This window comes from Coffea arabica, chromosome 1e (assembly GCF_036785885.1).
Source record: "Coffea arabica cultivar ET-39 chromosome 1e, Coffea Arabica ET-39 HiFi, whole genome shotgun sequence".
Taxonomy (NCBI): domain Eukaryota; kingdom Viridiplantae; phylum Streptophyta; class Magnoliopsida; order Gentianales; family Rubiaceae; genus Coffea; species Coffea arabica.
In genome coordinates, this window is record NC_092311.1 from 1,804,584 (window position 1) to 1,867,883 (window position 63,300).

Sequence of the window (63,300 nt, forward strand, 5' to 3'; positions counted from 1 at the left end):
AAAAATTGCTATCTCAACCTAAATTGAACTTGAAGAATGTAAGTGCAATGACCTTAAGGAGTCGGAAGGAAATTCAGGGGCCTGAACTCGTGACTCCAAAGGAAAAGGACGAAGAGAAGATTGAGAAAGAGCTTGAGGCAGAGAACACCAACACCAAAACTTCAGTGGTACTCCCTGACCCGATCATAGACGTTAAAACTAATCCCCCTCCATTTCCTAGCAGGTTGGAGAAATCAAAGAAACAATACAAGGGGAAAGAGATACTGGAAGTGTTTCGCAAGGTAGAGATCAATATCCTCCTACTAGACGCAATCAAACAAGTGCTAAAGTATGCAAAATTTTTGAGAGATTTGTGTGTCAACCGAAGAAGGCTGAGGGGAGATGAAAGGGTCATCATGGGGGAGAATGTGTCAGCGGTTCTACAAAGGAAACTCTTACCGAAATGTGGGGATCCACGTATGTTCACTATCTCCTGTAGGATAGGCAACACTTTGATTAGGAAAGCCATACTGGACTTAGGGGCATCGATTAATGTAATGTCGAAATTTATCTATGCTTCTATGAACCTAAATCTATTAAAAGAAACTGGAATAATAATTCAGTTAACTGACCGAACCAATGCATACCCTGATGGGTTGGTTGAGGATGTGTTGGTCAAAATTAATGATTTGGTATTCTCAACTGACTTTTATGTACTTGACATGGATGATGATCATTCCCCTGACCTCTCACCTTTGCTACTAGATAGATCTTTTTTTAGCACAGCACAGACAAAATTTGATGTTAATAAGGATATCTTGTCCATGAAATTTGATGAAAAAATAGTTAATTTCAATATTTTTGATACAATAGAACATCCTGTTAATTCTCACTCTGTGTTTGCTATTCATGCTATTAATCCCTGTGTGCAAGAATTTTCTGAGTTTGCTTGTAGGGATAAATTCAAAATTGTTGCGAACAAGTATCAGGAGATGAAAGCAATTTATAAGATGAAAAGGAATAGAAAATTAAGAAAGAAGGCTGCACTCAATGGGTATTTGGATCCCGGAGGAGGGCCATCGATTACAAGAAAAATTGAATTACATCCAAATTGAAGAGTGGTGTTTAACATCTAACCAAAGACGTTAAAAAAAGGCGCTCATTGGGAGGCAACCCAATTTCTTCTAATTGTTTATTCAGTTTTATTTGATAGTTTAAATATGTTTTTCATGAGTTTGACTGATTTCTGGTTTCAATTTTCGTTTTTGATGGCTCGTATGTATCTCTCTGATATGACGTGCCCGCGTCATATCGTATGGAGAGGTTATGGTCAGAAGAGTTCTTGCCTTTTTGACGTGCCCGCATCATGTCGTATGGAGAGTTCATGGTCAGAAGGGTTCTTGCCTTCTTGACGTACCCATGTCTCGTTCACAGGAAAGGTAAGTATTCAAATTTCGAAAAAAAATTTCGATTACCTGTTAATCTCTAATTTTTAAATCAAAAATAAAAAAAATTAAAAAAAAAACAAAAAAAATTTTCGTTTGACCGTAGCTTGGATTTTCAAATTTCAAAATTTTAATTTTAAAAAAAATCTATTTCTTTTTCTTCTTTTTTCTTTCTTTCCTTTCCTTTTTCTTTCTTTCTTTCCTTTCTTCCCTTCTTCTTCCCCGATCCCTTCTTCCCTTTGTCCGCCGCCTTCTCCTCCCCTCATCACCAGCACGACGCCGCCTCTGCTCACTCACCACTCGTGCGGCCACTCTATCCATTCGCGCGCCGCCACTCTGCTTTCCACCAACGCGCCGCCACTCTATCCATTCGCGCGCCGAAATTCTCCCACAGCCGACGCCACCAGCTTCTCCTCTCCCTATCAATCCGCCACTGCCGCCTCCTCGCTGCGCGCCACTCGCGAACGCGTCACTCACCAGCTTTCCGCCGCCCTATGCGCACGCCATCTAGCCAGCGCCGCTACCCCCTCTTCGCTTGCCGACCGCCACCGCAGCAACGCGACCGCCGTCAACAGCGCCAACCGTCGGTTCTCCAATCGAATACCAGTGGAGAGTTTTGCATTTGCTGGTTGAATTGAGTTGAGATGTCTCAGAATTTGGCCGTGTACTTCCATCACATCGGTTTCACTTCACTGTTCCCTCCTATCCCTTAGCCATTCGACAGGGAAGTTTCGTTGTCCTCTTCGCTTTATTTGCTTTCTACTCTCCATTGGGGACAATGTCGGATTTAGGTGTGGGAGAAATTGGACAGCTATGATACTTGTATTTCGAGTTTTTAGTTTTTAGATGTTTTTCCTTTATTTTTAGTTTGTTATTTGTCTATCTTTCGTTTATTTTCTTTCTTTTTAATGATCAGCTCTAATGTGAATATCAAGATTTGATGTTGAATTGTTGCCTCTAATTTCACTATTACCAAGTTTTAATAACAAAAGTGTATCGAGATAATGTGGTTGAGTCCAAGAATATCTCTTTGGTGAATATCGGTGATTGTTCGACTCTTTTGATTTTTGGTTAACTTTTTTAGGTTTAGGGAATGATTGTTGGCATTTTCATGTGAATTGATTCAATATTAACTTTAGTTCTCCATATTTGAAAAAATGAGGCTAGTAGCTGCTGTTTTTGTTTGTTTTGGATGTGTCATTTTGAGTTATCGTGTATCTGGCTGGGAAATAAGGGTGACTGTACTCCGCTATTGGTTACTATTGAGTAACCGGAGATTTTCACCTAAAGTGTCAATTCTCGCGTTAAAAAATAGCAATTTCTATGAGTACGTGGTCGTATAGCGATAGGAGTTGAATAACCCGGCTCCTCTATCTGGCAAATGTTGGGAGGTCGCGTCAAAAGGCTCCGATGGCTAGAGACTAAGTCTTTTGTGCTATTGAAAGAGGAAAAAAAAGAAGAAAAAAATATATATCGAAAACGTGAAGAAAAAAACAAGAGTGAAGTGAAGGTTGTGTTAGTGTGATATGAGTCAGCTTGCCGAATTATAGATTTAATGTCGAGATTTTGGTTGATGGTTGGCCCTTTTGCTGATAAATGTTGTGCGCCATTCCTTTTTCTTAGATTAGTTAACCTAGAATTGAAGAAGTTTGTGGTTTAGAAACTAACCAAGGGGATATTTCTTGAATTTTGATCACTGATGCTTGATATATGTTTTTCTTGGTATCTTGGCAAAATGGCAGATAGAGCAATAGCCATTGTCAAATATTGGTATTTGTTTGCTGTTCTTATATTTGAGAACAAGCATGGTTTAGGTATGGAGAGAATTGATAGGTTGCAATTTTATCATTTATTTTATTATTAATTTTCCCATATTATCTGACCCAATGTGAATTAATTGTCAAATCCTACTCATTTTTAGAAATTTACATTTATTGCAGGGAGTGGAACGAAAATATGATAACAAGTGCCAATTTGACAGAAAAGAAATCCGAGTAACAGCGCGTATCCCTGGGGCATTTTTGGAAAAGAAAAATTTCTCCTCTTTTGGCGGTTCCCGAAAAGAGAGGAGAGGAAGCAAGCCTAGGGGTCTTCGTTTTCTTCACAGGAGCCGCCGCAAGTAGCAGTAGACTTAGATAGGAATTAAGAGCAGAGAACTAGCACTATCTTGTTACCTTTAGCTTTTTGTCTTTTAGCTTAGCTTTTGACTTTTCTTATTTTTTTTAGCTCTTATTAGTTCCTTTTCCTTTTCCGTATGTCAAGGCAAGTAGGAATCAAGTAGTCAATTAATCATCCTCTATTGCTTTCGCTATTTCCTGGGTTATTTTCAAACGAATTGAGTTCGCCCAATCGAAGACCATGGCCGCCACTCTCTCTACAATTTTGTGTAGGTTTTTCTCATCAACGATGAGTTAAGCCCCTTTGTCTAGTCAAAGAACAACTGATGCTTTGGGTCGTCTAAAAATTGTGAGATCGAATTAAATTCATCTTTTTTTTTAATTATTGGTATTCGCATATTCCCTGATTACAGTGTTTGTGATTGTTCAATTAATTGATTGTCTTGGATCCGGATAATTAGTTAATTTGGAAATCTATTGTTAATTGAGGCATTAAATCCGTAATTGTTTAATTGCTCTGGATTAGTGACAACTGGCATGATTAGATTTGTGTCAGGGGGATACGCGGCTAATCTGAAATAATCCTGGTAGTGCGTTATTTGGTTAGAGTAGGGCTCATCTAATACATAAGGCAATTGGGGAATTAAATCTTACGGGCGTATCTAAAATTATTTTTCAATTAGAGCAGTGATTAACGGGCGTATCTTAATCACTGGTACAGTAAGGAGGGGTTGACTGTCATCGCTTATTTGACAGTTATAACCTATTTATTAACAAATAATTGGAATTGTCTTTGCATTGATGATCAATTAGGTGAACCATTGTTGAAGTTATTTCTTGGTTAGATCTTTAATTATCATTACTCTAATTTTAGTGAGTTGTCATTTAATTTCTAATTAGCTATTTATCTTTATTTGAACTCCTTTGATTGTCATCGTTTATACAAAAACTCCCATTTGTTACTGTGGATTTGAAAAGAAACGAATTTTCTCCAGTCTCTGAGGATACGACCCTACTTGCCCTGTTTACAATTTAATAATTATTTGTGTAAAAGTCATCCCATTCGAGTATATCGGATCAAGCAAACTCTTCGGGAACAGGGTGAATCAAGTAACCCATTGTACACCTAGAGTCCCTGCTCCAGTATTTGGAAACGGGTTTTGATTAATTTAATTGGCAATTAGATTTATCGTTATTATTGTTCAGGCATCGACAACCTGTCAATAGAATTTAGCAAAACCTATTATATGTAGATTTTCTTAATTAATTTTGTGGCAAAAATTTTAATCCATAGATCATTTTTATATGCTTTTTAACGGTAATAATTAAGCATGATTAACCACTCAATTGGTAATGGTAGGAAAAAATAAATGATATCATGATATTGAATTTTTACCAAAACAAAAAAAGTGATATTAGATTGTTAACTTAAATATCATAACCTTGCCTGCAGTATAGTCCAAGCTTTGAACAGAGTAGTGTTAATAGATTTGACTAAGTAATATTTGTTTGCACCTTTTCTTTATCATACATAAGCTTATTACTAATCATCAATGTAGATGTCCTGCAATCTCTTGATTTTAGTCTGCGGGCCACTGAGTACTTCAATTGTCTAAAGTTTCAAAACATTACTCGAAATTCTGCTCAAATGTCTCTTGTGGGGTGTTTCAATGTTTTTTTGCCTTTTATCTACATAAACTAGGCAGTCATTCTCTTACTATTTATTTAGTTATTTTATGACAATATGTTCTTATGTGAAAGTCATTTGTTGTGTAATGTACACGATAAAAATAGATGGGTACAATAGAATACCTATTTGGATACAAAATTTTAGTGAACCTTTATTCTTGAGAAGAACATAATGTGCCAATCCCTGAATCTTCATAAAGTATTTATGAATAAAAGACATATTCTATAGTTTAAAAAATGAAACTGCATTATATATAAAAAGAATAGTCTATTTTGTCAAATATGGTCCAACATAATTGGCCTAAATCATTACTTGCAAAGAATTGTTTCAACGTCATTTCTATTTTAGATTGATAATGCACCTTTTATTAGGTTATTTTCTTGGCTGCAAGAATAACTTTCTCCATCTTTTAGTTATACATTTTTTCCATGGAAAAAAAAGTCAAGAATTATCTTGATAAAAAGCCAAAAGAGTACAAGTAATTAGCAAAGCACAATTTGGCCCAAAGACACGGGAGGTTGCAACCATTAAGGTAATTTTGATTAAGATTAGCTTTATTTGGAAGTTTGGAGTTTTGGTGTAGTGATGCAAATATAATACTATCTGCATTTACATACTCCTATTTGAAAATTTTTTACTTTCTTTATTTCAAGAGGTTAATAGTTATCTATGAATCATACTTTAAAAACTTTAGTAGGAAAAAAATTTTAATCCAGTAAAGTTTTCAAATATTTTGTGAAACATATCATATATATTGGACAAGAAGGTCAAAAGCATGATAATTTAAATCCAACTTTAAAGATATACATAAAAAAAAGTAAACAGATGAAGAGATGGAAAGCTTTCTAATAAAAAGCTATGAGTGGTGTTTAATGGATTTTATTTTTCATTGAATATAAACAAAAAAACACATTATAAATGTAATTGCATATATATTTGAAAGTACGGTACGATTTCATGTTGTAGGATTATGAAAGTAAAGAAAATAATTTCATTTTAAATGACATTTAATTACATGTAGAACAGAAATAGTAAAGAAAAGTGTTACAAACAAGTACTAAGGGTTAGAAAGATAAAGCAAGCAGAAAAAGTATTAGATCGTAAGAAAATTTCATTAGGTTGTTGAAAACACCTAGATATACAATAGAAACTTCACAACCTAATGAATTTTCTATTGTATATCTAGGTGTTTTGATCATTTCATTTATCAGGTGAAATTCAAAACTATTATACTTTTGAAGTTTATGTTAAAGAAGAGTATTAGTGAAGCGATCTTAAAAACATGCCTTTCCTTTCACATATTTTGGTTGTAAGTTTTTTTCTTTTTTTTTTTTATTCCAAATAGCATGCCAATCCCATCAGAGGCAAGAGAAGGTGACCTGAATTACGGCACTGATAACAGGGTTGCTTCCAGGGTGGAAAATAGGCGGAAAGTAGAATGAACTTTCCAACGTAGGCAGAAGTGGTATTAATAAGACAACTCAGTATGAACATCTTTCTCATGTCAATTGGGGCCCAATTGAAATGAGGCAACCACCTGTAGGTTGGCTTAACAAACCAGGCCTTGATGATGGATGGAACTAGGGATGTACGCAAGTCGAGCTGCTCGCGAACTCGGTTAATGACTTAGCTCGAACTCGATTTGGTCAAACCGAATTCGAGTCCAGTCTCGAGTTACTCGAGTCGAGTTCGAGTCAGAATTTTGCAACTCGTGGCTCGACGAGCTACTCGTCGAGCCGTATAATTTAAATAATATATATATAATTTAAATAATATATATGTATTATAATTATAAAATAACCGTTATGGGTATAATTTATACTGAATTTACAAGCAAGGTGTCGAGTCAAAAAGCTTGATTACTCGACTTGATAAGGCTTGACTAAAGGTTGAACCTTATCAAGTCGAGTCTCGACTTTTTAAAGATTTCCTCGAGTCAAGGTCGAGTTTGAGATTTTCTGACTCGATCGAACTCGAGCTGAACTCGAGTATAGTTATTTATAGGCCGAGTCAAGCTCGAGTATAGCAATACTCGAGCTCGACTCGGCTCAATTACATACCTAGATGGAACCTGGAAATTCTGAGTGAATTAATGACCTTTTTGCATCAAAACCTGAGTTTTGTTATTACTGACAGGGTGTTTAACATACGAGTCTTGTTTTCAGTTTTCAGAACTACGATCCCGAACTTAACATACCATGTTGGTACCAAATGGATTATGGTTATGAAATTGGTTTCTTGATAATTATTATTACTCTTTCCGTCCCATTTTGATAGTCTGGTTTCCTTTTTCGTCTGTCCCAAATTGTAGTCCATTTTCCAATTAAGGAATGCAGTTATCTTTTAATTTCACTAAAATACCCTTATTCAATGTAGGTTGTTATTAGTATAAATTACCTTATTTAATATAGATTGTTAACCTACCCCATTTTATACATTTAAATTTAATGTAAAATAATATAAAATGAGAATTGATTCTTTCTTGACTATCAATTCAAGTTTCCATAAACCATCAATTCAAGTTTCCATGAATAATTAATATAAAGTTGTATTCTATTTAATGTAAAGGTATTTTAGAAAAATAGCAACCTAAATTTATTTTTCCAACAAAGTTAACTTCTTTTTCTTAAACTGTGTGAAAGAAAAATTAGGACTATCAAAATGGGACAGAGAGAGTATAAGAAATATTTACAATTGGAAAAGATTCAGTTCTTGCATACTAAATGATAAATATTTTTAGAAAAAATCGTTCAAAATGTGTTTCACATTTCGTTAAATGAATTTTTTCATCATTAACTTTTACAATATTAACTTTATACCCCTTACAAATTTAAGTTTACAAATTTTAGTTCCAACCTAAGATTCAACCATCTTTTAGCCTAAAATCACCACATGACTCATATGCAAAATTTTTATGTACAAAAATGTCAAATTTCACTTTTTCAGTGGTAAAAATAAATATGACTTGATAAAAATAAATATGGTTCGAGTTAGATCTTGCGTTTTAAGTGGAAAAATGAATATGAATTCGATCATTTGTTTAATTATAAATGGGATCTATCCTTTTGCCCATAAACAATGACCATGTGTTAAAAGATTCCTAAATTGAATTCCTAGTGATAATGCAATTTGTTTCAAATAGTGAATGTTTCACCTACTAAATAATTAGATTGTACTAAACTAGGTCCTAACTCTGCTACTAGTTATAATGAACATGACCAACTATAAATCACAAACTTGATAAGTGTAGTATCAAATTTTGAGTCTTTTTAACTATTAATATTTGCCACTAGCTATAATGAATATGATGAATTATAAGTCACAAACCTGACAAGTACAGTAAATTTAAGGTGTTTTAACTATTAATATTTTCCATTGATAAGGAGAAACCAAATTAAAGTTTAAAACATCATACATTTTAAAAGTACTAAATTTCAAGATTTTGTTGTCATCTGGACATTGATATGGATTACCTAATCGTACCAAATTGAATGAAACTAGGAAGCAACGATGTTTAGATGTCAAGTTAAACTCCCATGTTCAAATTAACGTATTTAGATAAGAATTTAAAGTATATATAAGGATAGGGGTGTGTATTCGGTGCAAATTTGGTAATTCGGTTATTTGAATTCAATTTTTTCGGTTATTTCACTTGTAAAACTCTAAACCGCTTTCAATTTTGAATTGGAAATAACCGAATTCACTCAGTTACCAAATTTAATTCGGAATCGATCATGAAATCAGTTATAACCAAATTAGATAGTAATTTTCACATAATTAAATGGCACTCACTTGTGTAGTTGTATACACTTAGTCATTTATAATTTACTAATGATGTATTGCATTACACTTACAATTATTTTTATTTTTTATATAGCTTAAATGCTTAATTTGCAAATAACTTGATTGTTTTCAATGGTAAATGCTAATACACTAATATATTAACATGTAATTCATATACACTCACTTAGACTGCTTAATCATACTACTTAGTTGTCTTCGTTTAAACAAGATTAATGATTAAAGAATATAAATTCACATATTGTATATGTAATATAAATTTAGAGTATACTAATACTTGCAAGTTAAACATTACACATTCAAATATTTAATAATCTAAACATGAATGATGAACCAATGTCTAAATTCTAATTACTAATTGTGTTTACTATTTAATACTATACTTATACTTATTATCTAATTCTAGTTATGTATAAAAGGGTAGGTATTATAGTTATGTATTATTGTATATTTATATTATTTTACTCATATAACAAATACTAAAATAATATATTTTACATCATTATATATTTTTATTGTTATAGGTACATGATAATACTATATACTATCTATTATTAATAGTCTGACCTATATAATGTATCAATATATAGCATTTATCTATATAATATAAATTAATTTGGTATTCGAATGCAATAATACAATACTCTATTTCGTTTTACTGATTTGATTTCGAAATCGATTATTACCAAATTAATAATCTCATTACCTATTTTATACCATATTAGAATTTGGTGAGTTTGGTAAATACCGCTTTTGTATCAAATAATTAAATACCCAATTTCAAATTACCAATTTGAATTTGAAATCGAGTATGAATTCGGTTCTTACCAAATTTGCTCACCCCTATATGAGGATCATCTTGATTTGGAACTTTTCAAGCACCCAATAACTTATTGCCACCTAGATTTCTTTAAGTGCTCTATCTTAATAATAATGTACATCTATTTAAACATTCTTCACATTTGCTATTTCTTTTTTTTCTTTTTTCTATTTAAAGTAATTTATCCAATTTTATCATTTAACTTTTTCCTTTTCTTTATTTGTTCAAAAGCAATTTTTTGTTCATTGCACTTACCTTCTTTTAATACCTTCTTTTAATTCTTTTTTTCTTTTGTTTAATATAATGTAGCCAACATTTTCCATTTTTTTAAACAAAAAACACCATTATTATGTCTTAGAACCATAGAGAAATTCAAGAAATAAGATGAAATACTGGTTAAGCTACACCAAAAGCACATGATTAGCATCTCAAATTTGAGAGATTTGAATGACAGGTATAACAGTAAAATTATAAGAACATACGCTTCTATATTGTGAATTTCATCTATGCATCGGGGATTTGCAAGAAGTTTACATACATTTGAATTATCAAGATTTCTTGGTTATTTGTGATTATTTATGTAGTAGAATAATTCACTAATGTAATCACTCAATTGAAAAACTTCATGCATTAAATACGAAGATTGTGTAAATGCACAACAATTCTTTTTCTTTTTCGTGTAATCATCAATAATTGGGATAGCCATCACAATTACAAATTATAAGAATAATGCTTTTTCTTAAAGGAAAAGGAAAAAGCTGTTTAAATTATATTAAAAAAGAATTAAAAAAGGGTAAATGCAATAAAGAAAATTTGATTTTGAACAAATAAACAGAATTAAAAAATTAAATGACAAAAATTGAATAAATTACTTTAAACAAAATGGAAAAGACACCACTTTAAAATGTCTTTGGAGTTCCCAAAGTAATAAGGACGCCACTTTAAAATAATTGGGGATGTTGCATTGGGTCAAGAAGATGTCACAGATGCTAGAAGCGAACATCTTTATTCCTTTATGAAGACAGGCTTTATTTTAAGGAAGTGCCAAAATTAAAGTGTGGCCCTTTTTTATTAGGGCAAATTATCCATTAGACCCCTGAACTTTTAGTTTAGGCAAAATTAAGCCCTTTAACTATTTGTAGTCAATTTTTAGCCCTCAAACTTGTAAAATTGGGAACCCGTGACCTTTTTTGCTAGTTTATCCGATTTTGCAACCAGAAAGCCAAATCACACGAATGACAGTATGCTTTGAAGAAGGGCATTTTAGTCCGCATCTTCTAAGCAAAAAGTGAACATTTCTCCATCTTCTTTCCTTTTCCTAATCCAACCAAATAAGTCGAACCACACCTCTTTTCCTTACCCCTTTTTATCTTCCCTTGTGGATCTTTGTGGAGGGAGAGGAGCAAGAGACAATCAGCATTGTTAGGTTCAACACTAGTTGGGTATCTTCAACATTGAAGCAACAATGGAGTGGCAAATCAGGCCGCAAAATGAATACTTTGATCCGATCCTCGCTTATGGTATGTAACTTTGTTGGAACCTTTAAATGTGAAATAACTAGCATATTCAGTGGTTGGATGGTTAGCAATATTTTGGTGGTGGGGGTTTATTGAAAGTGACATGGTAGTGGCCTAGATGTGGGGGTATGGTGGTGGGCACGTAATTTTGTTGTTTGGTTTTACAAATAATCTTTAAGCATTTGATTAAAAGTTGGAACTTGTTTATTGTTTAACTTGGATTTAGGTATTACATTAGGGTTATTTATTTAAAAAGCATGTGAAGCAGAAATTGAAAATTAATAAATTATAGTTTAATTTGGAATAGGATATTTATCTGCACTTCTTGTAAGCCCAACTTGTATTGAAATGAAAAATTCATATTGGTATGCAGCTCCAGAATCTGAAATATTTAGCATAATGTTACACCACGAGGGAAGAATAAATTGGGGAAACTACGTAAGCTATGAGAATGGAGAAGTGGACTATGTAGATATGTGTGATGCTAAGCATATGTCAATCCATGAGTTGAATAAAATGGTTGAAAAAGTTGGTCATCCTAATGCAGCCATTTTGTACTATTACCTTGAACCAATTGCAAACATGGGGACTAGTTTGAGAGAATTGTCTACTGATACTCGTGTTAGGACCTTTTGTGATTGGGCATATAATTTCAAGGTGATGGAAGTGTATTGTCATCATCTAATAGTAATAGAAATTGAAGAACTGAATAATAATCTAGTAATAGAGTCATCAAATGAGGGGAAAAAATCTGGAGTTGTCATAGAGGAATTAGATGAGCAAGAATGCATAACTAGACATGTAGAGACTCAAAAGAGTGCTAGAAGGGATTCTATAGTTGGGGTAATAGGGGGTGAAAAAAGAGCAAAATACAATCATGCAGCCACTAATATTGGGACAGCAGAGGGTGAAAATGTAGCAAACTGTAGTAATGCAGCAACTAATTGTGGGGCTAATGAATCAATAGGTATAGAAAACATTGAAAATGAATTTGAATCAAAATTAGACGAAGAAAATGATAGATTTAGTGGTGCCAATGACTATGGTGGTGAAGAAGAAATGCTGGACATTTTGTTTTCCAATGCTGATGGCAGTGGTAAAACTTCACAGCAACAACAGGGTGATGACACCATAGCTGACCAGACACGGTCTTCACAATAGGCAAAGGTTTTAGACAGGCAAACAAAAACTGATCTAGAATCACAACAGTAAGGTGTGAGAAAGAAACAAGTAAGGAGAAGGAGAACTAGACCAGCAAACCAATCTAGTCAGGAACCAGACGATATAGATTCACTCCAACAAGATTACATCCCTGATCACCTAAGTAGTGACAATGGCACATTAGATGATGAATTCAAAGGGAGATACAAGGACTTTGACCTAGAGAAATTCCTCAAAGATCCCAAATTCGAGATTGGGATGAAATTTGACTCAAGAGCACAATTCAAATTTGCTGTTACTGAGTATGGGATTAGGATGGGTAAACCTGTTTGGACCTATAAAAATGAACTCACCAGGGTGAGGGCCAAGTGTAGGGAGCCATGTAAATGGTTTGTATTTGCTTCAATAGAGAAAGCTCTCGGCACAAAGGATTTGGTAGTAAAGACTATGCATGATGTCCATGAAATATACAACCACGCATGGAAAAATAAGAATATTACTACCAAGTGGCTGTCTAACAGGTATATATAGAGAGAGGATAAGATCAAACAATAATCTGCCAACTAGAGAGTTATAGTCCACGAAGACTATTAGGCAGAAATTTCTAAGCATGTTGCTAGGACTGTCAAGGGGTTGGGCCAGCCCGAGCTCGACTCGTTCAGCCCGACAAAAAGTCCGATGAGCCCGATCATTTAGTGAGTCGGTCTGAGTTGAATCTAAAAATTAGACCCGAATTAAATGTGAGCCGAGCTTGGGCTTTATTAGGCTCAAACCCGATATAGGCCCGGCCCTTTAATTACCTATATATATAATATTTATATTTTGATATTATGTATAATTATATATCCAAATATATTTTTACTAAATACTAAATATATATATAAATTACAAAACACAAAAATACATCTAAAGACTCTTTCATGAGTTTTTTTGAGAGCCAATATTAGTAATGCATAACTAAATCTCTAATTTTTCTTATTGGTTGAGTAAATTTTTGTATTGGCATATTATTGGTTGATTTTTTTTGGTTTACAAACACAAAAATCATCAAGCATATTTGGATTTAAATCACAAGATTATAAAAAAAAGTTTCAACTTTTAAAGACGTATTGGCTTATGATCGCATGTTTTGTTACTATTTTTCATGCATTTTAAACGGATTAAATATAAATATTGTTGAAAAATTTTTTGGTTTATATACTTTTTAAGAACTATTATTTGTTCATGTTTAGTTTTAATATTATAGTCTTGTAAATGTTAAATTAGTTTTACAATTTAATAGTTATAGTAATTATATTAAGAAAATTAAGGAGTAATAAGTGAGTTTGGGCTAAACCCGATTAAGACTCACAATCCGAATATTATGTGAGTTGAGTATGAGTTTCATATTTACAAACCCAAAACTAATAGCCCGAAACCCGAAAATGTTTCAAATTAAATGAACTGAACTTGAACTCATCAACGCCCGACTCATTAGCCTCGATTGACAGGCCTACATGTTGCAGCTAAGGCAAAGTCACTAGCTATTGAGAAGATTAAGAGGTCAGTTGAGTCACAATACAAGAAAATATGGCAATATTGTGAAGAGTTTAAAAGGACTTATCCTGGCAGTACAATGGAGGTTATGTTCACTCCATTTAGAGAACCTGGATGTAATCCAAGGTTCATGAGGATGTACTGCTGCCTTGGCCCACTGACGAAAGACTTTAAAGATGGATGCAGACCTATTTTGTGTTTGGATGGGTGTCATATTAAAGGTAGATATACAAGTCAGCTATTAACTGCTATTGCAGTAGACCCCAACAATGGCTGTTGGTCAGTTGCATGGGCAGCTGTTGAAAGGGAGGCTACTGAGCAATGGAGATAGTTCTTAACCCTCTTGAATGGCAACCTGCAAATACAAAATCAGGGACATTATACTTTCATGCCTGATCAGCAGAAGGTAAAAGTACAAAATTACTAAAATGTTATGAAATTTTTTGGATATCTAACTTATACCTGTTTTGATATTTTGTGCAGGGACTGGATAGGGCACTTGCAGAGATTCTCCCAAATTCTGAACACAGATACTATATTCAACACATGTATAAAAATTTCAGGAAGAAACATCCAAGATTAGGTTTAAAGGATAGATTGTGGAGTATAGCAAGCTATACAACAGTTGAACATTTCAACAAAGCCATGGATGAGTTTCAAGAATATGACAAAGAAGCACATGCATGGGTGAAGAAGGGACCACACCCTAGTCATTGGTGTAAGGCCTTTTTTTTGCAGACATACACAGTGTGATATGTTGGTTAATAACTTGTGTGAATCATTTAATGACTATATTTTATAGGCTAAGGACCAGCCTATTATTTCTATGATGGAGGCCATTAGAGAATACCTGATGGGAAGGATTCAAAAGAGAAGGGCAGCAATGAAAAAAAACAAATTAGATGGTGGACCATTCATTAGAGAAATTGTGGAAGAAAAGGTCAAACATGCAGCACAATGAAAAATAATATGGAATTCAAAAACAGGTTATCAGGCAAAAGGGCCACGGTGAGCCCAATTTGCTGTTGACCTTAAGAAAAATGAGTGCACATGCAATTTGTGGGCCTTGAGTAGCATTCCATGTTCCCATGCAATTGCTACTATACATAGAGCTAATAAGGATCCACACAAGATGTTGGCTAACTGCTATCGTAGGAAGCTATTCTTTACCATATATGATAACGTGTTACAGCCCATTAATGGAGACATTCAATAGCCATAGTCAGATATGCTGGAGTTGGACCCACCAGCAAGTTTCACTCAACCTAGCAGGCCAAAGCAAGCAAGAAAGAGAGATGTTACAAAAGGAAAAGATCATGGCAAAAGGTTGCGAAGGAGGGTTGTAATCTATTGTACAAAGTGTGGAGGGATTGGACATAATGCTGCGACTTGCAAGAATCCTCCTAAGTCATCTAGTGTACAATAACTTTCTCAACAGCCAGCACCTATTAAAAACCATGTAATTAGCAGCAGCAGGAAGCTCCTATTAAAAACTATGTAACTTCCTTTTCTTTGAAATTTTTTTGTGATCTAAAATGGTCTCTTTAATGTGTAGGTAAGCAACAATCAGGGAGAAAGAAAGCAGCAAAAAACTTAGGAGCAACCAACACATCAACCTCAGTCTCAGCAATGCATCGCAAGGCCACCAGTTCATAAGCAAAAGAGAAGTACATCAAAAAGGCCATTGATAGATGCAGACAAAGGTTTTATCAATCTCAACTATGTTTATTTAGGTAAAGATCCACCTTTCAATGTTGGAAACTGGCAGGGAAGAGGTGAAGGAAGAGGAAGAGGCAGGGGAAGAGGAAGACGAAAGGGAAGATCTGTTGGATCTGGAACAAGTTCTTGATAGATTGCATCATCTTTTGTCACCAGGCCTGACAAAAGGGAAGACCTACTATTTTTGTGATTATTTTGTTGACTGTAAATGGGTGTAACTGAAAATATTGCTAGACTAGAAGATTTTTTGAATAGTCTTTTGTGGGGAATCAAAGCATGTGCCTCTGCTTGGTATCTAGCAATACGGACAAAGATCACTGCTTTTTGGGCATTTGTCTGTTTCCTATGAAAGTGATTATTCTATGTGTTTACACACAAAGATCATTGCAATTTTCTTTTGCTAATTATATTCTAATGTTATGCAGTTGCTATCTTATATTTCAATGGTTTGGTATAGCAATTTTTGTTGACTACTAAAATCAAATATATCCAACAAAGCCCATGACATGGGAATTGGGATAAATAATTCTCATCACATTACTTAGTGAAAATTATAGTTATCATTGACTGGGTTTCACTACACTTTTACACTAATCCAACATACAACAAAGACTTGTACGACTAAAGAATACAATACACTTCTCCCTAACCATGTACATCATATACCATACATCCATTTGCTCCATCCATTTTCCTTAAAACTAGTAGGACCGATGGCTATATATCACAGTTACACACTGCCTTTCATGTATCACCTTCAATTCACATCATCTCATTATATTTATCCCCAATTTGCAGCATCCCAACAGAGACTTCATATCTTTTTTTTTCTTTGTAAGCATCATTATTACAGCAACCAACCAACTCACTACAAGAACCCTTACAAGAAATTTATTCAACCATTTCTGCCACCGTAGCTGTTCCGCTGTTTCTCTTAATTTTTCCTTCAACTTCGCAGCTTTTGCCTCAGATGTTGATGATGCAGTTTCAAATTCCTCTTTTTGCTTTTCTGTTGAATTGATCCTCCTTAGAAGGCCTAGTATCAACTCAATAGAACGATGGCACATCTCGTCGTCAATTCAATTCCAATACCCGCAGTCACCAAATTCTTCTTAGCAAATTGCGTATCTTCTCTCTGGGTTTCTATCAGTCCATGAAATAATCATCTTTGTGATTTTATCGCAAGGACAAATAGGAAGCAGAGGGCTGCGATACTTGCACATTTTTTCTTGTTTCTTTGTAGACTTCTCTCTCTTCCCTCTGCAATTCGTTTATTGAATAAGTTAGTGATTTCAGATAGGAAAAGGGAAGAAGACGAAGAAAGATTCGCTTTTTGCTTAAAAAATGCGGACTAATATGCCCTTCTTCAAAGCATACTACCATTCGTGTGATTTGGCTTTCCAATTGCAAAACCATATACATTAGCCAAAAGGGCCACGAGTTCCCTATTTTACAAGTTTAAGGGCTAAAAGTTGACTACAAATAGTTAAAGGGCTTAATTTTACCTAAACTAAAAGTTCAAGGGTCAAATGGATAATTTGCCCTTTTTATTACCTGATTCTAGCCTGTTTTGAGTTACAATTTTCAATTTTTTCTATTATGTACCCCCGCTAGCTGTGTTGTCACGTTCCTATTACTTCTTCCAACCATGCAAAGATGACTCAACTTTGCACCATAGAAGCAACAACAAGGTCGGCCATTATTTCTACCCTGGATTCAGTGTTGAGATCAAGATGGTTTTTTCGATGAAAGGTTTTTTGTAGTCAGGAACTGGTAATATTATCTAGGCTTAGTATAATTGGTTATGAAGAAAGAAGCATTAACAATTACTTTGCTTAGACGTGCCGTTCTTCTCTGACAAGGTTGTAAGCTTTTGCTTTGGCATTTTAATAGTAACGTTCTCAATTATTGTAGTTGTTGGGGCATGATGTTTTCTGGTTGAATGCTGGGGCCTTTCACATTTTTTTTTCTAGTTGTAGACAATATTTGAATGGTGGTTCCATCCAAAGAGGACACTTACTTTTGTCCACAATCAAATTGTAAAAGGGAGAGTAGAATTATAGTTGTTATTTTGGTTACATGCATATCATTGTTAATCCTTGGAAGATGAATATAATGCATAATTTGGTCTGAATCTTGTTTGGTTTTAGAAAGCGACCATACTAATTTAACCATATTAAATATATCCTTACTGATTTAACCATACTGATTCAAATCCATATTAGACCCTATCCATATCCATGGTCATTATATATAATTTAATTATATATATATTAGTAAATTTATAAAATATTCTAATGTTCTATGGTCATTAGATCAAATACAGTAAGATTTCATAATTGTTTTCTCTTTTCAACATAATCCTAGTTGTCATTGTAATTAGTATAAAATTTTTCAAAAAAAGGAGAAAAATAAAGGCAAATAAATGAAAGATTGAATATAGATACAGTTGAAGTTTTAAAACTCAAGGGTCACGGGTCAATCGATTCGATCGGGTTTGACTCCCATGACGTCATAAATAAAATTTATTTAAAAATTAAAATATTATATGTAAAATACTTAAGAGCATTTTAATATCAATAAAGGTATATTCATATATAGATGATGTTTCAAATGTATTTAACAAGAAAATACAAAGAAATTAGAACAATCAAGTGGCAATTTTGATACAACTTTGGGCAACTCCGGATCTTCACGGCTAGGGTTTTTCCTAACGGCTAGGGTTTCTTCGGTCTCTTCTTTTCCGGTGGCCGAGGCTATGGCGGCCCCTTGGCCAATGGTCTCTACTTCTACTCCAGATCTTCACGGAGTGACTAAGTCCTTTGCAGATGTTACTGCTGGTGATGAGTCGCTAGCCGCTCCAAAACTTGGCTCTCTTAGGGTTCATAGTGGAGAGCCAGCCCTTATTATGTCCAGGCATGACTTGGCCGCTTTGGCGGCTCCCTTTCGCAATGCCCTCATCGGTAGGTTTGCCTTGCGCAGACCTTCAATGGATAGTATTTGCAAGTTTTTCGTATCCTTGGGTAAAAAAGGACAGTGTTCGGTAGGCTTATTGGACTCCAAACACGTGCTCATCCGACCTTCCCTCGAAAAGGATTATTCCAGGCTGTTTGTCTGCCGTACACGGTACATCCAGAATGCTCTGATGGATATTTCTAAATGATCGATGGACTTCAAGGCGGATCGGGACTGCTCCATCGTACCGGTTTGGGTAACTCTCTCAGGTTTGCCCCTCCCTTTCTTTGACAAGAGATCTCTGCTGAAGTTGGGATCGCTACTAGGCAACCACTTCAACTGGATGCGGCTACCATGCAACTGAAACATCTTTCTGTTGCGCGAATGCTGATCGAGATCGATGTTTTGAAACAATCGGTCAAGCAGGTCTGGATTGGCGATGAGGATTATGGACAATGGCAGCCAATGGAGTAGAAGTTTGGCCTTCCTTCTGTGGCTTCTGCAGGAAGTTGGGCCATGCAGAGGAGGGCTGCTTCAAGAAGTTTCCTGAGCTTCTGCCCCGACAGGAGAAGAAGGCGCCGCTAATAGCTCCAATACACTCTCGAGTGAACAAGGGTAAGAGTTTCCCTATGGCAGATGGGGCGGGTGAGCCTGCTATGTGAGTTCCAGACGCGGGAGGGGAATAAGAGGTGCGGTCTGGGTCATTGGTGTAGGTGCGTTCATCGAAGCAGGGGATAGGCGAGACTTCAAAACAACAGCTTGCTGTTGAGGTTGGGCACCTTGGCAACTGCCCGATGGGTGGGAGTGCAGACCTGCCAGAGCTGGAGGTGTGCGTCCACTCCTTGAAGCTGCAACCAGAGGCAGGGGCAGTGGGGACAATCCTGGCCAATGCCATGGCCTCGAACAATTTGGACCAGGCAGGTTCCCTGTCGGGGGACGTGAAGAAGCAGCACACAGAGGCCCTGCTCATCTCTAATCCATTTGCGGTCTTGGGCGAAATGGAGGAGGAGGTAGGAGGCAAGCTGAAAATAACAAAAAGGGGCAGGAGCTGCTCTCTAGGGCCTTCGCCTGTTTCTTTTCCACGCGCTAAACCCCTGCACCGGTCGCGCTCCTCTTCCATGGCGGTGACAGGTGACCCATCTTCTCAAAGCCTTCTGGAGTCTCATAGGTTATTAGAGCGTCGGTTCAAGGCCATTTTCGATGACCATCAGGTGCCTTCCAGGGGCGTCATTGACTCAACTGATGTTGAGCTACTGAATAGGTTATCTTGGAAGTCGGGTCGCCCAGTTAACTACAACAAAAAACTGCAGGTATTATTATCTCAAGCTAAGTCCTCTCACTCCTTTAATGATAAGTCAAATTAGTTTTCTGGTTTGGAACGTGCGAGAGATTGCACGTAAGGACTCTCAAAGATATCTCAAAAACTTGTGCGCTCAGCACCATATTCGGTTGCAGGTTCTACTGGAGCCGATGACGAAGGGAAGGCAAGTCGATGCTATTCGCCGTTTCTTGCGTTTTACGAAGGCCGAGGCAGTGCTAGGCGGCAAAATTTGGCTCTTTTGGTGTGATGACTTGGTGCTCTATTTTCATGAATTCGGTGACCAATTGGTGCATATGGAAGTTGGGTGGTCAGGCTCCACCTTCCAACTTTCGACGGTTTACGTGAAATACACAAGGGTGGGGAGGCACCAGTTATAGGGGTCATGGAGACGGTTTTCGCTAGGTACCAAGGCCCGTGGATGGTGGCCGGCGATTTTAATATTATTCAAACGTCAATGAGCGGTTAGGAGGTGCCCCGCCCAACTCTCGAAAAATGGAGGAGTTTAATGACGCAGTTTTTAATTATGGGCTTTCAGATGCAGGTTTTGAGGAGGCGCAGTTCACTTGGACTAATGGTGTGGTGTGGCAACGTTTGGATAGAACTCTGCATAATGGTGCATGGAATGAGTTGTTTAGGAGCTCTAAAGCTTTTCACCTGTCGCGCGGTCGCTCAGATCGCGCGACAGGTGAAATGGAGGAGTTTAATGACGCAGTTTTTAATTATGGGCTTTTAGATGCAGGTTTTGAGGGGTTGCAGTTCACTTGGACTAATGGTGTGGTGTGGCAACGTTTGGATAGAGCTCTGCATAATGGTGCATGGAATGAGTTGTTTAGGAGCTCTAAAGTTTTTCACCTGTTGCGCGGTTGCTCAGATCATGCCCCGCTATTGATTAGGTGTGGAGATGTCACCGCCATGGCCTCCTTCTTCCATTTTTTGAATGTGTGGAGGAACCAGCTCGAGTTCTTGGCAATCGTCTGGGAGGCCTGGCAGATTCCGGTGGGTGCCACAGACATGAGGGGCTTTTTCTACAAGTTGTGTAATACAAAAGTTAGGCTACGTCAGTGGAATCGGGACTCCTTTGGTAACATATCCCAGAAAATTAGGGGGGCCGAGGACATTCTCCATCAACGCAAAGTGGAATACGACGTTGCCCAGGATCAGGTAGCGAAGGCTAGGCTGGGGAAGGTTAGAGCGAATCACGCTCGTGCCCTGGCTGTTGAGTGTAAATACTGGCGATAGAAATTGGCAATTAAATGGATTCAGGCGGGTGACGTAAATACCAAGTTTTTTCACTCAGTGGTTAAACAAAGGCGGAGTATAAATTTTATTTCCCGAATTAAGGAGGACACAGGGCACTGGATTAAGGATATGGAGGGTATAAAGGTCTCGGCTGTGAATTTTTTTTAGCACCTTATTTTCCTCAGACCGAGAAGGGATGGTGGCCCCGCAATTGGACTTTCCTATCCCAAAATTGAATCTGTTAGAAAACTCGGAGTTCCACACTCTGCCATCGATGGAGGAGTTGAAGGATGTTGTTTTCTCTATGTCACCAGAGAGTGCGCCTAGACCCAATGGCTTTAGTGTAGGCTTTTATCAAAGCTGCTGGTCGATAATTTGTGAAGATCTGCTCAATTCGGTACGAGAATTTTTTTATAGATGGGCAACAACCTCGGGGGTTTACGAGCACGTCGATAGTTCTTATCCCAAAAGTAATGGGGGCTTCGCAGTGGAAAGAGTATAGACCTATTAGCCTCAGTAACTTTAGTTCGAAACTGATATCCACAATTTTAGCAAACCGCATCAATCGACTACTTTCCAGGTTGGTCTCCATTTGGCAGACGGGATTGTGCTAGGAAGGGGGATAGCGGACAATATTTTGTTGGCACAGAAGTTGGTTATAGATCTGGATCGGAGGCTGAAACACCCGAATCTGATACTGAAGTTGGATATGGAAAAGGCTTACGATAGAGTTGAATGGAATTTCCTTCTTTTCATGCTCTGCTAGTTTGGTTTCGATGAGAGGAACGTTGATTTAATTTTTCGATCTTTGTCGAATAACTGGTTCTCGGTTCTGGTCAACGGCTCCCCGGCGAGCTTCTTTAAATCTTCTAGGGGTTCGCCAAGGGGATCTATTGTCACCGACTTTATTTATTTTAGTGGCAGAATTCTTAGGTCGAGGGTTGCAGTGCCTATTTCAGCGTGAAGAGAGTAGATTTTATGTTTCCACCGGTAGCCGGGTTTCTTATCTCGCGTTTGATAATGATATCCTAATTTTTACCAGATGCTCTGAGGACTGTCTGGATGCGCTCTCCGACTTATTTGGTAGGTATCAGGCGTCTTTAGGCCAACGGATTAATGTTGCCAAGAGTTCGTTCATCATTTCGAACAAGGCTTCGGAGGATCAGACGCGATTCGTAATATCGAAGCTTCAATTCCGACAGCAGGTGCTCCTGTTCACCTTCCTAGGTGCGGCACTCTTAAGGGGACGAGCTACTTGTTGCTTATTTGATGGCCTTATGGCTAAGATGCTGGATCGGCTATTTCACTGGAGCTCGCGTCTGATTTCCTCAGGAGTCAAGTTGATCCTGTTACGTCATGTGCTATCCTCTATGCTGATGTACTTGCTGCAGGTAATGTGCCTTCCCAAAGCTGTGATTCAAAAATTGGAGAGGATCTGTAATGCTTTTTTGTGGGACAAACTCGGAGGGGAGAGGGGCATTCGATGGAGGTCTTGGGACAAATGTTGCTACGCTGTTACCGAAGGGGGTTTGGGTTTCCGATCGTTCGCGAATATGAGCAGGGTCTTTGCCTGTAAACTGTGGTTAAGATTACGGACGAGGGACTCCATATGGGCAGATTTTATGCACTCTAAGTACATAAAGGGAGAGCATCCCATGGTGGTTAAGGTTAGTCGACCGCCATTATCCTAGCGTCGATTGGAGAAGATTTGTGAGGTGGCTGAGAGCAAAATTAGATGGTGTTTGGGAAGGGGGTTCGTGGACTTTTGGTTCGATCATTGGTTAACGGATAGGCCCCTTGTTGAGATAGTGGCATTTACGAATCCTCCACATATACTGCTGGTTGAGTTCTATGGCGATGAGGGATGGATCCTGGGGTTGCTGGCAAATTGATTGCCCCCAATATGGTGTAGCAAGTCCAACAAATCCAGTTGTTCCCCGATCAAGAAGATTATATGGTTTGGGGGACTCGTCATCTGGTGACTTCTCCCTCAAATCAGCGTGGGCTGTGGTTCGCCAGAAACGAAATTTATCGGCAGTGGATAGCCGTATTTGGAATGCGACTGTTCCTCTGACAATTCCTTTTTTGTATGAAAGGCTTTACGGGGTCTGGTCCCAGTGGACTCGATTTTGCAGAATCGGGGGCTTAGCCTAGCTTCTTGTTGCTCGTGCTGCTCGGCCCAGGGGGAGTCTTTGGTACACATTTTCCTTGATGGGCCTGTTGCTGTAGAGGTGTGGCAGCATTTTAAAAGGAGATTTGGGATATTGTGCTCTAGCTTAGGGGTGAGCATCGAATTCGAATTCGGTAATTCGGTAGGTTGAAATCGGTAATTTTCGGTAAATGGTGTTGGGATATTTCGACCTAATTCGTATTCGAATTACCAAATTTCGAATTCGAATTCAATTCGGATTGAATTCGGTAAACACAAATTGACCGAATTGTCCGAATTCAAATTCGGTAAACACGAATTGTCCGAATTCAAATTGTCCGAATTGTCCGAATCTGAAATTGGACCAATATGAATATCGGACATAATGGATTATTTCCTATGTAACTTAATTCGGGAATTTCGAAATTGAAAACGGTATATTATTACCGTTTTACCGAAATTAATTCGAATTCGGTATATCCGAATTCAAAAACTATAAAACCGTTTTCGAACCTAATTCGATTTTAACTAGTACTATATCCCCGATTTACCGACCGAATTACCGAATTACCAAATTCGATTTACCAAATTGAAATCGATTTCGATCGGTAAATCGGTATTTACCATAATTGCTCACCCCTACTCTAGCTCTTACTCAATCTCGGATATGTGCTTGGCATGGTTTGACTCGTCGTTAGGTGTGGGGCGGGATCATATTAGGGTGATGCTTCCTTGCTTAATTTTGTGGTCCTTATGGACAGGCCGTAATAAAGCAAAGCTCGACGAGATGACTTTTGATGCTCGAGGTGTTGTTTGTAGGGTGGAAAGTCTTGTGGTACAGCTAGGCCTAGCGAAGGTGCTTAGGACGGCCTACTTCAGAGGGGACTCGGATGATCCATGGAGAGCTCTGGCTACCCCGTGCCGCTCAAAAGTTCAATATGTGGCCGTTGCATGGAAGCGGCCACCATTGCAATTCGTGAAGCTAAATACGGATGCGAGTGTCAGTCGTGGCCAGGGAACGGGAGGAGGCTTGCTCCGTGATCACGAGGGCAAGGTCATTTTTGCTTTCCATAAGGAGTTCGGGGAGACAGATGTCCTTACAACGGAGAGCCTGGCGCTACTACATGGCCTCCAGTTGTGCTCTATGGCGTTTAGGGGGAGGTTGCTGGTGGAAGTGGACTCGCTCTCCCCGATCTCTCTGGTTACCTCAAGGTGTTCCTCAAAATGGCCCCTGTGTAATTTTGTACGACAGATCCGGGAGATGCTTAAATCGTTATCTACTTCTATTCGACACAACTTTAAGGAAGCGAACAGTCTGGCCAATATGCTCGCAGGATCTAACTTAGGGGAGGACTGGACCGCTACATCCTTGGCCAACCTCCCAGGGGAAGTAAGGGCTGCAGTTGCACTAGATTGTAGGAAATTCTCAAATGTACGAGTCCAGCATGTTCGGGAATAGTGTCCCATCGCGCTAGCCTCGGGGTTTTGGCCCTCTCCATGTACTCTTCTCTGCTTGCTTGGAATAAAAAGTAAAATTTTTTTTAAAAAAGTGGTAATTTATATTATTCAATGAACATTAACAAATTTAGAATTAAAATTATGGACTTAATTGATAAATAACACCAAAATTTAGAACAACATTTATAAATTATGAAAATGTTTTTAACAACCTAGGGGTTAAAACATAATATTGAAAATGTTTTGATCCCACATTAACTGTGACGCCCCGAAAATTAGGGTCTCATTTTATGTATATTTTTGTTGGACGAGCGGAAGATTTCAGTTTTGAACTTGGAAAAAAAGAAGAAAAAATTTTGGAAAAAGAAGGGGCCAAATCCGGCCGGAAATCCGGCCAGTTTCTGGCCGGATTGCCCTGCAGTTTTGAAAAAAAATGGCCGAAGTCACTGCCTTGTATCCGGCCAGGAATCCGGCCGGAAATCCGGCCAGATTCTGGCCGGATTCTGACGTGGCACAGCCGGTCAGAAGCTTTGACCGGCTGTTTCCTCCATTTTATTTCCACTTTTGCACCCAAAATATCTCATTTTTCTTCCCTGGTTCTTCCGTGAGCTTTGAGAGAAAGAAACCTCTTCATTTTCCAACTTCAATTTTCTACCAAAATCTTGTGATTTCACCAATGGTTTTGGAAGATATTTCACACAAGGGTTCACTATGGAGGTTTAAAGCTTTTGATGGATTGGTTTTTGGAGGGAAGCTCTAAGTTGGTAGCTCTCTTGAATTGGAGGTAAGTTGGATAAACAAGTTCATTTTGTTCTAGTATTGGTTAATTAATGGTTGTAGTAGTTATGTGTGTTGTACTGTGGTAGTATTTCATGGGTTGAAGGAATTTATGGTGAATTTCTAATTTATTGAGTATTTTTCTGATTTTATATAATAGGCATGATTAATGTTGGATTTGATAGTTTGAAATGGTGTTAATAGAAGCTCTTGTACGTTATTTATGGTTGTTCCGGGAAAAATTCCGTATGTGAAGTGAATTTCCGGTTTCTAGGGTTTCAATTGGGGAAAATTCTAATGGTTGGCTTTAAGCTTTTAAGTGGCTTTGATTGAAGGACTTTGTGGCCTCTATGGATATGTTTTATTGCTTGAGAACTATATATGCAATGGTAGTTGACGGTTACGGATTTGGTGAATATTGGTAGGTTGGAAATGTGTAAAATTTAGGGGTTATGCCGGCCAATTTTTGAGAGTATGTGGTTGTTTTGAATTTGAATTGATCTTGATTCATTTTAAGGAAATTCTTGTGATTTGGACATTGGGAGGATTAAGTTCCATATTAGTGACATTTCTAAACTTTGTTTAAGTTAATTCATCCTTGTTTTGGCATGTACATGATTAGTATAGGCTAGTCTCATGTTAAGTGGGGATCACTAGCCTTTAATCGTATTTAGCAATGGCTATTTGCAAAGGTTGGTTTGGATTTGAAATTTCAGTTTTCCCTGTTTCTGGACTGAACTTGGACTGTCATTTTCTCTGTACTGAAGACCGAATCAGCTTTTGCTCAAAACATGAAACTTGTAAATATATGAGTTGACTACTTGCCTGCAAAATTTCAGATTGATTGGAGTACTGTGGCTTGTGAATTGACCGAAATACCCATGACTGCCCCGTAACCCCTGTTTTATGACAGTTTTCATTCCTTCTCTAAGATTTGGATTTTGACCCTGTATATGTATAAATTGGCCTTGGAGGTCTTCATAAGAAATGTTGGTATATGTCTTAGCTTCGTAACGCCATAAGATTTGCATCAACCGGATAAGTGTAGCTTTCATTATGATTAAAATGCCAAAAGGTGTCAGGAACTTGTTAAGTTAGAATTCCTTTGTTTGACTTGATATTTGTAATTTAGGACTCCGACTTGAACAAGCCAATGTGGTACGATGGATGGTTCCTGAGCTGTGGTTGGGTGAGTGAACTTTAACTATTTCTCCAAAAGTTACTTTTGAAATAATTCTTGCATTGCTTACACGACTGCATCTCATTGTGTATGTGCGTGTGCCATAACATTTTGGCTTTAATGAGTTCTTGGGAAAATCTTGTGCTTAGAACCAACCTCTCCATTACTGGGTATGCTTTATTTGGAGCACGTTGGCTCCTTGTTGCTGTTTATTTGATTACTTGATCTAAGGGAGTGTTGGATTTTAAGTACAAGGATTTTCACTGGCTCCAAAGAGCATTATTTGCACATTGGACCGTTATTCCATGATAGCATTTAAATACACTACTGTTAAATTTATTTAACTACTGCTTTTACTGTTCACTCGCTGAGCTTCTAGCTCAACCCCAAATGTTTTCTTCTCCCCACAGGAATCGAGACAAAGGAAGCGCTTGTAATTCATTACTTGTGTGCCTGGATGGCATGTATTTTGTATAGCTTAAGATTTGGATTCGTTTGTGTAATTGCTGGGCTAGGGTGACTGTTTGGAATTGGAATGGATGGATTCTTCCTTGTACGGTTTGAATTCGGATTGCCTCTTGTGTAATAGCTTAATATTAGGGTTTGTATTAATTGATTGGACTTGAATGGACGTACGTGTACATTCCGCTGTGTGTGAGATATGTAATTCTTGGAGAACGTGATGTAAATATTTGAATCTCATATTGTAATTTATTGGAGAACTGTAGTGATTGACTGAGTCCTGGCGAGAGCTGGGCAGGCGGCTCGTTGACCCCTCTGGTTCGCCTTAGGGGAAAATGGGGTCGTTACAAGTGGTATCAGAGCCTAGGTTTCCGATCTCTGTAGTGTATCCTAAGTTTGAAATTTAGGATGCCTGACTGTGGGATTATTTGAATATTATGTGAACAAGGATCTATTGTATCTTAGGGGTTAAAGAAATTGATTATTTGGGAGTTCTTATTTGGGACTTGCCGAAGAAACTGAAGAATTAGGTGATGTTATATTGAAGGAAGATATAGGATGAGAGATTTGTGGTGAAAGATTGGATAAATTGGAATTATCATTATATTTGTAAGTGTGGAAAGAATTGGGGATAATTATTAGTACTGGCTATGGAGGATAAGAGATCGAGATTTGATAGTCAAATTTCCTGCGTGATGATTTTGAACCAAGAAAATATACCAAAGGAATAAAATGCATTTATGCCACATACCTTTTAAAGAAGTTTTGCTTTGGAATTTTAAAGAAAAACTAGGACGTACTAGTTTTATGTACTAGTTTTATTTGCAAGCGATGATTGGAAATAAAATATATATGCTTTAAATATGTGTAACTTTCGATTTTAGTAAAAATGTGAATTTTGTTTGAATTTCAAATTTGAGAATTTGTGAATAACTGATGAGTTGTTGGATTTTGTATATGATGGGTGGATACAGTTAAAAGTTTATAACTAAGTTTTCTCCTTGATTGTATACCGGCATATTCTCGCACTTGGATTTGTCTATGCTTTACATGAAAAACAAATACATCTTGAGTTTTTGAAAGGATGGCGAGCTATTATAATTATAATGAAAATCCTGAACTTGAGAAGCTTCGGGTTACTTTAACTACTCTCCTTATGTTTTAAAATTCTTGACTTTCAAGGAAAGTGAGCCTATCGTTAAGTGTACGGACTGGGGAAAATTTGGAGATATAGAATAACTGTATTCAAGAGTACAAAGTTAATGTGAAGTGACTTGGTTTCTATTTGACACGTAAGTTGGCAAGTTGTACTTGTTCTTGGGTTTGAACTGGGAAATAGGGCTTTTACCTATAAAACCCTAAGACGGGTTATTCTTAGAGATGATAGTACTCTGGCTGGTGGCACTTAATTGCCTATATGCAATATATAACGTATTGGCCTTAATTTTGTGACTTTTAAGTCGTGCTATAACTTTTGATACCTGTAAAGATTCATGTCCTGATTCTAAATATTTTTATACCTTGTATCTGCATTAAGCTCTTTTATGCTTAATTATGACTTTCCTGTGCTTATAGACTGCTAATAAGTAGGGCGACAGGACTGGGAGAAAGAGATCGTGGTCGAAAGCTTAGACAACCCTACACTAGTGAGACAAATTGATGGATAGTTTTATGTAATGTAATTGGTCCCTAGTACTGAATATGAATCGAGAATAAACCAAAAGATTAGAGCTACTGGTGTACAGTGGAGCGACCTAGTCGGAAACTTGGTGAGATTTTCTTGTGTGCAACATATGTTATGATTGGATCTGTGCCAATATTTCAACCTTAGGAAGTTTGAACTCCGAAAGTAGTGTATTAGGTTGATAAGAGAACTCGAACTGCCTGAAACTGATTAGACTGAGCGTACTTGAGACTTGAACTTGTTTGGGCTAGTGTGCCCTTACGTATCCTTAATGGACCTAATGTGACTGAATATATGGAATGTGGACTTGGATTTGTGACTGCTTAAGAATGTGAATCGCTGGATAGAGGCTAGACCAGTGTGTTCTTACTTGAACTCGTGAACTTTGAACTTGAACTTGCACTTGAACTTGAACTTATACTCTTATTCGTACTCATGCACCATGAACCTGAAGTATTTGGCTCTTTGACCCTACTCTTGAACTTATTCGTACTGGTGTGATTGTAGACCGGCTACTACTCTTCTGTAGCGGTTGAACTGAACCTCTCTGGTGGGGCATTGCCTGTTGTGTTGTCCAGCACCGCCATTCTCCTGACGAGGCATGCCTGTTGTGTTGTCCATCACCGCCAGGGACAAATACTGGAACTGATGCTCTCTGGCGAAGTTTAGCCGTTGTGCTAACTTGTTGTGTTGTCCAGCACCGCCAGGGACAAATACTTGAACTGAGGCTTTTGGTGAAGCATAGCCGTTGAGCTAGCTTGTTGTGTTGTCCAGCACCACCAGGGCCAACTTACTGAACTGAAATTCTTTGGTGAAGCGTAGCCGTTGTGCTAGCTTGTTGTGTTGTCCAGCACCACCAGGGATGAATTTTCGATCTAAAGCTTTGCTATATCCTGAATTTCTTCCAAATACCTGGGACTTTACGTCCGACTTCCAGCCTTTTGCCTGTTTTATCTGGTTACGCGATTAACTCCCTATTGGACCATGACTATTGGATAAGTTGGATTGGCGTGATATTTAGTACTTGAATTTGATAGATGATTATTTGATAAGCCGTGCTTTACTGGATCATGAAAATACGATAAGTGAGATTAGAATGATTCATAGTATTTGACCGCCCTTGGAGGAAATTAATGGGACCGGGGGAATACAAGTTGGAATGGATTGAATCGCATGCTTGATTGGTTTCTGAGCGATATCTTGACCGGATGTATATGAGTTGGAATGTCGAGGACGACATTCTTTTAAGGAGGGGAGATTGTGACGCCCCGAAAATTAGGGTCTCATTTTATGTATATTTTTGTTGGACGAGCGGAAGATTTCAGTTTTGAACTTGGAAAAAAAGAAGAAAAAATTTTGGAAAAAGAAGGGGCCAAATCCGGCCGGAAATCCGGCCAGTTTCTGGCCGGATAGCTGGCCGGATTGCCCTGCAGTTTTGAAAAAAAATGGCCGAAGTCACTGCCTTGTATCCGGCCAGGAATCCGGCCGGAAATCCGGCCAGATTCTGGCCGGATTCTGACGTGGCACAGCCGGTCAGAAGCTTTGACCGGCTGTTTCCTCCATTTTATTTCCACTTTTGCACCCAAAATATCTCATTTTTCTTCCCTGGTTCTTCCGTGAGCTTTGAGAGAAAGAAACCTCTTCATTTTCCAACTTCAATTTTCTACCAAAATCTTGTGATTTCACCAATGGTTTTGGAAGATATTTCACACAAGGGTTCACTATGGAGGTTTAAAGCTTTTGATGGATTGGTTTTTGGAGGGAAGCTCTAAGTTGGTAGCTCTCTTGAATTGGAGGTAAGTTGGATAAACAAGTTCATTTTGTTCTAGTATTGGTTAATTAATGGTTGTAGTAGTTATGTGTGTTGTACTGTGGTAGTATTTCATGGGTTGAAGGAATTTATGGTGAATTTCTAATTTATTGAGTATTTTTCTGATTTTATATAATAGGCATGATTAATGTTGGATTTGATAGTTTGAAATGGTGTTAATAGAAGCTCTTGTACGTTATTTATGGTTGTTCCGGGAAAAATTCCGTATGTGAAGTGAATTTCCGGTTTCTAGGGTTTCAATTGGGGAAAATTCTAATGGTTGGCTTTAAGCTTTTAAGTGGCTTTGATTGAAGGACTTTGTGGCCTCTATGGATATGTTTTAATTGCTTGAGAACTATATATGCAATGGTAGTTGACGGTTACGGATTTGGTGAATATTGGTAGGTTGGAAATGTGTAAAATTTAGGGGTTATGCCGGCCAATTTTTGAGAGTATGTGGTTGTTTTGAATTTGAATTGACCTTGATTCATTTTAAGGAAATTCTTGTGATTTGGACATTGGGAGGATTAAGTTCCATATTAGTGACATTTCTAAACTTTGTTTAAGTTAATTCATCCTTGTTTTGGCATGTACATGATTAGTATAGGCTAGTCTCATGTTAAGTGGGGATCACTAGCCTTTAATCGTATTTAGCAATGGCTATTTGCAAAGGTTGGTTTGGATTTGAAATTTCAGTTTTCCCTGTTTCTGGACTGAACTTGGACTGTCATTTTCTCTGTACTGAAGACCGAATCAGCTTTTGCTCAAAACATGAAACTTGTAAATATATGAGTTGACTACTTGCCTGCAAAATTTCAGATTGATTGGAGTACTGTGGCTTGTGAATTGACCGAAATACCCATGACTGCCCCGTAACCCCTGTTTTATGACAGTTTTCATTCCTTCTCTAAGATTTGGATTTTGACCCTGTATATGTATAAATTGGCCTTGGAGGTCTTCATAAGAAATGTTGGTATATGTCTTAGCTTCGTAACGCCATAAGATTTGCGTCAACCGGATAAGTGTAGCTTTCATTATGATTAAAATGCCAAAAGGTGTCAGGAACTTGTTAAGTTAGAATTCCTTTGTTTGACTTGATATTTGTAATTTAGGACTCCGACTTGAACAAGCCAATGTGGTACGATGGATGGTTCCTGAGCTGTGGTTGGGTGAGTGAACTTTAACTATTTCTCCAAAAGTTACTTTTGAAATAATTCTTGCATTGCTTACACGACTGCATCTCATTGTGTATGTGCGTGTGCCATAACATTTTGGCTTTAATGAGTTCTTGGGAAAATCTTGTGCTTAGAACCAACCTCTCCATTACTGGGTATGCTTTATTTGGAGCACGTTGGCTCCTTGTTGCTGTTTATTTGATTACTTGATCTAAGGGAGTGTTGGATTTTAAGTACAAGGATTTTCACTGGCTCCAAAGAGCATTATTTGCACATTGGACCGTTATTCCATGATAGCATTTAAATACACTACTGTTAAATTTATTTAACTACTGCTTTTACTGTTCACTCGCTGAGCTTCTAGCTCAACCCCAAATGTTTTCTTCTCCCCACAGGAATCGAGACAAAGGAAGCGCTTGTAATTCATTACTTGTGTGCCTGGATGGCATGTATTTTGTATAGCTTAAGATTTGGATTCGTTTGTGTAATTGCTGGGCTAGGGTGACTGTTTGGAATTGGAATGGATGGATTCTTCCTTGTACGGTTTGAATTCGGATTGCCTCTTGTGTAATAGCTTAATATTAGGGTTTGTATTAATTGATTGGACTTGAATGGACGTACGTGTACATTCCGCTGTGTGTGAGATATGTAATTCTTGGAGAACGTGATGTAAATATTTGAATCTCATATTGTAATTTATTGGAGAACTGTAGTGATTGACTGAGTCCTGGCGAGAGCTGGGCAGGCGGCTCGTTGACCCCTCTGGTTCGCCTTAGGGGAAAATGGGGTCGTTACAAGTGGTATCAGAGCCTAGGTTTCCGATCTCTGTAGTGTATCCTAAGTTTGAAATTTAGGATGCCTGACTGTGGGATTATTTGAATATTATGTGAACAAGGATCTATTGTATCTTAGGGGTTAAAGAAATTGATTATTTGGGAGTTCTTATTTGGGACTTGCCGAAGAAACTGAAGAATTAGGTGATGTTATATTGAAGGAAGATATAGGATGAGAGATTTGTGGTGAAAGATTGGATAAATTGGAATTATCATTATATTTGTAAGTGTGGAAAGAATTGGGGATAATTATTAGTACTGGCTATGGAGGATAAGAGATCGAGATTTGATAGTCAAATTTCCTGCGTGATGATTTTGAACCAAGAAAATATACCAAAGGAATAAAATGCATTTATGCCACATACCTTTTAAAGAAGTTTTGCTTTGGAATTTTAAAGAAAAACTAGGACGTACTAGTTTTATGTACTAGTTTTATTTGCAAGCGATGATTGGAAATAAAATATATATGCTTTAAATATGTGTAACTTTCGATTTTAGTAAAAATGTGAATTTTGTTTGAATTTCAAATTTGAGAATTTGTGAATAACTGATGAGTTGTTGGATTTTGTATATGATGGGTGGATACAGTTAAAAGTTTATAACTAAGTTTTCTCCTTGATTGTATACCGGCATATTCTCGCACTTGGATTTGTCTATGCTTTACATGAAAAACAAATACATCTTGAGTTTTTGAAAGGATGGCGAGCTATTATAATTATAATGAAAATCCTGAACTTGAGAAGCTTCGGGTTACTTTAACTACTCTCCTTATGTTTTAAAATTCTTGACTTTCAAGGAAAGTGAGCCTATCGTTAAGTGTACGGACTGGGGAAAATTTGGAGATATAGAATAACTGTATTCAAGAGTACAAAGTTAATGTGAAGTGACTTGGTTTCTATTTGACACGTAAGTTGGCAAGTTGTACTTGTTCTTGGGTTTGAACTGGGAAATAGGGCTTTTACCTATAAAACCCTAAGACGGGTTATTCTTAGAGATGATAGTACTCTGGCTGGTGGCACTTAATTGCCTATATGCAATATATAACGTATTGGCCTTAATTTTGTGACTTTTAAGTCGTGCTATAACTTTTGATACCTGTAAAGATTCATGTCCTGATTCTAAATATTTTTATACCTTGTATCTGCATTAAGCTCTTTTATGCTTAATTATGACTTTCCTGTGCTTATAGACTGCTAATAAGTAGGGCGACAGGACTGGGAGAAAGAGATCGTGGTCGAAAGCTTAGACAACCCTACACTAGTGAGACAAATTGATGGATAGTTTTATGTAATGTAATTGGTCCCTAGTACTGAATATGAATCGAGAATAAACCAAAAGATTAGAGCTACTGGTGTACAGTGGAGCGACCTAGTCGGAAACTTGGTGAGATTTTCTTGTGTGCAACATATGTTATGATTGGATCTGTGCCAATATTTCAACCTTAGGAAGTTTGAACTCCGAAAGTAGTGTATTAGGTTGATAAGAGAACTCGAACTGCCTGAAACTGATTAGACTGAGCGTACTTGAGACTTGAACTTGTTTGGGCTAGTGTGCCCTTACGTATCCTTAATGGACCTAATGTGACTGAATATATGGAATGTGGACTTGGATTTGTGACTGCTTAAGAATGTGAATCGCTGGATAGAGGCTAGACCAGTGTGTTCTTACTTGAACTCGTGAACTTTGAACTTGAACTTGCACTTGAACTTGAACTTATACTCTTATTCGTACTCATGCACCATGAACCTGAAGTATTTGGCTCTTTGACCCTACTCTTGAACTTATTCGTACTGGTGTGATTGTAGACCGGCTACTACTCTTCTGTAGCGGTTGAACTGAACCTCTCTGGTGGGGCATTGCCTGTTGTGTTGTCCAGCACCGCCATTCTCCTGACGAGGCATGCCTGTTGTGTTGTCCATCACCGCCAGGGACAAATACTGGAACTGATGCTCTCTGGCGAAGTTTAGCCGTTGTGCTAACTTGTTGTGTTGTCCAGCACCGCCAGGGACAAATACTTGAACTGAGGCTTTTGGTGAAGCATAGCCGTTGAGCTAGCTTGTTGTGTTGTCCAGCACCACCAGGGCCAACTTACTGAACTGAAATTCTTTGGTGAAGCGTAGCCGTTGTGCTAGCTTGTTGTGTTGTCCAGCACCACCAGGGATGAATTTTCGATCTAAAGCTTTGCTATATCCTGAATTTCTTCCAAATACCTGGGACTTTACGTCCGACTTCCAGCCTTTTGCCTGTTTTATCTGGTTACGCGATTAACTCCCTATTGGACCATGACTATTGGATAAGTTGGATTGGCGTGATATTTAGTACTTGAATTTGATAGATGATTATTTGATAAGCCGTGCTTTACTGGATCATGAAAATACGATAAGTGAGATTAGAATGATTCATAGTATTTGACCGCCCTTGGAGGAAATTAATGGGACCGGGGGAATACAAGTTGGAATGGATTGAATCGCATGCTTGATTGGTTTCTGAGCGATATCTTGACCGGATGTATATGAGTTGGAATGTCGAGGACGACATTCTTTTAAGGAGGGGAGATTGTGACGCCCCGAAAATTAGGGTCTCATTTTATGTATATTTTTGTTGGACGAGCGGAAGATTTCAGTTTTGAACTTGGAAAAAAAGAAGAAAAAATTTTGGAAAAAGAAGGGGCCAAATCCGGCCGGAAATCCGGCCAGTTTCTGGCCGGATAGCTGGCCGGATTGCCCTGCAGTTTTGAAAAAAAATGGCCGAAGTCACTGCCTTGTATCCGGCCAGGAATCCGGCCGGAAATCCGGCCAGATTCTGGCCGGATTCTGACGTGGCACAGCCGGTCAGAAGCTTTGACCGGCTGTTTCCTCCATTTTATTTCCACTTTTGCACCCAAAATATCTCATTTTTCTTCCCTGGTTCTTCCGTGAGCTTTGAGAGAAAGAAACCTCTTCATTTTCCAACTTCAATTTTCTACCAAAATCTTGTGATTTCACCAATGGTTTTGGAAGATATTTCACACAAGGGTTCACTATGGAGGTTTAAAGCTTTTGATGGATTGGTTTTTGGAGGGAAGCTCTAAGTTGGTAGCTCTCTTGAATTGGAGGTAAGTTGGATAAACAAGTTCATTTTGTTCTAGTATTGGTTAATTAATGGTTGTAGTAGTTATGTGTGTTGTACTGTGGTAGTATTTCATGGGTTGAAGGAATTTATGGTGAATTTCTAATTTATTGAGTATTTTTCTGATTTTATATAATAGGCATGATTAATGTTGGATTTGATAGTTTGAAATGGTGTTAATAGAAGCTCTTGTACGTTATTTATGGTTGTTCCGGGAAAAATTCCGTATGTGAAGTGAATTTCCGGTTTCTAGGGTTTCAATTGGGGAAAATTCTAATGGTTGGCTTTAAGCTTTTAAGTGGCTTTGATTGAAGGACTTTGTGGCCTCTATGGATATGTTTTAATTGCTTGAGAACTATATATGCAATGGTAGTTGACGGTTACGGATTTGGTGAATATTGGTAGGTTGGAAATGTGTAAAATTTAGGGGTTATGCCGGCCAATTTTTGAGAGTATGTGGTTGTTTTGAATTTGAATTGACCTTGATTCATTTTAAGGAAATTCTTGTGATTTGGACATTGGGAGGATTAAGTTCCATATTAGTGACATTTCTAAACTTTGTTTAAGTTAATTCATCCTTGTTTTGGCATGTACATGATTAGTATAGGCTAGTCTCATGTTAAGTGGGGATCACTAGCCTTTAATCGTATTTAGCAATGGCTATTTGCAAAGGTTGGTTTGGATTTGAAATTTCAGTTTTCCCTGTTTCTGGACTGAACTTGGACTGTCATTTTCTCTGTACTGAAGACCGAATCAGCTTTTGCTCAAAACATGAAACTTGTAAATATATGAGTTGACTACTTGCCTGCAAAATTTCAGATTGATTGGAGTACTGTGGCTTGTGAATTGACCGAAATACCCATGACTGCCCCGTAACCCCTGTTTTATGACAGTTTTCATTCCTTCTCTAAGATTTGGATTTTGACCCTGTATATGTATAAATTGGCCTTGGAGGTCTTCATAAGAAATGTTGGTATATGTCTTAGCTTCGTAACGCCATAAGATTTGCGTCAACCGGATAAGTGTAGCTTTCATTATGATTAAAATGCCAAAAGGTGTCAGGAACTTGTTAAGTTAGAATTCCTTTGTTTGACTTGATATTTGTAATTTAGGACTCCGACTTGAACAAGCCAATGTGGTACGATGGATGGTTCCTGAGCTGTGGTTGGGTGAGTGAACTTTAACTATTTCTCCAAAAGTTACTTTTGAAATAATTCTTGCATTGCTTACACGACTGCATCTCATTGTGTATGTGCGTGTGCCATAACATTTTGGCTTTAATGAGTTCTTGGGAAAATCTTGTGCTTAGAACCAACCTCTCCATTACTGGGTATGCTTTATTTGGAGCACGTTGGCTCCTTGTTGCTGTTTATTTGATTACTTGATCTAAGGGAGTGTTGGATTTTAAGTACAAGGATTTTCACTGGCTCCAAAGAGCATTATTTGCACATTGGACCGTTATTCCATGATAGCATTTAAATACACTACTGTTAAATTTATTTAACTACTGCTTTTACTGTTCACTCGCTGAGCTTCTAGCTCAACCCCAAATGTTTTCTTCTCCCCACAGGAATCGAGACAAAGGAAGCGCTTGTAATTCATTACTTGTGTGCCTGGATGGCATGTATTTTGTATAGCTTAAGATTTGGATTCGTTTGTGTAATTGCTGGGCTAGGGTGACTGTTTGGAATTGGAATGGATGGATTCTTCCTTGTACGGTTTGAATTCGGATTGCCTCTTGTGTAATAGCTTAATATTAGGGTTTGTATTAATTGATTGGACTTGAATGGACGTACGTGTACATTCCGCTGTGTGTGAGATATGTAATTCTTGGAGAACGTGATGTAAATATTTGAATCTCATATTGTAATTTATTGGAGAACTGTAGTGATTGACTGAGTCCTGGCGAGAGCTGGGCAGGCGGCTCGTTGACCCCTCTGGTTCGCCTTAGGGGAAAATGGGGTCGTTACAAGTGGTATCAGAGCCTAGGTTTCCGATCTCTGTAGTGTATCCTAAGTTTGAAATTTAGGATGCCTGACTGTGGGATTATTTGAATATTATGTGAACAAGGATCTATTGTATCTTAGGGGTTAAAGAAATTGATTATTTGGGAGTTCTTATTTGGGACTTGCCGAAGAAACTGAAGAATTAGGTGATGTTATATTGAAGGAAGATATAGGATGAGAGATTTGTGGTGAAAGATTGGATAAATTGGAATTATCATTATATTTGTAAGTGTGGAAAGAATTGGGGATAATTATTAGTACTGGCTATGGAGGATAAGAGATCGAGATTTGATAGTCAAATTTCCTGCGTGATGATTTTGAACCAAGAAAATATACCAAAGGAATAAAATGCATTTATGCCACATACCTTTTAAAGAAGTTTTGCTTTGGAATTTTAAAGAAAAACTAGGACGTACTAGTTTTATGTACTAGTTTTATTTGCAAGCGATGATTGGAAATAAAATATATATGCTTTAAATATGTGTAACTTTCGATTTTAGTAAAAATGTGAATTTTGTTTGAATTTCAAATTTGAGAATTTGTGAATAACTGATGAGTTGTTGGATTTTGTATATGATGGGTGGATACAGTTAAAAGTTTATAACTAAGTTTTCTCCTTGATTGTATACCGGCATATTCTCGCACTTGGATTTGTCTATGCTTTACATGAAAAACAAATACATCTTGAGTTTTTGAAAGGATGGCGAGCTATTATAATTATAATGAAAATCCTGAACTTGAGAAGCTTCGGGTTACTTTAACTACTCTCCTTATGTTTTAAAATTCTTGACTTTCAAGGAAAGTGAGCCTATCGTTAAGTGTACGGACTGGGGAAAATTTGGAGATATAGAATAACTGTATTCAAGAGTACAAAGTTAATGTGAAGTGACTTGGTTTCTATTTGACACGTAAGTTGGCAAGTTGTACTTGTTCTTGGGTTTGAACTGGGAAATAGGGCTTTTACCTATAAAACCCTAAGACGGGTTATTCTTAGAGATGATAGTACTCTGGCTGGTGGCACTTAATTGCCTATATGCAATATATAACGTATTGGCCTTAATTTTGTGACTTTTAAGTCGTGCTATAACTTTTGATACCTGTAAAGATTCATGTCCTGATTCTAAATATTTTTATACCTTGTATCTGCATTAAGCTCTTTTATGCTTAATTATGACTTTCCTGTGCTTATAGACTGCTAATAAGTAGGGCGACAGGACTGGGAGAAAGAGATCGTGGTCGAAAGCTTAGACAACCCTACACTAGTGAGACAAATTGATGGATAGTTTTATGTAATGTAATTGGTCCCTAGTACTGAATATGAATCGAGAATAAACCAAAAGATTAGAGCTACTGGTGTACAGTGGAGCGACCTAGTCGGAAACTTGGTGAGATTTTCTTGTGTGCAACATATGTTATGATTGGATCTGTGCCAATATTTCAACCTTAGGAAGTTTGAACTCCGAAAGTAGTGTATTAGGTTGATAAGAGAACTCGAACTGCCTGAAACTGATTAGACTGAGCGTACTTGAGACTTGAACTTGTTTGGGCTAGTGTGCCCTTACGTATCCTTAATGGACCTAATGTGACTGAATATATGGAATGTGGACTTGGATTTGTGACTGCTTAAGAATGTGAATCGCTGGATAGAGGCTAGACCAGTGTGTTCTTACTTGAACTCGTGAACTTTGAACTTGAACTTGCACTTGAACTTGAACTTATACTCTTATTCGTACTCATGCACCATGAACCTGAAGTATTTGGCTCTTTGACCCTACTCTTGAACTTATTCGTACTGGTGTGATTGTAGACCGGCTACTACTCTTCTGTAGCGGTTGAACTGAACCTCTCTGGTGGGGCATTGCCTGTTGTGTTGTCCAGCACCGCCATTCTCCTGACGAGGCATGCCTGTTGTGTTGTCCATCACCGCCAGGGACAAATACTGGAACTGATGCTCTCTGGCGAAGTTTAGCCGTTGTGCTAACTTGTTGTGTTGTCCAGCACCGCCAGGGACAAATACTTGAACTGAGGCTTTTGGTGAAGCATAGCCGTTGAGCTAGCTTGTTGTGTTGTCCAGCACCACCAGGGCCAACTTACTGAACTGAAATTCTTTGGTGAAGCGTAGCCGTTGTGCTAGCTTGTTGTGTTGTCCAGCACCACCAGGGATGAATTTTCGATCTAAAGCTTTGCTATATCCTGAATTTCTTCCAAATACCTGGGACTTTACGTCCGACTTCCAGCCTTTTGCCTGTTTTATCTGGTTACGCGATTAACTCCCTATTGGACCATGACTATTGGATAAGTTGGATTGGCGTGATATTTAGTACTTGAATTTGATAGATGATTATTTGATAAGCCGTGCTTTACTGGATCATGAAAATACGATAAGTGAGATTAGAATGATTCATAGTATTTGACCGCCCTTGGAGGAAATTAATGGGACCGGGGGAATACAAGTTGGAATGGATTGAATCGCATGCTTGATTGGTTTCTGAGCGATATCTTGACCGGATGTATATGAGTTGGAATGTCGAGGACGACATTCTTTTAAGGAGGGGAGATTGTGACGCCCCGAAAATTAGGGTCTCATTTTATGTATATTTTTGTTGGACGAGCGGAAGATTTCAGTTTTGAACTTGGAAAAAAAGAAGAAAAAATTTTGGAAAAAGAAGGGGCCAAATCCGGCCGGAAATCCGGCCAGTTTCTGGCCGGATAGCTGGCCGGATTGCCCTGCAGTTTTGAAAAAAAATGGCCGAAGTCACTGCCTTGTATCCGGCCAGGAATCCGGCCGGAAATCCGGCCAGATTCTGGCCGGATTCTGACGTGGCACAGCCGGTCAGAAGCTTTGACCGGCTGTTTCCTCCATTTTATTTCCACTTTTGCACCCAAAATATCTCATTTTTCTTCCCTGGTTCTTCCGTGAGCTTTGAGAGAAAGAAACCTCTTCATTTTCCAACTTCAATTTTCTACCAAAATCTTGTGATTTCACCAATGGTTTTGGAAGATATTTCACACAAGGGTTCACTATGGAGGTTTAAAGCTTTTGATGGATTGGTTTTTGGAGGGAAGCTCTAAGTTGGTAGCTCTCTTGAATTGGAGGTAAGTTGGATAAACAAGTTCATTTTGTTCTAGTATTGGTTAATTAATGGTTGTAGTAGTTATGTGTGTTGTACTGTGGTAGTATTTCATGGGTTGAAGGAATTTATGGTGAATTTCTAATTTATTGAGTATTTTTCTGATTTTATATAATAGGCATGATTAATGTTGGATTTGATAGTTTGAAATGGTGTTAATAGAAGCTCTTGTACGTTATTTATGGTTGTTCCGGGAAAAATTCCGTATGTGAAGTGAATTTCCGGTTTCTAGGGTTTCAATTGGGGAAAATTCTAATGGTTGGCTTTAAGCTTTTAAGTGGCTTTGATTGAAGGACTTTGTGGCCTCTATGGATATGTTTTAATTGCTTGAGAACTATATATGCAATGGTAGTTGACGGTTACGGATTTGGTGAATATTGGTAGGTTGGAAATGTGTAAAATTTAGGGGTTATGCCGGCCAATTTTTGAGAGTATGTGGTTGTTTTGAATTTGAATTGATCTTGATTCATTTTAAGGAAATTCTTGTGATTTGGACATTGGGAGGATTAAGTTCCATATTAGTGACATTTCTAAACTTTGTTTAAGTTAATTCATCCTTGTTTTGGCATGTACATGATTAGTATAGGCTAGTCTCATGTTAAGTGGGGATCACTAGCCTTTAATCGTATTTAGCAATGGCTATTTGCAAAGGTTGGTTTGGATTTGAAATTTCAGTTTTCCCTGTTTCTGGACTGAACTTGGACTGTCATTTTCTCTGTACTGAAGACCGAATCAGCTTTTGCTCAAAACATGAAACTTGTAAATATATGAGTTGACTACTTGCCTGCAAAATTTCAGATTGATTGGAGTACTGTGGCTTGTGAATTGACCGAAATACCCATGACTGCCCCGTAACCCCTGTTTTATGACAGTTTTCATTCCTTCTCTAAGATTTGGATTTTGACCCTGTATATGTATAAATTGGCCTTGGAGGTCTTCATAAGAAATGTTGGTATATGTCTTAGCTTCGTAACGCCATAAGATTTGCGTCAACCGGATAAGTGTAGCTTTCATTATGATTAAAATGCCAAAAGGTGTCAGGAACTTGTTAAGTTAGAATTCCTTTGTTTGACTTGATATTTGTAATTTAGGACTCCGACTTGAACAAGCCAATGTGGTACGATGGATGGTTCCTGAGCTGTGGTTGGGTGAGTGAACTTTAACTATTTCTCCAAAAGTTACTTTTGAAATAATTCTTGCATTGCTTACACGACTGCATCTCATTGTGTATGTGCGTGTGCCATAACATTTTGGCTTTAATGAGTTCTTGGGAAAATCTTGTGCTTAGAACCAACCTCTCCATTACTGGGTATGCTTTATTTGGAGCACGTTGGCTCCTTGTTGCTGTTTATTTGATTACTTGATCTAAGGGAGTGTTGGATTTTAAGTACAAGGATTTTCACTGGCTCCAAAGAGCATTATTTGCACATTGGACCGTTATTCCATGATAGCATTTAAATACACTACTGTTAAATTTATTTAACTACTGCTTTTACTGTTCACTCGCTGAGCTTCTAGCTCAACCCCAAATGTTTTCTTCTCCCCACAGGAATCGAGACAAAGGAAGCGCTTGTAATTCATTACTTGTGTGCCTGGATGGCATGTATTTTGTATAGCTTAAGATTTGGATTCGTTTGTGTAATTGCTGGGCTAGGGTGACTGTTTGGAATTGGAATGGATGGATTCTTCCTTGTACGGTTTGAATTCGGATTGCCTCTTGTGTAATAGCTTAATATTAGGGTTTGTATTAATTGATTGGACTTGAATGGACGTACGTGTACATTCCGCTGTGTGTGAGATATGTAATTCTTGGAGAACGTGATGTAAATATTTGAATCTCATATTGTAATTTATTGGAGAACTGTAGTGATTGACTGAGTCCTGGCGAGAGCTGGGCAGGCGGCTCGTTGACCCCTCTGGTTCGCCTTAGGGGAAAATGGGGTCGTTACAAGTGGTATCAGAGCCTAGGTTTCCGATCTCTGTAGTGTATCCTAAGTTTGAAATTTAGGATGCCTGACTGTGGGATTATTTGAATATTATGTGAACAAGGATCTATTGTATCTTAGGGGTTAAAGAAATTGATTATTTGGGAGTTCTTATTTGGGACTTGCCGAAGAAACTGAAGAATTAGGTGATGTTATATTGAAGGAAGATATAGGATGAGAGATTTGTGGTGAAAGATTGGATAAATTGGAATTATCATTATATTTGTAAGTGTGGAAAGAATTGGGGATAATTATTAGTACTGGCTATGGAGGATAAGAGATCGAGATTTGATAGTCAAATTTCCTGCGTGATGATTTTGAACCAAGAAAATATACCAAAGGAATAAAATGCATTTATGCCACATACCTTTTAAAGAAGTTTTGCTTTGGAATTTTAAAGAAAAACTAGGACGTACTAGTTTTATGTACTAGTTTTATTTGCAAGCGATGATTGGAAATAAAATATATATGCTTTAAATATGTGTAACTTTCGATTTTAGTAAAAATGTGAATTTTGTTTGAATTTCAAATTTGAGAATTTGTGAATAACTGATGAGTTGTTGGATTTTGTATATGATGGGTGGATACAGTTAAAAGTTTATAACTAAGTTTTCTCCTTGATTGTATACCGGCATATTCTCGCACTTGGATTTGTCTATGCTTTACATGAAAAACAAATACATCTTGAGTTTTTGAAAGGATGGCGAGCTATTATAATTATAATGAAAATCCTGAACTTGAGAAGCTTCGGGTTACTTTAACTACTCTCCTTATGTTTTAAAATTCTTGACTTTCAAGGAAAGTGAGCCTATCGTTAAGTGTACGGACTGGGGAAAATTTGGAGATATAGAATAACTGTATTCAAGAGTACAAAGTTAATGTGAAGTGACTTGGTTTCTATTTGACACGTAAGTTGGCAAGTTGTACTTGTTCTTGGGTTTGAACTGGGAAATAGGGCTTTTACCTATAAAACCCTAAGACGGGTTATTCTTAGAGATGATAGTACTCTGGCTGGTGGCACTTAATTGCCTATATGCAATATATAACGTATTGGCCTTAATTTTGTGACTTTTAAGTCGTGCTATAACTTTTGATACCTGTAAAGATTCATGTCCTGATTCTAAATATTTTTATACCTTGTATCTGCATTAAGCTCTTTTATGCTTAATTATGACTTTCCTGTGCTTATAGACTGCTAATAAGTAGGGCGACAGGACTGGGAGAAAGAGATCGTGGTCGAAAGCTTAGACAACCCTACACTAGTGAGACAAATTGATGGATAGTTTTATGTAATGTAATTGGTCCCTAGTACTGAATATGAATCGAGAATAAACCAAAAGATTAGAGCTACTGGTGTACAGTGGAGCGACCTAGTCGGAAACTTGGTGAGATTTTCTTGTGTGCAACATATGTTATGATTGGATCTGTGCCAATATTTCAACCTTAGGAAGTTTGAACTCCGAAAGTAGTGTATTAGGTTGATAAGAGAACTCGAACTGCCTGAAACTGATTAGACTGAGCGTACTTGAGACTTGAACTTGTTTGGGCTAGTGTGCCCTTACGTATCCTTAATGGACCTAATGTGACTGAATATATGGAATGTGGACTTGGATTTGTGACTGCTTAAGAATGTGAATCGCTGGATAGAGGCTAGACCAGTGTGTTCTTACTTGAACTCGTGAACTTTGAACTTGAACTTGCACTTGAACTTGAACTTATACTCTTATTCGTACTCATGCACCATGAACCTGAAGTATTTGGCTCTTTGACCCTACTCTTGAACTTATTCGTACTGGTGTGATTGTAGACCGGCTACTACTCTTCTGTAGCGGTTGAACTGAACCTCTCTGGTGGGGCATTGCCTGTTGTGTTGTCCAGCACCGCCATTCTCCTGACGAGGCATGCCTGTTGTGTTGTCCATCACCGCCAGGGACAAATACTGGAACTGATGCTCTCTGGCGAAGTTTAGCCGTTGTGCTAACTTGTTGTGTTGTCCATCACCGCCAGGGACAAATACTGGAACTGATGCTTTAGCCGTTGTGCTAACTTGTTGTGTTGTCCAGCACCGCCAAGGACAAATACTTGAACTGAGGCTTTTGGTGAAGCATAGCCGTTGAGCTAGCTTGTTGTGTTGTCCAGCACCACCAGGGCCAACTTACTGAACTGAAATTCTTTGGTGAAGCGTAGCCGTTGTGCTAGCTTGTTGTGTTGTCCAGCACCACCAGGGATGAATTTTCGATCTAAAGCTTTGCTATATCCTGAATTTCTTCCAAATACCTGGGACTTTACGTCCGACTTCCAGCCTTTTGCCTGTTTTATCTGGTTACGCGATTAACTCCCTATTGGACCATGACTATTGGATAAGTTGGATTGGCGTGATATTTAGTACTTGAATTTGATAGATGATTATTTGATAAGCCGTGCTTTACTGGATCATGAAAATACGATAAGTGAGATTAGAATGATTCATAGTATTTGACCGCCCTTGGAGGAAATTAATGGGACCGGGGGAATACAAGTTGGAATGGATTGAATCGCATGCTTGATTGGTTTCTGAGCGATATCTTGACCGGATGTATATGAGTTGGAATGTCGAGGACGACATTCTTTTAAGGAGGGGAGATTGTGACGCCCCGAAAATTAGGGTCTCATTTTATGTATATTTTTGTTGGACGAGCGGAAGATTTCAGTTTTGAACTTGGAAAAAAAGAAGAAAAAATTTTGGAAAAAGAAGGGGCCAAATCCGGCCGGAAATCCGGCCAGTTTCTGGCCGGATAGCTGGCCGGATTGCCCTGCAGTTTTGAAAAAAAATGGCCGAAGTCACTGCCTTGTATCCGGCCAGGAATCCGGCCGGAAATCCGGCCAGATTCTGGCCGGATTCTGACGTGGCACAGCCGGTCAGAAGCTTTGACCGGCTGTTTCCTCCATTTTATTTCCACTTTTGCACCCAAAATATCTCATTTTTCTTCCCTGGTTCTTCCGTGAGCTTTGAGAGAAAGAAACCTCTTCATTTTCCAACTTCAATTTTCTACCAAAATCTTGTGATTTCACCAATGGTTTTGGAAGATATTTCACACAAGGGTTCACTATGGAGGTTTAAAGCTTTTGATGGATTGGTTTTTGGAGGGAAGCTCTAAGTTGGTAGCTCTCTTGAATTGGAGGTAAGTTGGATAAACAAGTTCATTTTGTTCTAGTATTGGTTAATTAATGGTTGTAGTAGTTATGTGTGTTGTACTGTGGTAGTATTTCATGGGTTGAAGGAATTTATGGTGAATTTCTAATTTATTGAGTATTTTTCTGATTTTATATAATAGGCATGATTAATGTTGGATTTGATAGTTTGAAATGGTGTTAATAGAAGCTCTTGTACGTTATTTATGGTTGTTCCGGGAAAAATTCCGTATGTGAAGTGAATTTCCGGTTTCTAGGGTTTCAATTGGGGAAAATTCTAATGGTTGGCTTTAAGCTTTTAAGTGGCTTTGATTGAAGGACTTTGTGGCCTCTATGGATATGTTTTAATTGCTTGAGAACTATATATGCAATGGTAGTTGACGGTTACGGATTTGGTGAATATTGGTAGGTTGGAAATGTGTAAAATTTAGGGGTTATGCCGGCCAATTTTTGAGAGTATGTGGTTGTTTTGAATTTGAATTGATCTTGATTCATTTTAAGGAAATTCTTGTGATTTGGACATTGGGAGGATTAAGTTCCATATTAGTGACATTTCTAAACTTTGTTTAAGTTAATTCATCCTTGTTTTGGCATGTACATGATTAGTATAGGCTAGTCTCATGTTAAGTGGGGATCACTAGCCTTTAATCGTATTTAGCAATGGCTATTTGCAAAGGTTGGTTTGGATTTGAAATTTCAGTTTTCCCTGTTTCTGGACTGAACTTGGACTGTCATTTTCTCTGTACTGAAGACCGAATCAGCTTTTGCTCAAAACATGAAACTTGTAAATATATGAGTTGACTACTTGCCTGCAAAATTTCAGATTGATTGGAGTACTGTGGCTTGTGAATTGACCGAAATACCCATGACTGCCCCGTAACCCCTGTTTTATGACAGTTTTCATTCCTTCTCTAAGATTTGGATTTTGACCCTGTATATGTATAAATTGGCCTTGGAGGTCTTCATAAGAAATGTTGGTATATGTCTTAGCTTCGTAACGCCATAAGATTTGCGTCAACCGGATAAGTGTAGCTTTCATTATGATTAAAATGCCAAAAGGTGTCAGGAACTTGTTAAGTTAGAATTCCTTTGTTTGACTTGATATTTGTAATTTAGGACTCCGACTTGAACAAGCCAATGTGGTACGATGGATGGTTCCTGAGCTGTGGTTGGGTGAGTGAACTTTAACTATTTCTCCAAAAGTTACTTTTGAAATAATTCTTGCATTGCTTACACGACTGCATCTCATTGTGTATGTGCGTGTGCCATAACATTTTGGCTTTAATGAGTTCTTGGGAAAATCTTGTGCTTAGAACCAACCTCTCCATTACTGGGTATGCTTTATTTGGAGCACGTTGGCTCCTTGTTGCTGTTTATTTGATTACTTGATCTAAGGGAGTGTTGGATTTTAAGTACAAGGATTTTCACTGGCTCCAAAGAGCATTATTTGCACATTGGACCGTTATTCCATGATAGCATTTAAATACACTACTGTTAAATTTATTTAACTACTGCTTTTACTGTTCACTCGCTGAGCTTCTAGCTCAACCCCAAATGTTTTCTTCTCCCCACAGGAATCGAGACAAAGGAAGCGCTTGTAATTCATTACTTGTGTGCCTGGATGGCATGTATTTTGTATAGCTTAAGATTTGGATTCGTTTGTGTAATTGCTGGGCTAGGGTGACTGTTTGGAATTGGAATGGATGGATTCTTCCTTGTACGGTTTGAATTCGGATTGCCTCTTGTGTAATAGCTTAATATTAGGGTTTGTATTAATTGATTGGACTTGAATGGACGTACGTGTACATTCCGCTGTGTGTGAGATATGTAATTCTTGGAGAACGTGATGTAAATATTTGAATCTCATATTGTAATTTATTGGAGAACTGTAGTGATTGACTGAGTCCTGGCGAGAGTTGGGCAGGCGGCTCGTTGACCCCTCTGGTTCGCCTTAGGGGAAAATGGGGTCGTTACAGTTTCTAAGGTGTATCATCACTCACTTTAAGGTGTTATTTTGCTCCCACTATTTTGCTAATCGGGTTGAAATGGCAAATTGCCTCTAGTATACAATGAAAACGAAAACTAACCTATAACAAGTTTAAACTTAGTTTTCACAAGAAAGGGATGCAAGAAGTTGGTTTTGCAAATGTAAGATACCTTAAGCATAAGTTGTCCAAGAGAGATTTAGACTACCTCTATTTATAGGCAATCCAAGAGCAAAAGTATATGAATTTCACTTAATGTTTATTTATGAATATAGTACACCAAGTTCATGAATTGAGCCGTTCCATGAATTAATGAACTTGAGAAAGATCATGTCATCACGTCACTGAATCATGATCAATTGTCATATTACAAACTAATTTCGAGCATCTTCTTGGTTAGCTCCTCGAAGCAAAAAGAAGCAGGGCCAAGATCAGAACAAAGAACAAACAAGATTTTCTTTTGCTAAAATATTTGAGAACTTTGGGCCATAGACCATATGTCCTCAATCATACCGGCTAACGTGTGACGACAGCTTTCGGTTGAAGATCAGAGGTGAAGTTTAGTTGTTTTCACAACAGACTTAATAGCATTTATACAGATCTCAACGGATAATAAAGTCATCACAATAAGAAATTCAAAGAAACGCAACGAACGTACAAATCCAGTATTTACTATAGACACTTGTTAACACACTTAAATTACATATAACTTATTATGTTAATACACATAGTCACAATTAATGCACCCCTTGCATTATAAGCTTGCAGTATTTGCATCCCTTGCATTATACGCTTTTTCAAATTAACTACATTTTTCTAAAGGACTAAAGACTAACTGGAAAAATACACTTTTCATCCCTAATACTTAAGATGTTAACCAATTTCATCCTTAAAGTTTCACGCAAAACACTTTTCATCCTTGTAATTTTATAATTTTGATTAATTTCATCCTTCAAGTTTTATGCAAACACATTTCATCCTCATAATTTCCTAAATTTGGCTAATTAAGGACAATTGGTAGATTGTCAAGCAATTTAAATGTGATAGCATCGTTTGATCACGACATGCCCATTAGTTAAAAAAATGGATCAACAAAAAAGCTCAAAAATCTTTTCTTAATTCACTTTCTCATTTTGGTACAAAAAAGACTGAGAAATTTTTAACCATCATTACTTTCTTCTTAATCACAATCGAACAAGAAGATCCAAAGAAAATGAAGTCAATGGGAAAGAAACAATCCCACTATAGCCAATTGAAGAAAAATGTCAAACAAACCCATTACAACTAATTGGAGAAAAATATTAATGCAAAAGAATGAATGATTTGGATCGTCATTTATTTGCAATATTTTGTTTTGTTGCATCATATACATGTTTTTCAATCATCTATTTATCTTTCAATCTATTTATTTAGTCTCAAATATATCATATAACAATTTAAAGGGAAAAAAAGGAGATAGTCTCCTATCCAAAAACACTTGTTGTTATTTCTATAATTTAATCAATAATTGAATTAAGTATTAATAATACAATTATTAATGGGACATGTGATGATATTATGTCTAAATTGGTTAACAATCCTTTAATTGTCCTTAATTGGTAGGAATTATAAAATTATGAGGATGAAATGTGTTCTACAAAAACTTTAGGGACAAAATTGATCAAAATTACAAAATTATGAGGATGAAATGTATTTTGTATGAAACTTTAGGGATGAAATTAGTGAACACCTTAAACATTAGGGATGAAAAGTGCATTTTTTCCAAAGACTAACACCCGAAAGCACTTTAAATGAGTTGGCACCCATTAGCCAAATTGTATTATTATTATTATTATTAAGCCATTTAAGTTATACCTATATGCAATCAACTACAACCTTTCAAGTAATAACGGATGAATGTGAAAAGGCTTCATACAGTTTCGTGATATCCACCTGATTTACTTCTATATTAAGATAAAAAATCTTATTACGGTCTAAACTTACTATGTGATAAGTATAGTAATTGGTTTTTGAATGATTTGATAATACCAATTAGAGAAATAAGAGCACCACAATCTTATTTGAACTGTGGTGATGTGAAATTAATGAGGTCTACGATTTTATTTAGAATATATTCATTATTTAAAAACTAACTACTAACGTGTCAAGTAGTTGATCTAGATCAAGATAAAATTTCTCATATTATATCTCTACTGCCCAACAAATAACTTTTCTTTGTTTTCTTTTGTGTTTCGAAAACCATTAAGGAACCTATATGGAGAGAAGTAGAGGAAAATTTTGAAAAGTAAACTGTATAGTATGCTAATGGTTAAATTAACTATTTTGACATAAGTAGTTGAGAATTGCAAGAAGAGCACTGCAATCAATGGAAGGGCCATAAAACTTCAGCATATTCTCTGCGTTAAAATTAAGAAACAACATGTTGAGTTGGGTGTGCAAAGTAAATTTAAAAAACACCTTCAAGATTCCTCTGTTTATATTCACAAATGAACTTGAATGCAGCCTGACTCAAAACCCCAATTTGTAACGTAGAGAGATTCACTCAGAAGAAAATCAGCTTGTCAATCTAAATTGGAGTTTGATTAGTGCCAAAAGCGTGTTCAATGACCTAATTTGCATCTAATACATGCATGCACCAATAGAAGTTGGTAAGATAGTCATGACCTTGACATCTTTTCACACTGTTAATGGACATTTGGATTGTGATCTGTATCCATGCAAGCCATCTTGACAGTTAAGAGGTACTAATAGTTTCAACATTGTTAAGATAATCATGACCTTGAAGAGTACTAATAGAAGTTGGTAAGATAGTCATGATCTTGACATCTTTTCAGACCGTTAATGGACATTTGGATTGTTATCTGTATCCATGCAAGCCATTTTGACAGTTAAGAGGTACTAATATTTTCAACATTTGGTCTCCACATCTAAAATTAAAGGATGGATTAGCTAAAAGTAACCTCATTCTATGCCAATCTTTTACTATTTCCTTTCTTTCATTACCACCTCCATTTGAAGCACCCTCCATATTTGAAATTTTGCAATTTTTGAAAGTTATGTTTAAAGAAAAAATGACTCTAAACTTCGGTTGCTGTTAATGCCACAGCTCAAATTTTATTTCTGGAGTAATTTTTTTTGCATAAATTACTAAATTTGCCTATCTCATATCCAAATGCAGTTTGGATTTAATGCGTTATTTTAAAAAAATTTGCTCTCAAAATATTAATTTACCTATGGCAATATGATTTGTCCTAATTGTCGCGCCCCATTTTTGAAACAAAAGAGAAATGGTGCTTAGAATGAGTTTTTGATTTTAGCAAATAAAGAAAAATGGCCTAAAATGGGACTTAGAATATGCGATGGTTTGGGTCCAAATAATAGTCTAAAAAGGATTTTTAGACTAAGAGAGTCACTACTTGGTATTGAATTTAGGTGTACCAATTCACCCAAAATATATTTTTAATGAAAACAAATAAAACCTTTTTAGATGACTCTAGATCTTTGAAAACGAGAGAAAAGAGTTCGGGAGTCACGGTTGAAAAAAGAAATTGCAAAGATTAAATCTAAAGCACCCTTTCAACCTAACCAAAACTAGTTACGATATTTAGTCAAAAAAATTTTCTTATTTAACTATAAAACTTATCACATTTAGATGGTTCTATATAGATGTAAAACTAAACTTGGGGGTATAGAGAGGGACGAAATGTGTCTTCAAAATTTAATTAGTGCAAATCACATTAATTGTGAAACCCAAGAGTGATCTCATGAAGAGGTCAAGAATATGCAAAATATAAGACTCGAAAAAAAGGAAGTTATAATATATAGATAAATATGCATGATCTAAAAGAGACGAATGCAACATAACGGGTACGGGAGACTAAAATTCGTAACACAATTTTTCTTCTTATAAAGGTGAATAAAGAGCGTGCTAAGATTAAGGAGTCATGCTCATTTTCTATATTTGAAAGGTGACTTTTTTAACCTAGACAAGCAAATGGATAAGCCTATTTTTATTTATCTAAATGAAATGCAAGTCTAAATGATATGATTTGCACACGTAGGGGTAAGGGAACAATATAAGAGAATAAATCATGCAAAATGAAGAATAACCTACAATGAAAAAAAATACATAAAATGCAATAAATGTCACACAAAGCATTAATCTAGCGTTTCGATGGTCTAAGAGTCTAGCATTGAACTAACCCATTTCTAAAGTCCTTATTAGCGTTGGACTGGTGAGAAATCGGGAAGAAAAATCACAACTAACGTTGGACTAGTGTGGTGACGTCATACGCTTATTATAAATAAATAATGCATATAGAGCATAATTAAAACAAATAACAACATAGATCACATAGCATATAAGCATAATATCTAGACGCAAAATTCTAAAAAAAACAAGTAAACATATAAGCACATAAAACACACAAACATGCAAGCAAATAAAACCTAACTATTACATTTAGGAACCTTAATTATAATCTAAAGGAAAATTTTGAAAATAATAAACTTATCTATTATATTCCCGATCTAACCACATTTTTGGCAAAAAATAGAATCTACCTATTGCATCACCAATCTAAATACATTTCTTTAATAAAAGGATACAATCTATCTATTACAATTTGACATTTAAATGCCTCCCAAATAAATTACAAAATTAAATAAATGAAAGTTTAAAATGAATAAATAAAAGAAAAAGTACTTAAAACATGCAATCACACATAAACACATAGGAGCACATAAAAAAGAGGTTAAAAGATAATAAAGGGTGTCTCCCTTGAAGTAGTGGCTAAATGAGGTAGAGTTTATCCTATTTATACTCCAAAATCAATAAAATAGTCAAGGTACCAATTTAATTGATGATACTTTAAAAGAAAAATGTAAACATATAGTAAATTCAACTTATTATTTTAAAGAAAAGTGAATAAACATAAAATTCCTAAAAATTACCAATTAGGTGCATTTAAATGGAGCATGATTTACAATTTAAAGAAGATAAACAATTATAATTAAGAAATAATAAATATTAGGGACTTAATTACAAAAATTAAGAAGCTTTTGGGATCAAATTATAATTCTCAAAAGATTATGGGTCAAAATTGAATAAAAATAAAGTTTAAGGACAAAAATATAATTAAATTAAGGGCCTAAATGAAAGAAATTCAAAATTTTAGGGTCAACATAAAATTACTTAAAAGATCAAGGGACTAAAATGCAAATTTCATTTCTGATTATGCAACAAACCATTTTGGGCCATTTTAGGGTAATTGGGCTGTATCACTTCGGCCCAATAAAATTAACTAGTTATCTTATTGGATAGAATATGCTAGCCCAATTCATTTTTACCCACTCAAACATAATAAAACTATTGGGCTTGAACTCCAAAATCCGGAAGAAGCCTAAGCAAAATAAAACACAAACCCAACTAATTCGGCCCACAAACACTAATAACAGCAGCCCAAATGGCCTTAAAGGATCAAACCATAAAAAACAAAACAAAACAAATGGAAAAAAATAAAAGAAGAAAGAGGATAAAGATTTCGGCGAGTCATCTCGCTGGAATCTGAGAAAATTCCGGTCAACATGGTCGGAATCTCGTCAAAATTCCTTTTAAGGGGATTTAAGGTTGGATCTTGATATAAACATACTCCCCATGGCCTCATGAGTTTATTTAAACACCAAGTCAATCCATTAAACATCACAAATCATGAGAAAATTGAGATATAAGCTTTAAATCCAATGAAAACTCATATGTTAGATTAAAACTTCATGAAAAACTTTAAATCAATGAAGAAAAGGAACTATAGTTACCTATGGACGTTGATAAACTCGAATCAACGTGAGAAAAGCTCCAGAAAACAACCCAAATGCTAGAAACGAAGCAAACAGGTCCTTGTCAGGAAGGGTCAAGTGCCGATGAGTTGGCAATTTCAGGCTTAAATTCGAGAGACTTGGAGACTTTTTTCAGGAAATTTTCAAGACAAAAGTTGCTCCCCTACAATCGCAGATGGTGTAGAAACAAAGATCTCACAAAACAAGCTTCAGATGAATTAATACAATGCAGACGAACAGGGCTAGTTTGTCAGCTCTGTTTTCATTTCTGCAGAAAAGTTTTTCAAGAGGGCAAGTTTGGGCTTCGATTTGAGGAATTTATGATAACCTCTGATGGTTATCAGAGAAAATTTTCAACATAAAAGTCATTACCCTATGTTTTACGAATACGCAGGAAGAAGAATCACCTAAAACCGACCTATATCGGAAGAGAAATTGCATCTGAACCAGGCTGGTTCATCAATCCTTTCTAGAACATTTTTGCAGAAAAAAAAATTCTCTCCCCGTTTTTCTCTCTTTCTCTCTTTTGTTGTTTTTGTCGACTTTCCTAATCTTTTTTTCTGATCCTAGAGACTCTTTTTCTACTTTTTAAATGAAACCAACGAGCTAAAACCCTAAGAGTAATGGCTGAGATGAAACCAGGGTTTGTTAGGTTTATCTGGTCCTTTTGATTGATTTTGCCAGCTGTTTCTTGGTAGATTTTGGGATGATGAGGTGTTCTCGAGCTGACCAAGCTTGGAGGGGAAGAAATCGGGAAGCAAAAATGAATCCAAATTGCCAACAAAAAAAGTCCAGCTGTTCCTCTGTTCCATTTGCTTGTTTTTTCCAGCTGAAGAAGAATGTGAGCGTGAGGCTACAAAATTATTTTTTTAATAAAACACATGGGCTAATGGGCCTTCTTCTTTCTTTCCTTTCCAGATTCTTGTTGAGGTTTTGGCTTGGGCTTTTTGGTGTTTTGGCATGGGTTTTTGTGGAGTTTTTAGGGGGAATTTTTGGTTGGATTTTGGGATTTTTTTTCCTTCTTTTGGATTGGCCTACAAGAATGAAGGATATTTTGAAATTCCATTTCTTCTTCCTTTTCCTACAAAAATAAGACAAAAATTAAAAAAAATTACTTAACCAATAATATAAATAAAGATATAACAAAAATCAACAAAATTTGTGGGAAAAATTTGGTGTCTACACTAGCTAATCAAGTAAACAATGACTGCAAATCATTACCTTGTGTTCCTTCAATCTATTGATAATTGTGTGAAATGTCTTTGTCGTTCCATTATCCAAGAATTAGAGTAAAATATAGGGTTAATTACAAAAACTCCCCACAAGGTTTAACCAGTTTACATTTTAGCCCATAATGTTATTTTTTTCTCACTTTACCCTCTAAATGGTTAGTCAACCTTAATATTGTGTAATGGAAATACCAAATAGACATTGATAACCCTAAGGATTAATTACAGTAAATCTTTTTAAGGTATAGCCATTTTGCATTTTACCCTCTAATATAATTTTTCTTTTAATTTGTCTATTTGTTCCTAAAACCATTAGTCAATTCTAATATTTTGTACCACTCAAGATAAATAATGTATAAAAAATTAATATCCCAAACATAATAATGGAAATTATTATATATTTATAGATATAGGTCTTGTTAAATTTATCTCCATAATTACAGGCCTTTTAGATAAAAGAAAATTTCTTGCTCATCTTACTTGATAAGGGAAAAAATTTTAGTGCAAAACTAAACTATGAAAATATTATTAAAGATCTATAGATAGGTTTGTTTGGATTGGAGTTTTTTTGAAAAACTTTTGTACAATAATAGCACTATTTGCAATTTGATATTTGTGAGATAAAAAAGTAGTTGAAAAAAAAAAGGTGATTGAAAAACGTGTTTAGATATAGTAAAAAAAATTAGCAATCCAAGTAAATTTTAATAGCATGTAAGCATAGTATACTAAAGGAACAGTCCTAGAAATTTTGAATTCCAAATCAACCATGTTTCTCTTTTTTTAGTAGTACCAGCAAAAAGAATGTATACTTTTATACAAAGAAAACATCTAGCTACCAAAAGAAAAGCTTTATTGTATACATATTCCCAAAGAGAAACTGACAATATCTTGGTCATTTTAGACTTTCAAAAATATTTTCACATTTAAATTTTTTAATAACAATTTTTGTTTATTTTTTCCATTATTAAGTCAAATTAGCATATTCTCCTCAATCTAAAAAAATTGCAATTATGGAATCAAATTTAACTAGGACCATATATATAAAAATATTATTCTTTTATTATTATGTTAGAAATATTGATTTTTTAGATATTATTTGTCATGGGTGTAATCAAATATTGGAGTTCACTAATGATTTTAATAACAAACAAACAAATTGATAAAAATTGATAGTAAGGGATAAAGTGCAAATCAAGCTATACTTTAAAGGAATTTACTATAGTTAACTCTGAAGGGTGTAAATGCCTTTTTGACATCATCATTACACAATGTTAGAATTGTTAGAATTGACTAACAGTTTAGAGGATAAAGTGAAAAAATAATAATATTATGGGACAAAATGCAAAAGTCGCTATACCTTAGGGGGAGTTTTTGTGATTAACCCTAAAATATATGCTTTAGTTTGGTATAAGGGCGCCCAATCCGTGCAAGCACAAACGATTCAAAGTTCATAAATTGTAATGCCTACTTCTTGAAAAGCGAGGAAAATCAAGCCTATCTAATCTAATGTTACCTCTAACCAGCCAAGGAAGGTCACTGAAGGAGTCATAACATAAAACTGAACCAGAATCCACTCCAACATTTGAAAGTCTATCAGCAGGCTTACTTACTTTTCAAAAACAATGTGAAACATATTTAAAATGTTGTCCATATTGAAGCAACTCTTGCAATTCCCTTTGCAACCTTCATGACAACTACAAATTCCTTCAATCCTTATACTATACTAGGAGGTGTGCACCGCGCATAAGCGCGGTGTGGATTTGAAAGATTGGCATGCCCAGTGTTGTTGAGTAAAGTAATAAGAAATTGGAAAGTTGAAAGTAAGAAATTTGGAAATTGTAATGAACAGCATATTTAACAGATAAGTAAAAAAACATTAATACTAATGAACGTAGATTTAGAAAACAGAATAAGTAGGTCTTCAGTGATTAATGTTGAGATCATTGATGTTGAGGTTGTCAACGTTGTGAACTTCATCCATAGTGTAGTAAGTGATCATTTGATAAGCTGAGCGTCTGATCATTCTGAACTTTGATGTGGAGGGTTTGACGTAGCATGTAAGTATTTTTCCGTGGAGAATTGTTTGGAGATGCTGAGTTATATTTATATTCTGGTGAGAATAAAGTGTGAAAGGAATATAATAAGTTGCTGGGAAAAAGAGACCGAAACAAGTGATGCATAAAAGAAAATAGGTACTTACCTCCATTTGCAAATAGAATAGTTCAGCAGTTGAAAATTGAACTAGCTTTTCGGCTTCAGAGCCCATAGCAGTAAGACATAGAGTGTCAGTTGAATCCGTGATCCAGATGGAAATGCAAGCCCTGGAATTAATGAGGTGATGTACATGCGATTGGAGGTATAGATTGAATAAGATAAACAGGGTATATTATTTATAAGTACCTGGGTTGGAGATCAACATTAGCTTGGCAGTATTTGCAAGTTATTTTCCGTTCATCTAAACAGTTGTTTGGGTGATAACAATTGGGACAAGCTATGTAGGTAAAATCTTGAGGTTTACAATCAAGCTCGACGACACCTCTAATCCATGCGGTGCTTGGTTTCTACATAAAATAATAAAAGCAATAGGAGCAGCAATAGGGAAATATTAACAAGGAAATATGAAAAAGAAGTTAAGATGTGAAATTGCCCAGTAGTATAAGAATTTTACGAAGTGAAGCAGAGCGGCTATGTCATGGATTTGATTGTAGTGAGGGGGAGGAAGAAGGATGTGCGGATTAGTATAACTGTGTTGATGTACCATCTGTGCTAGCTGAGGCGCGTTGTGATGATACCTAAAATAAGAAAGGAAAAGTTAAGGTGGAACAGAGTAATTGGAATGATGGAACATAGAGCGCCTAAAAAATTCTGACCAGTGATGCAGATCCGTTGCTTGTTGTACTATTGGAGATATCAAAATAGTGGTCGAATCTTGAGTTGAAAGACTAAGATCTGGGATATAAGGGAAAAAAAGGAAGAAAATATGAACAGCAAGATGGACGAAAAAGATTTTTTTGCTTATAAGTGTGATGGTGTTTTTTAAATAATAAATAGTAGGTATTTGGTTACAGTTCTGTGTTGTGACTTTCATTCTTATGCCAATGATGACTGGAAAATCGTTTTGAGCAGCTGCAATTGCAGGACCATTGACTTGTTCGAAGTCATTCTTCAAAGTTAAAATGAATGGCCTCATGCTAGCAAAAACAGGAAGAATAAATATTTATGTGAATAGTTTGTTGGGATATATGATGTATGGAATAACTAAATGAATTAGCAGGTAAGGTTATTACTCTCGATCGGCAATGACATAGTCTCGAGCAATGGATGTTTCTCTGTCAGAAGCGATAGTTTTCACAGGTAAAGCATGTAGTACAATTCCCATGACATCTAAGGAAGTTTTAAAAAGAAAATCAGGATGCTAGTAATTTGTTGGCAGGTGGACAAGATATTGCATGGTGTGAGGGCTAACTTACTTATAAGCTGATCAGTGTCAGCAATTACGGCTAATGTGGAGAAAGAATGTAGCTGGAAATGAAGAGGAAGAGAAGGCTGACCAGCCTCTTGAATTTCTTCAATTAAAGTATCTTCAGTAGCAATGAAATGAAATGGATATTGACTGATGGCAGTATCAGTAATTGGCGGAGAAAGCAAAGCTCCAGAGATGTGGTATGTTTTAAACGGTACAAGCAGTTCAGTTCTTTGATCGAGAATGCTCTGAGGAACATGCATTTCGACTGTCGTACCCTGTGATTAGCAAGTATTAAATTGTATCGAAGTTAGTTTGATGATTTGAAGGTAAAAGGGAGACTTGGATATATATTACCTCTGCGTCAGCAAGCACAAATGTTTGAAATTGTTGCTGAAGAATTGAGCTAGACTTCACATGTGTTGCTTCAATTGCTTGGACAGTGACTCCCCAGTGTTTCAAGGATGGATGAATAGCAGACAAAGGCATGGTAGAAGGGTTCATCTTGCGGGTATTGTTTAGCAGGATGTACTTTGAAGAGAAGATTGAGCGTGCTGGGTATTTGCAGAGGAAACTAAATGTGATTTATTGGTAGCAGGTGATGAAGATGTAGGAGAGAAATGGTAAATGATTTGTAGGGTGGTAGGAAATGTAAATATGAGTAATAAGTTGAGTGATGTGCTGAGAACAAGTAAAGAGATTGGCAGGCATGAAGTTGCAAATCTAGGCCTGCGGTATTTTGTCTGCTAGTAGCTCTAGAGTTTTCTATTTAAATGAAGAATTCCTTTTGTAATGCTTATAAGGTGAACGAATAATTTGGTGTAAAGTAAGATGGCTGTGGCTGGTACTGGAAAATTATACGAAAAGGAACAATAAGTATGGGCGCACAACTGTATATCTAAAGTGTAGAATTTGTAATATTTGTTATAGTAGATTGGTAAATACTGTAATTTAAATTATTAGTATATAAAAAGTATGAATTTTGGTGTTAAAGAGCGCAACTGTAAGGGTTTTTTTATCTTAGTTTTTATTATTCTTAAATTATACTTATATTGTCAATATTTGATATGTTAAAGTTTAAGTTATAAATGAAAAAGTATTTGGTTTATGATTTGAAATCAAATTTTAACGGATATGTGAACTATATTGGAATTTTTTTTGATTTGATAAAATTTTTAAAAGTAATTAGCTTTAGAAAATAAATAATATAAAAATACTATAACATGATATTGATGATTAAAGTTTAAAAAAAAATTAGTTATTTGGAATCAATGGGTGAAGCTGTATTATGACATAGAATAGATATTGCAAATAAAATGCACAGTGAAGGAATATTGTAGGGAGAAAAGAGTAGCTTGGTTGGTCAGTGTTGGGTCATGGGTGATGTTCAGTTCATGTAGGTCACTGCATTGTCAGAAATGTGATAAAATTTTGCAGCAAGGGAATATATTCCTGGGCAGAGTAAATTGTTGGATATGCATTGCAGTAAAAATGAGATAGAGCAGTCTTTTTTGTCGAGAAGCAGGTTAATAATAAACTGATTAAATATTTAATGAAGGATTACATATGTAAGTGGATATCCGTCCACCATAAAAGTACAGCAGAAAGATATTGTACCAAGGGAAAATCTTCTCAATTCCATCACTATTAAAGATTAAAACAGCAAAGCTTGTCTGTGATTCTGGAATGAAGACAAGCGTATCATTATGCTGCAGATGATGGTCCAGAACAAACTTTCTCCAATTTTGTTTGAGTCGGTTGCGCTTTATTCCAACTCGAGTGATGTTCTTGCCAGTTTTTAGAACTATAGTTGGAGTTCTCTGAGCATTTAAAAAGTGATCGACAAACCGAGGGAGTTTCTACAAATAAGAGAATGTAAGTTAGTTAATGAAGAAGGATAAATTATTCTGCCGGAGGAAAGGTGTTTAGAAACGGTGGATAGAAAAGAAGATTACCAAGGAATTTGGATATGCTGAGTCAAACGTCTGATAAAAGCAGATTGAATTGGATAGATGTTGAGAGAAATCCAGGCTTAGCGATGAGGAAACAATTTGCTGATGAAGTGATAAAAAGGTAGGATCTGACAAGACGAAAGAATAATATTGTAAAATATAGTAAGTGGTATATATTGACTGCTAAATTAGAAAGGAAAATATAACTTGCGAACCTATAGTGCTTTGCTGATGCAAAAGATTGGGTAGGGAAACTGTCCAACGGAGATAGACTTGCTTTTTCAGTTCACAGAAATGAATGATATCAAAAATTAGATCTCCAGCATGGCGAAGCAATAGCATATCATGCTCTTTGGTCATGTTCTGGTGACAATATTCTATCCATCCTTCTTCAAAGCAGCTATTTCTAACTGAGATAGTCCATCGTTGCAATCCATGTCTGAAGGTGATTGTAGTGTCATCGTGTTGGCTCAGCAATATTTGAAATTCATCAGGCAAAGGCTGTATGTTGCATAAAAAGGGAGGTCATGTTTGAACGCAAGTTCAGGAATAAACCATAAAAAAGCTATGATATTGGAGACAAATATTATTACCTGTCCTTTGTTTTTGCATCTAATAAAAAAGCAATATGTTTGTGGAGCATTGTTCGTGCTGTGAGAGGAATTCATAGAAACGATAGATGTTTGTGCCATGAAGGTGTTAAGACGAATGGATGAGAGCAGTTGGTCAGTGTAGTTGCATAAGTGTGAGCTATGAAAGTATAAAGAAAGAGATTTGTAGTAAATTGTAAGCAAAGGCATATAATAGGTAGTATATATATATACTATGAAGTGATGCCTGTTTATCACAGCAGAACAAATATAATAGGTTGCGTGTTGGGCCAGCAGTTTAGTAGATGACAATGCTGATGTTCAGAGAAGTACATATTATAATTGATACTATATCTGTTATATCCACTGAATAATGAATGCAGAAGGAGATAACTCTTCAGTAAAATTGTGACTAAAGTGTTCTGGTGTAACTGAAGGGTAATGAGCATCGGATTGAAATGTAAAGATGGAATAGCTGGAAAAAAGTAAATGACAGTAAAATGTCCTGTTAGAACAGCAATGGAACAAGAGATAAAAGTTATTTTCATTTTAGCTGCAAGTTCCAACAAAGGGAATCAAGCACTGGCAGCATAGTTCTCCTAGGACAATAAACTATCAAACAAAATAAAGTTCAAAAGAAGAGGATCAGATATGGGTAGCGTGGCTTCTGAGGCAGAATAAGGCGGTGAACAAAAAGGAATTGATAGCAATATACAGTACGGCTACCTATTTGGAGTTATCAACACAAAAGGAAATAACACCAGTCTACATGAGCCTGGCCTTCTTCTTAGAGCCTTCACCGACAGTACGGGAAGTATTATTGGCTTCATCAGCTAAGAGTTCCAATTTTTGAGTTAGAGATTGTCTAGCCTTGGAAGCTGGTTTGGTTTCTTCAATAGGTGTGGCTGCTGTAAGAAAATCAAATATGTTAACAAAGGCCAAAAAAAAGTTATATGTCTATATAGGCTACATCTAATAATGATAGATGAATATATAGTCAATTGTATAATAGAATCAGAAGAACAAAGGAGTTTTTGAACAGATGTTTATGAGGCATTATTATTTGACCTGAGAAGAAAATCAAGGTTTTATTAATGTCATAGATACCATTAAATGTTACTGCTAAACAGTTAATACCTGAAGCGAAGATGTCACTGGTGTCAGACTGCAACTCGATTAACAAAGTAGGATTTTTGGATTCAGCATTTTTAGATTCAGCAGGGGAATCAACAACATTACTATTGAGAAGTTCAGAATAGTAGATAACTGTATAGCGTTGTTTTGCATCAGACATTTGAGCTTGCACTGGTTTTATATGTATGAGAAACCACTTTGACTCCAACTCCTTATGGACAGCCTCCAGAGGGAGCTCAATGTTCTATAAAAGGAAAATATGGGCGAGAAAAATAGGTGAGTGGATAAGCATTATATTCACAATGCAGAAGTCTGCTACAATAACAATTAAATGGAAGGGATAATAATTTGACAGTTATTTTTTGCAAGGAAGACAGGCCTGCTTAAAATGGTCCATTATTTCAAGAGCAGTGAAGTTTAGGAGCTTTTCAGCTTGTTCCCCAAAAACAGAAGCTGTGATGGCACCAGTATCATCACATAAATCCATATCAAAGCGACACCTATAGATGTATGTAAATTTGAGTGAGGCATATGTATTAAAGAAGAGTTAGTAATAAATAAGTAGAATATATACATTAATGAATTTCAAAGTAAGTACCTAGGCTGAGCAGGATGTTTTTCTTTGCACGTATTACACATAAAAATAACTCCATCTGCAGCAGCAGTGCCCCGACAACATTTTTTACAGCTCATATAGCAGTATTTCTGGAATATGTGCTGAAAGGAGAACCTTGCTTTAACCCATATATTCTAAAAGACAGTAATGGAAGCCACAGTGTTAACTTATATGTTAATATGTAAATGGATAGTTAAATGACAGATTAGATGAAGAAATGCTGAAACCTTTTGTGATGGTCTGACATTTGAAATCAAAGTGGTTTTT

General features: G+C 36.6%; 2 protein-coding genes and 5 long non-coding RNA genes across 7 annotated transcripts in view; all 7 read left to right on the top strand.

Moving 5' to 3' along the window:
• Positions 1-1,094, top strand: part of LOC140007020 (uncharacterized) — a 1,134-nt gene extending 40 nt beyond the window's left edge. Inside the window, exon 1 of the mRNA XM_072049704.1 lies at positions 1-1,094. This exon is cut by the window's left edge and continues 40 nt beyond it. Coding sequence (XP_071905805.1) covers positions 1-1,094 — 1,094 coding nt within the window.
• A 19,459-nt stretch (positions 1,095-20,553) lies between these two features.
• Positions 20,554-24,908, top strand: LOC140007024 (uncharacterized). Its single transcript, XM_072049710.1, has 8 exons — positions 20,554-21,283; positions 21,486-21,617; positions 21,718-21,880; positions 22,343-22,505; positions 22,692-22,967; positions 23,110-23,310; positions 23,397-23,604; positions 24,211-24,908. The coding sequence occupies exons 1-8, from the start codon at positions 20,554-20,556 to the stop codon at positions 24,906-24,908; spliced, it is 2,571 nt and encodes an 856-aa protein (XP_071905811.1).
• A 586-nt stretch (positions 24,909-25,494) lies between these two features.
• Positions 25,495-27,603, top strand: LOC140021017 (uncharacterized). The gene is made up of 3 exons (XR_011824987.1): positions 25,495-25,691; positions 26,817-26,873; positions 27,275-27,603. It is a non-coding gene; the product is annotated as an uncharacterized lncRNA (long non-coding RNA).
• A 2,616-nt stretch (positions 27,604-30,219) lies between these two features.
• Positions 30,220-32,719, top strand: LOC140021018 (uncharacterized). Its single transcript, XR_011824989.1, has 3 exons — positions 30,220-30,806; positions 31,933-31,989; positions 32,391-32,719. It is a non-coding gene; the product is annotated as an uncharacterized lncRNA (long non-coding RNA).
• Positions 32,720-35,335: 2,616 nt separating this feature from the next.
• Positions 35,336-37,835, top strand: LOC140021021 (uncharacterized). The gene is made up of 3 exons (XR_011825000.1): positions 35,336-35,922; positions 37,049-37,105; positions 37,507-37,835. It is a non-coding gene; the product is annotated as an uncharacterized lncRNA (long non-coding RNA).
• A 2,616-nt stretch (positions 37,836-40,451) lies between these two features.
• Positions 40,452-42,951, top strand: LOC140021023 (uncharacterized). Its single transcript, XR_011825005.1, has 3 exons — positions 40,452-41,038; positions 42,165-42,221; positions 42,623-42,951. It is a non-coding gene; the product is annotated as an uncharacterized lncRNA (long non-coding RNA).
• A 2,680-nt stretch (positions 42,952-45,631) lies between these two features.
• On the top strand, positions 45,632-48,132 carry LOC140021026 (uncharacterized). Its single transcript, XR_011825007.1, has 3 exons — positions 45,632-46,219; positions 47,346-47,402; positions 47,804-48,132. It is a non-coding gene; the product is annotated as an uncharacterized lncRNA (long non-coding RNA).
• Positions 48,133-63,300: the final 15,168 nt, after the last annotated feature.

Bases quoted from the DNA above. Each gene is read 5' to 3' on its own strand.
- LOC140007024 (XM_072049710.1), top strand. From the start codon at position 20,554: ATGGAGGAGTTTAATGACGCAGTTTTTAATTATGGGCTTTCAGATGCA. The intron at 21,284-21,485 runs GTAAATACTGGC...TATTTTCCTCAG, and splicing joins TCGTGCCCTGGCTGTTGAGT to ACCGAGAAGGGATGGTGGCC. The intron at 23,605-24,210 runs GTAATTCGGTAG...CCTTATGGACAG, and splicing joins GAGCATCGAATTCGAATTCG to GCCGTAATAAAGCAAAGCTC.